Source organism: Herpailurus yagouaroundi, unplaced genomic scaffold (genome assembly GCF_014898765.1).
Source record: "Herpailurus yagouaroundi ecotype Mexico unplaced genomic scaffold, PumYag 379, whole genome shotgun sequence".
In the NCBI taxonomy this organism is placed as follows: domain Eukaryota; kingdom Metazoa; phylum Chordata; class Mammalia; order Carnivora; family Felidae; genus Herpailurus; species Herpailurus yagouaroundi.
The window spans coordinates 250637-318489 of record NW_024412596.1 but is presented as its reverse complement, the minus strand read 5'-3'; the positions used below and the strand labels follow the sequence as shown (position 1 = coordinate 318489).

General features: G+C 50.4%; 6 protein-coding genes across 15 annotated transcripts in view; 2 read left to right on the top strand and 4 right to left on the bottom strand.

Annotated features, from left to right (window-relative positions):
- Positions 1-3380, bottom strand: part of STX1B (syntaxin 1B) — a 17757-nt gene extending 14377 nt beyond the window's left edge. Inside the window, exon 1 of the mRNA XM_040463123.1 lies at positions 3083-3380. Coding sequence (XP_040319057.1) covers positions 3083-3112 — 30 coding nt within the window. The 5' untranslated portion in view covers positions 3113-3380. The remainder of the gene's footprint in view (positions 1-3082) is intronic.
- A 12697-nt stretch (positions 3381-16077) lies between these two features.
- On the top strand, positions 16078-44553 carry STX4 (syntaxin 4). Of its 4 annotated transcripts, XR_005786857.1 has the most exons (14): positions 16078-16335; positions 16525-16626; positions 16739-16838; positions 16974-17048; positions 17561-17631; positions 19146-19254; positions 19327-19403; positions 19639-19776; positions 21238-21348; positions 21439-21537; positions 22760-23811; positions 23943-24061; positions 27095-27273; positions 44259-44553. XR_005786857.1 is itself a non-coding variant. In XM_040463176.1 (11 exons), the coding sequence occupies exons 1-10, from the start codon at positions 16306-16308 to the stop codon at positions 21517-21519; spliced, it is 894 nt and encodes a 297-aa protein (XP_040319110.1). In that variant the 5' UTR covers positions 16078-16305; the 3' UTR covers positions 21520-21537; positions 21633-21887. The 4 variants fall into 4 exon arrangements, 1 of the variants encoding a protein (XP_040319110.1); XR_005786858.1 differs by lacking the exons at positions 27095-27273; positions 44259-44553 and having other exon boundaries at positions 22760-23582; positions 23680-23811; positions 23943-24390; XR_005786856.1 differs by lacking the exons at positions 27095-27273; positions 44259-44553 and having other exon boundaries at positions 23943-24390.
- On the bottom strand, positions 36878-57256 carry ZNF668 (zinc finger protein 668). Of its 6 annotated transcripts, XM_040463170.1 has the most exons (4): positions 46356-46436; positions 44467-44517; positions 39724-40395; positions 36878-39201 (listed from the first exon to the last, which is right to left on the bottom strand). In XM_040463170.1, the coding sequence occupies exons 3-4, from the start codon at positions 40371-40373 to the stop codon at positions 37989-37991; spliced, it is 1863 nt and encodes a 620-aa protein (XP_040319104.1). In that variant the 5' UTR covers positions 40374-40395; positions 44467-44517; positions 46356-46436; the 3' UTR covers positions 36878-37988. The 6 variants fall into 6 exon arrangements, with proteins under 6 accessions (XP_040319104.1, XP_040319106.1, XP_040319105.1 ...); XM_040463172.1 differs by lacking the exons at positions 44467-44517; positions 46356-46436 and adding an exon at positions 57177-57256; XM_040463171.1 differs by lacking the exons at positions 44467-44517; positions 46356-46436 and adding an exon at positions 46545-46657.
- ZNF646 (zinc finger protein 646) lies at positions 47292-55887 on the top strand. The gene is made up of 3 exons (XM_040463168.1): positions 47292-47418; positions 48581-54009; positions 55286-55887. Exons 2-3 carry the CDS (start codon positions 48663-48665, stop codon positions 55405-55407), a joined length of 5469 nt encoding a protein of 1822 aa, XP_040319102.1. The 5' UTR covers positions 47292-47418; positions 48581-48662; the 3' UTR covers positions 55408-55887.
- On the bottom strand, positions 55811-61617 carry PRSS53 (serine protease 53). The gene is made up of 11 exons (XM_040463175.1): positions 61117-61617; positions 60171-60191; positions 59903-60065; positions 59311-59576; positions 59012-59166; positions 58635-58854; positions 57508-57658; positions 57177-57421; positions 56949-57094; positions 56484-56700; positions 55811-56196 (listed from the first exon to the last, which is right to left on the bottom strand). Exons 1-11 carry the CDS (start codon positions 61172-61174, stop codon positions 56177-56179), a joined length of 1662 nt encoding a protein of 553 aa, XP_040319109.1. The 5' UTR covers positions 61175-61617; the 3' UTR covers positions 55811-56176.
- Positions 61618-63041: 1424 nt separating this feature from the next.
- Positions 63042-65221, bottom strand: VKORC1 (vitamin K epoxide reductase complex subunit 1). Of its 2 annotated transcripts, XM_040463162.1 has the most exons (3): positions 64905-65145; positions 64007-64116; positions 63042-63505 (listed from the first exon to the last, which is right to left on the bottom strand). In XM_040463162.1, exons 1-3 carry the CDS (start codon positions 65075-65077, stop codon positions 63297-63299), a joined length of 492 nt encoding a protein of 163 aa, XP_040319096.1. In that variant the 5' UTR covers positions 65078-65145; the 3' UTR covers positions 63042-63296. The 2 variants fall into 2 exon arrangements, with proteins under 2 accessions (XP_040319096.1, XP_040319097.1); XM_040463163.1 differs by lacking the exon at positions 64007-64116 and having other exon boundaries at positions 63400-63505; positions 64905-65221.
- Between the last annotated feature and the right edge of the window lie 2632 nt (positions 65222-67853).

Here is a 67853-nt window from a genome sequence, read left to right as displayed (position 1 = left end):
CCTTCCCACTCCACAGTCCACCATGCAACCCCACAGGCTTCTCTCCCTCCCCAATCTTCCTCTCCAACTCACTTGCTCCCGTTCTCTCCTCTTGAGCCCTGGCCCTGACCCTGGCCCTGCTCCTTGGACCCTGGGACAACAATCCAGCGGATTAACTCCCCATCATAGCCTCCACTCCAGTCCAGCACCTCCCAACTCATGCCCAAAGGTGCTTGGTGAACTGGAAAACAGAAAACCCTGGTTCAACACTAGCTCTGCCATTAACAGCTGTTTGACCTTGGTCCGGTTGCCTCTCTGGCCCTCAGTCTACTCCAAAATAAATTAGGGGTCACATCCTGCCCATCCCAGGGGGCTGATATGAGGTTCAAGGGAAACAAGCAAGTCAAATGTGGAATAATAAACACTCACAGGGCCCTGCTGTGCCCAGGCCCCTTCTTGGTACTTTTTGATATTACCTAATTTCAATCCTTGGGACAATCCTGCAAACGGGTACTATTATTACTCCCAATTCAAACATGAAGAAACTGAGGACCAGAGAGGTTAAGAAACTTAACCCAAGGTGACACAGGAAGTAGCAAAGCTAGGATTTGAACCCAGACAGTCTGACTCCCAAATCTGTGCCCTCACAGGGTATTTGATAAACAGATCTGAGTTCCCAGGGGAACTCGAAAGTATTGTTGGGAAGATGATCAGGTCCCCTGAGCTGACATCCCCTCCCACTACTGCCCCCCACTACTCTCAGCATCTCAGAGACCTCTTAACCAGGCCTCCAACACCCTGCCCGGTCTCTCCTGCTTCCCAGTCTCCTCGCTCTCAACTCTGATGGGGAGACCCCTGCACTCCTTACATCTGGCAGCTTCTCCCCACCCCACCCACCCCCTCCCAAATCTCTAGTCTCTCTGAGCTGTGACTAACACCAGAGCCACCAGCACTTACCCAACTCCTTTTACCCCTCCATGCCCCCCCCCCCCCAACACTGCCTACCCCCTGCAGCCCCAGCAGACAGACCTCCTTGCCTCCCTCACCTATGTGGAAGAGGACTCCATGCCCTGCCTCCCCTTCCATCCTTGTCTTGGAGCTTCCCACCTCCCCCCCCCCCCCAATTATACCATGATTTCACCACTACCTCACCTCAACGGCTTTCCATTTCTCTGGGTTTTAGAGTGATAGAATTGTCCTGGCAGCAGGGGATCTGGGTTCAAATTCACATTCCTCACTTGATGGCTGTGTGACCTTGGGCAAGTTATTTGCCCACTCTGGGCATCAGTTTCCTCAGCTTTAAAATGAGGTAGTCTCTTAGTCCACATACCTTACCAGGAGATCAGTGAGGGTCCAATGAGATTACAAACAGCAACCTGCTTTGAAAAGTGCATGGCGAGAGAAAGGGAGTTTAGAGCACCAGTGATGGGGCCCGCTGCTTGCCTGCCTTTTACTAGCTATGTGACTCTGATCCAGAACGCTGATCCCTGATACTTAATGTCTCTGGGCTTCAATTTCCTTATCTGTAAAATGGAATCAGACTAGTACCAGGGTTGAGGTGAGGATCAAAATGAGTAAATATGAATAAAACACTCAAAACAATATCTGGCACTAGGGGGTTAGTTGTTTTTATTATTGCCATTTTCTAGATGCCTGGCCCTTACATTCAGTGGAAGTTTAATAAAGAAAACTTCAAAATTCCCTATTCAACCACCAGTTTCTTCTTCCTTCTCATCTGCCAACCCGTCTTTCTCCAGAGATGACAGTCACTTATCTTCAAGCCCCTTCCTCTTGTTTTCTGTAATCTGGTTTCCCACCCCCATATCCAGGGGCTCTCCAAAGACAGAGCTTTTTACCCCCAGTGTTCAGACTTCTGTTTCAAAGACCAAAAAAGCAGAGACACGTGTCAACTTGCCAGACTGGAAACCCAGATTCCAGTCTGATCCTCCCACCCACTTGCTTGGTGACCTTGGACAAGTTCCTGCTACCTCCAAACCTCAGTCTCCTCATCTGTCAAATGGGGTAACAACCCTGGGAGCAGGGAACCACCAACAGGCTCCTCCTGAGAAAGACCCAGTGCATCAGGATACATCATGGCCGGGGCTAGTACTTTAGTAACATCACACCACAGGCCTGGAGCACAGAGCAAGCTGTCAGCTTTGCCTTCTGGGCCCCCAGGTCATTTCTACAAATCCCCCAGCATTCTCCCTACCCTAGAAACCATTCTCATCAAGCCCCCACTCCCCAGCCCCTCCAAATAGCAGCCTTCACTGCGGACATCAGTGCCGCCCTCCTCCCCCTGTCACCCAAACACATAGTGCCTGGCCAGACTCCTGGAGCTAGGCCTCTTCAGGCCTGCAGACCAGGGGTCCACATCAACCTGCCCCTGACTGTTCAGAATGCCCCAATTCCCCCCAGCAAAGCAGTCCATGTCACAAAACCCAGTTCCGTGGCCCTGTGCATGGAACCTCCTCCCCCTCTCCCCTGCAGCCCCAACTCCCACCTCTGGGGTCACCCAATCTCAGGCCTTGGCCCTCTGGCTGTCTCCTGAGGCCACCACTTCCCTCCCTGCCTCTGAGAGGTGCCCCCTCCCCACAGGGAGCAACACACGCGTGCACACACAGACATCCACTTCATTCACTGCCAGGTGTTGGCATCTCTGGCCCAACCTGTGTCCTTCCCCAGAGCACCCCCCAAATCTGGGTCCCGCTAGACTCAGCCTGGCCCAGTAACCGCCCCCATCTTTCTCATTCCGCAAATCTGCCCAGGGGATGACAGACAGTACCCTCCAATTCTCTCCTGATGTTCACTCTCTCCCATCCCCAGATTTGACCCCAGGGCTCTCCTGGGAATGTGGGTATCCAAGGCCCCTGAAATCTCTCCTGCCCCCTTGAGTCTTAATGGCCTCCAACCTCTTCCAGCCGCTGTCCCCAAAATGCAGGTTCATTGGAGACATCAGGTGCCTCCAGATACTGGGGTGCCCCTACTACCAACCTCCAGTCCCATCATTTGCCCCCATGTCCCAGCACCTCCCCCACTCCACCCCCACGCGCTCCCCCAATATTGGGGTCCCGCCCCCCCATTTCCCCACCCCCAAGCTCACACTCCGCAGCTCCTGAGTCCGATCCTTCATCCTGCGACGGCTCCTCCTCCTCCTCCTCCTCGTCCTCCTGCCTCTGCTGCTGCTCCCTGCCTCCTGCCTCGGTGCTGGAGGCCGGAGTCTGGGGGCGCCGGGGGGCACCGGAGCCGCTGGGGGGGGGGCCCGCGGACGGGGGCGGGGCCGGGGGTGGCGAGCCGAGGGCCGGGCAGGGGCAGGGGCCTGGGCCGGGCTCGGCTCTGCCGGGGCTGCGGTGGCGATGCGGCTGCGGCACAGGCTTGGATGGAGGGATGCGGGAGCCGAAGCGCGGGGGAGGGGGGCGGAGGGAGGTAAGGAGGAAGGGAGGGAGGGGGGAACCGGGAGGGGGCGGGGAGCAGGGGGCATGCGCAGCGCCCGGGGCTGGGGGCGCCTGGGGGTTGTAGTCCGGGGGAGGGGGACCCAGGGAGAGGGGGAGTGGAGAGGCCTAGAGGGGGGTGGGGAAGGGCAGAACCAGAGAAGCAGGGAGAGATTCGGAGAGAGGCAGAGGAGATGCGGCGGGAGGCAGCGAGCTGCTGGGTTGGGGGGGGGGGGGGGGGGTGGGGGCAGAAAGGGGGTAAAGGAATGAATTAAGGGAATAACCCAGGGAAGGGTTGCTGTGCATCCCTTTATACCAGGAGATATAGATAGATTTTATGTTTGGTATCTGTGAGTATCTGTGCGAGCGTGTGCACGACCACCTCTGTGTATGTGTCCCTGCAGGAGGTTCTTTGGACACTAGAAATAGCAAAACCGACCCTCTAGGTGGCTTTTGTGATGCAAGGAATCAGCCAAGCCTGGAAGGACAGGGACTTGTTTGTTTTGGGATTTATTTTGCACAGCCTTGCCTGCTCTGTGACAGCGATGGGTCTCAGAGCTCTGCTTGTCTACCTCCAAGGACAGGGGGCTCACTACCTTACCAGAACTCTTGGCCTATCTTTACATGGCTCTGAATGTTGAAAACGAAATTTGTCCTCATTGGGAGGGGAATGAAGGTACACCTGAAGGTCCAAGTACCCTGTGTCCTTCTCCTTGATGCCCACCTCTCTTCTCCCCTTCTCCATATTTTAACATCACACCAATTGTTCCACCCCTGCAGTGGAGCTTTGGCCCCTGACAGGCCTTAAACCTGCTTTTGCCAAGTTACCTGATCACCTCCTTGATGCCAAATCCATCGACCACTAGTCAGGGGCCTTACCCTTCATGATCTTTCAGTGACATAGGACCCTTATGACCTCTCTCTCTCTCTCTTTTTAAAACTTAAATCCAAGTTAGTTAACAGGAGTAGAATTTGTTGATTCATCACTTACACATAACAGCCAGTGCTCATCCCAACAGACGCCCTCCTTAATGCCCATCACCCTTTTAGCCCATCCCCCCACCCACCTCCCCTCCAGCAACCCTTAGTTTGTTCTCTGTTTTTAAGAGTCTCTTATGGTTTCCCTCCCTCTCTGGTTTTATCTTATTTTTCCTTCCCTTCCCCTATGTTCATCTGTTTTGTTTCTTAAATTCCACATGTGAGTGAAATCATATGATATTTATGTTTCTCTGACTGACTTATTTCGCTTAGCATAATACATTTGAGTTCCATCCACATTGTTGCAAATGGCAAGATTTCATTCTTTTTGATCACCGAGTAATAGCCCATCGTATATACATACCACATCTTCTCTATCCATTCATCAGTCAATGGACACTTGGGCTCTTTCCATAATTTGCCTAGACCTCTCTCTTCCTGAAACCCTCTCCTCCCTGGCTCCCAGCCTGCCTCCTGCCTCTCATGCCCAGTCCCCCCGCCCCCCAACTCTGAATATTGTTTCCCAGCCTCCTTCCAGATCCTTCCTTTCTCCCACAACCCCTCTACATCAGGGTTTCCTGGGCCCTGCTCTGGGTTCTCTTCTCTTCTTTACTCTCTTACTTCCCAGGGTCAGCGGCACCTACTTGCCTACAGTACCCACATCTATACCTGCAAGCCAGGTCCTCCTCCTCAAAGGCGGCACCTACTACAAGGCTGAGCACTGAGCTGGGCACCAAGAACACAGAGGTGAAAGATGTCATCAGAAACATGAATAGATCCATAACTATAGTGAGTGAGGCCAGGGCTTTGATGGAACTTCCAACGCTGTGGTGGCCTTGCCTTCTCCTCCCAAAGTGCCCCTTCCTGTATTCTCCATCAGAGATGGCATCTCCATCAGCCAGTTACTCAAAGCAGACTAAAAGCTGACCTTGGTTCCCTCCCCTGTCCTTATAATGCTGCTGTGTTCTGAGCATGCACTATGTCCTAGGTGCCACGCTTAGTAGCTCCTAGAATCTTCCCAACCAGGTAGCTGCTACTGCCATTATTCCAAGTGTACAGATCAGGAAACTGAGGCTCAAATGTTAAATAATGGATCTAAGTTCACAAGGTTTGTAAAGGACAGAGCTGGGGCTCTTGCATGCTGGGGCTTTGGATTACAAAGCCTATTCTTGTAAAACCACAATGTTACAGCTCCTCCCTCAACTGCCAAACCCAGAGCTGTCTCCTGGGTCCTTTCCCTCCTCACTCCTTCCACCTCCTCAGGTCAGTCTAGGCCCTCATTGGCTTTCACCTGGACCATCCTAACACCCCCTCTCTGGTCTTCCCACCTGTAGCCCCTTCCCTGCATATCCAATTTTCTCCCCAGGTGTTAGTGCGATTGTCCCCTAAACAAATGTGATAATATCAGTCTCCTGCACCAACAACTCCACCACCCATCATGGCCTCCCAGATTTCACTTAGTAGCTACCCTGGCATTTGAATCCCACCACCATCACCTCATCTCTCCTACCACTTCCCTCCCTGGGCCACAGACCCCAAGCCTTAATCACACAAAGGGATCAGGGACCCCAGGCACCCTGGAGTCTTTCACTGTGCCACTTCCTCTGCCCAGTACTCTGTTTTGTCCCTTCCTGAATAGTCAGACTTCCCATCCTTCCAAGCCTCTCCCAGAAGTCTAGGCAAACAACCTCATGAGGTGTGGGCTGAGTCAGCTTCCCCACTAGACCAGACTGGGCCTGACTCATGTTTGCTTCTCCCCGGCAACCAAGGTCAGGCACAAAGCAGATGTTCAGTAAAATTTGAATGAATGAATGAATGAATGAATGGTATATGCCTTCACTCCCTTACCTGGGCGTAAAGACAAAGAAAGTAAGTTCCATGAAGGCAGGGACTTTTGTTTGTTTTGTTCATTGCTGGTTCTCCAGTGGCACTATGGCACCCAGCACATAAAAAGGTGCCCAAGTATTTAAGTAAATGAAGGGGTGAAAGGCGTTCATCTCAAATCTGGCTGTGGCACTAAAGATGGACACAGGAATATGTGATGTGGTAACAGTTGTAGTTCTTCTTATTGTTCAGTGATTCTTAAAGTCATCCCCATATCCCAGGTGAGGTGGGTCACGTGCACCATGCCCCAGCCTCCTATGCAGTCTCCCTGCCTGACTGGCCTTTCTAAAGTATCAGTATAAGCCGGCCATCCCCTGCTTCCCCACTGTTGGTGAGATAAAGCTCAGACTTCCTCACCTGACTTCCCACTTCAGCACATACCATCGTGGCTCATGTTCCTGATTCCAGTCCCACCTCATGCTTTTCCTCATGTTCCTCCTAACCTCTGGAACACCCTTCCCTTTCATATGCCCAAGCCCCACTCCTATCCTTCCTTGGACTTTAGCTGCTCAGCCTTTCTTGACCCTTCTGAAGATGAAGGGAAAGCCTGTTAAATATGCAGATTACCAGGATGCGTCCCTGGAGATTCTGATTCAGTAGATCTGTGTGGCGGCCCAGGAATCTGGGTTTTTAGCCACTACCTCTAGAAATGCTTATTTTTAGTCAAGTTTGGGAACAATAGTATATCTAGGCAATGCCAAGGCTAGGTTAGGCTATGTAACAAACTTCCCCCAAATCTCAGTGATTTAATACAACAAAGGCTTATTTTTGCAGTGGGCTTGGGTTACTTCCTGTCCTTCAAGGCTCAGTACTTCAGGTGGAGAAATTTATTCATAGCTTATCAACCCACTGGACTCTGAGTGCATGTTTAAAGACCCCATCTGATTAATCTCTGCCTCCCCATGGTAACTGGCACAGGGCCTGTCTATCACACCTGCTGTGCTTAGCATCAAAAGAATGAATATCCATTTGACTTATTCATCTATTAACCAGTAGGTATTTTTTGAGGCCCTACTCTGTGCCAGGACTATGCTGTGGTGCTAGATGTACCGTGGCAAGCAAAATAAACATCAACCTGCCCATTTCCCTGGAGGTAATTTCTCTAAGCCCTAGGTCCAAAACTCTGTAAAATGGACTGTAATACTCACCCCCCCTCCCCCCAGGCACAGTGAGGATTTACTGAGAAAACAAGCATAGGAGCCATTTGTAACTAAAAATTCTCAATTCCAGGGGCACCTGACTGGCTCAGCCGGTTAAGTGTCTGACTTCAGCTCAGGTCATGATCTAGTGGTTCGTGAGCTTGAGCCCGGCATCAGACTCTCTACTGTCAGCACAGGGCTTGCTTTGGATCTCTGTCCCTCTCTCTCTGCCCCTCCCCCCTTGCACTCTCGGTCTCTTTCACAATAATAAGCTTAAAAAAAAAAAAAAAGAAAATTTCAGTTCAGGCAGATGCGAAAGAGTATTGTTATCCTGTTCTTTCATCCCTCACATCCAACTTTCAGGTCTTATGCATTAGGCCCCTGGAATTTAGTTGCACATCCCTCTCCCTCACTATTTCCACTGCCCATTCAAACCATCATGAACCTGTAAAGTGAATATAATGTTAATAACCTTGATAATAGTAGTGATAGTAATAGCTAATTCTTACATAGTGCTTATCATGTGTCAAGCTCTGTTTTAAGTGTTTTATTTGTATTATTCAATCTTCACAACAACCATCTGAGGCTACTGCTATTATCTCTATTTACAGACAAGGAAACACAAGCACAAAGAGTTTAAGTAATTTATTCAAGGCAAGAGCTGGGATCCAATCCAGGAAGAAATTTTTGACTATCGAAACATTCTCTTAGCCAATTGGTATCTGGCTCCCCACTGAGTCACGCCAGCCCTTCTGTCCTTCAAAACCAGAGTCAACGTCATGCAGCAGAGACACTGGATCATGGTGCTGACTTTGTAGATATATTTTGGAAGAACTGATGTCATTACAGTATTGAGTCTTCCTATTCATTTACATGGTATATCTATCCATCGGTTTTGGATTTCTTTAAAATCTGATAAAATTTTAAATGTTCTGTCACAAAAGATATTAACATATTTTAAAAAGGTTTACTTAGGCACTATATATTTCTATAAATGGTGCTTTTACATTTTCTAATAGTCTATTGCTGTGATTTATAAAGGTAATTTATTTGAAATACTTTCTCTTATTCCAGAAAACTTGTCTCCACATACAGCAAGAGCCAGATATCCAGAAGTGATCTAGGACCCTCCTACTCCCTCGCCAATTTTCCCAATCTGCAACCATGTCTGATAGACTCTGTTAACGGAGGTTCCATCCCCACTTCCAGGCCTCATTATTTTTGGCCTGAGGTGATTCCTGATTTCCCAATCAACCTTCACGTAACCAGGACTATTGCCAACCCTTACTGCACCTGTGTGCAAATAGAAACAGGTTTGCCTTCCTCATGACACTCTACTTCCATCTGTCAGACAACTGTAATAAACATTGATATCTACGATGTGGTTGGTGCCTCTCTCATGTGATAGCTCCCATAGTGCCCACAGGCACAGCCATCTGTGGTGGCCACCAGCAGGACCCTTGTAAAATGAAAGTTTGATCAGAGTATTCTGTTATGGGCTGAATGTCTGCATCCCCCCCCCCCCCCCGCCCCGCGTTCATTTGTTGAAGCCATAACCTCCACTGTAATGGTATCAGGAGGTGGGGCCTTTGGGAGGTAATTAGGTTCAGATAAGGTCACAAGGGTAGAGACCCTGATCGGATTAGCGCCCTTTTAAGAAAAGGAAGAGACACCAGAGCTTCTTCTTTCTTCCATGCTGAAGATGGAGAGAGGCAGGAAGAGACCCCTCACCAAGAACCAAATCTTCTGGCACCTTGATCTTGCACTTCCAGCCTCCAGAAATGTGAGAAATAAATGTCTATTGTTTAAACTGGCCAGTCTATGGTGTTTTGTTAGATCAGCCCAAGCTGACTAAGACAGATATATTCCTTCATTTGAAATTATTCAAAGGTACCTTCTTTCTTTGATACAATTATTTAAAATAGGTAATACTTCCATATGGCTCAAAAAATCTAAATAATATAAAAGGTTTACAGTGAAAATTCTTACTCTTGACATTGGTGCTTACCACCTTGTTCTCAAGAAACATCCGTAGGGAACAACTTTTATTAGTTTCTTATGTAACTTTCCAGGATTTCTCTGAGGATATAAGTATACACACACATACACACACATACATGCACAGACACATTTTTTTCTTATACCACATTAGCATGATATCCTCATTCTACACCTTGATATCTGACTAACATAATGAGCATCCTCATCCTTTTTGACAGCTGCTTACCCACTGATGGACAAACCTGCAAACAATATCCAATGAATAACACTGACGTATATGTCATTTCATACATGGTAGATATAGTGAAATAAAATTCCATTTCTCCCCCCTTTGCAGCTGGCATGGACTTGTGACTTGCTTGGACTAACTGTATATGCCACAATGTTGCACAACTTCTGAACTGGGCCTCAAGAGACTCTGAAGCTTCTATTCCCACCCTTTTGGAACCATGAGGACACTATGCTATGAAGAAGCTCAAGATGGGGGCACCTGGTTGGCTCAGTCAGTAGAACATGTAACTCTTGATCTCGGGGTTGTGAGTTTAGGCTGTATGTTGGGTGTAGAACTTACTTAGAACACACACACACACACACACACACACACTCTCTCTCTCTCTCTCTCTCTCTCTCAGGGTGAAGTACCACAAGGAGAGAGTGGCTCAGCCATCCCAGCTGACCGAGCCATCAGAGCTAAGGTCTCAGACTAGTGTGATAGCCATCACAGGCCATCCAGCCCCAGCTGCGGTGTCAGCTGACTGCCACCACTTGAGTAATCTAAGGTAAGATCAGCAGAAAAACCACCTGACCATCCTTAGAATCTGGAGAAACAATAAATTGTTGTTGTTTGATGCCAGTAAATATTAAGGTGATTTCTTCAGAAGCAATAGCTAACCGATACAGGTAGATTTTCAGATAGATTTTCAAAAGTGAGAATGCTGGTTCAAAGTGTATGTACATTTAGAATTTTGATAAATATTGTCTGGGTTGTATCATTTTTCATTCCTACCAACAATGGGTGAAAGTCCCTGTTTCCTCACGGTCTTGCCAAAAAAGTGTTTTTGTTTGTTTTTGTGGTTTTTTTTTTTTTTGTTGTTTTTTTTTGGTCAGACATATGGGTTATTGCTAATGCAATAAAAGAACAAAATGGTTTTTCATTGTCTTTTCATTTCCCTCATTACGTGTGAAGTTGAACATCTGCATGTGTTTAGGGCCTTATGTATTTTCTTTTTTGTGATCTGTCATGTTCTTCGACCATTTTTTTATTGAACTGTTGGGCTTTCTTATCAACATGTGGAAGCTCTTTAAACAGTAGAGAGAAAAAATATGTTACCTGTTGTATATGATAAGAATTACAAATACTTTTCCTAGTTTATTGTCTTTTGATTTTGCTTTGATGTGGTTTTTTTTTTTTTTTTTTTTTGGCCATGCAGAATTTTTTCCATGTAAACAAATGTATTAATCTTTTATAGCTTCTAAATTTTGAGTTGGAGTTGGAAAGGCCTTCCTCACTCCTAGAGTTATAAAGGATTTTTGCCCATATTTTCTTCTAGTATTTTTAGGGAGCTTATCCTGACAAATTGTGTGATCCATCACTTTTAGAATGAAGTTCAAGACGAGGGTTATGGCACACGTGACCATGTGTAACCCACAAGGAGAGGAAACAGGAGGAATAGAAGCTAGTTTAGGAGATTTCCAAGGGGAGACAATGCATCCTGTTTGGAACACGTTGAATTTAAGGTATCTATGTTCCTTAAATCCAGGAGGGGATGTTCTGGAGGGGACCTCTAGAAGTGGATTCAGACATCTGGCACTCAGGAGAAAATTTGGGGCTGGAGACATGGATCTGGGAGCCAGCATATCCACGCCAGTTAAAGCCACAAGAGTGTGTGTAGCATCTGAAGAGAGGTTCTCAGATGGAACTCTAGGGAGTGGTCAAGGTCAGACCACAAACACACTCATGAAGAGAGAGCTGTGGGGGCTTCATCTCTGGGGGCCTTGGCACAAAAACAGCCTCAGAGACATTGGTAGGATAAACAGAAGCCCTTTATGTGAAACAGGCATGGATATCTTTGGCTCCTGGGGACACAGCAAACAGGGAGATGGAAGAGGACAAACAACCTCCCCAGCAGTCAGCCCCACCCAGCAGGTGTGGAAGAGAGACCTTGTGACAGAGGAGTGGAGAAGGCTCAGTCTTGCAGGCAAAGTCAGCCCCCCTCTCCCTACAGATGATCTAAAACAGGGCATCTGTAGGTGGCAGCAAGTTCCCAAAGGTAGATGGAACCCAAGGAGCCTCCCCTGGCCCGCATCTTCCTTGGATCATAGTGGAGTGGATAAGAGCACAGAACCTAGACCTCCACTCTCTGGCTTCAAATCTTGACTCTCTCATGCACTAGTGCGCCAACCTGGGCACCTAATACCTCTTTGTCTCAGTTTCCTCCTCTGTAAAATGAGGACAATAACAGTTACCTATCTCATAGAACTGCTATGAAGATTGAGTTAATATTTACAAAGTGCTTATATTGGTGCCTGGCACATAGTAAATGCTATATAAATATTACATTAAAAATAATAATTTAATTCATTCATGAATATTCCTTGACCAGCTACCACATGCCAGGCACTGTTGTAGGTGCTGGGGACACAGCAGTGAATACAGCAGGTGAAAATCCTTGCCCTCATGGAGCTTACATTCTGGTAGATGGAGAGGAGGAGTGAAGACAGACAATATACAGAATAAATGGAAACAATGTAAATAATATCATATGAAATATATGGTATGTCAGAGCCAAGTGGAGACATGAGAGATGTGCAGAAGCTGGTAAGGCTGCTAGCCTAGTACCTGATGCAGAGTGGGCGCAGGAGATGGAAAGCAGGAGGATACCCTGGAAGAGCAGCAGAGTGGAATCCCCGGCAGAGACACTAGGGCTGCTGACCCCCTCAGGGTAACAATCATCATCATCACTGTCATATAATAGCAGCAAGCATTTATATAGCACTTATTCCATACCAGGCCCTGTTCTATTCACTTTTCATATATCATCTCATTTAATCCTTTTGGCAGTCCTATGAGGTTGGTACTGTTATCATTTCCATTTTTCAAGTGAGGGAACTGAGGCATAGCAGGGTTATGTAACTTGGCTTAGAGCGTTGTACAGTAGGTGAATGAGCTGGGATTCCAGCCCAGGTTATCTGGCTTCAGTGTAGGTAGGATGTTGGTAGGATGGACCTGCAGGACAGTCTGCCACGCCTCAGGACCGGGCAGGGACTGACCTTCACACAGACTGGAAGGAACACACACATCCCTAATACCTACACAGCCAAGACCCCATATACTTAACACACACTTCAAGACTGTTCAGGGGCCCCTGGGTGGTTCAGTCGGTTAAGCATCTGACTTCAGCTCAGGTCATGATCTCGTGGTCCATGAGTTCGAGCCCCATGTCGGGCTCTGTGCTGACAGCTCAGAGCCTGGAGCCTGCGTCAGATTCTGTGTCTCCCTCTTTCTCTGCCCCTCATCTGCTCATGCTCTCTCTCTTGTCTCTCAAAAATAGACAAAACAAAAAGACTGTTCAGAGGGCCCAGAAGGAATAACCCAAAAACCATGAAATAGAGATAAAGGCTCAGCTTTAGAGAGTTCCAACCCCAGAGCTATTTTCCCTATATGGCCCCTGCTCCCCACCCCCTCCACATTTCACTCCATGAGGCTCTGAGCCCAGCCTCCTGTGACCTTAAGTCACCATTCCAAAGCCCTGTGATCCCACCCAGAGACCACAAATAAAATAATGAGTATCACAATCCTGGGAAGTTTAACAAAGGCACCAACAACTACAGATCACAGCAGGAACCAAGAAGGCAAACCATCAAGAGGCTAACAGACAGGTGGGACCGGTGGTCCTAGAAAGAGCTGGAACCTGTGGTCATAAAAGCCCACAGAGGAGGGGCACCTGGGTGGCTCAGTTGGTTAAGCGTCTGGTTCTTTTTTTTTTTTTTTTTCAATTTTTTAGTGTTTATTTATTATTGAGAGAGAGAGAGAGAGAGAGAGAGAGAGAGAGAGAGAACATGAGTGGGGAGGGGCAGAGAGAGAGGGAGACACAGAATCTGAAACAGGCTCTAGGCTCTGAGCTGTCAGCACAGAACCCAACGCGGGGCTCAAACTCATGGACAGTGAGATCATGACCTGCGCCGAAGTCGGATGCTTAACTGACTGAGCCACCCAGGCAGCCTAAGCGTCTGATTCTTGATTTCAGCTTAGGTCATGATCTCACAGTTCATGAGTTTGAGCCCTACATCAGGCTCCATGCTGACAGTGTGGAACCTGCTTGGGATTCTTTCTCTCTCTGCTCATCCCCTGCTTTCTCTCTCTCTCAAAATACATAAATAAACTTAAAAAAATAAAACCCCACAAAGGGGCAACTCTCAACAGTTCACAAGACCCCTCCATAGTCTTTCTAACCTAACAGTCTTTCTAACTGTTCAATTCTTACCTTAGGCAAGACAAAAATTACCAGACCAATTTGTCAAATGGAGAAATTAAGTCCCAGAGAGGAGGAATGAGTTATCCCAGATCACATGCAGGACTAGGAGTCAGGTGTCCAAAAGCCCTTCCACTGTCGCACTGAGAGAGAGAGAGAGAGAGAGAGAGAGAGAGAGAGAGAGAGAGAGAAGAGAAGGGAAGGGGAGGGAAGGGAAGGGAGGCAGAGGATGACACAGAAGACCTAAGAGTGGAGAAATCCTTCCTCATGATCTCCAGGGGACCCCATGGGACAAGGCTTGGCCTCCTGAAAAATTCTCCAATGCTTCATTCCTCCTGTCAGTTGATTAGTGCAGCACCATCTTCACTCCTTCATTCCCAGCCCCAGGTGAGCTGGGTTCTGAAGGGAAGAGAAGGATCAAAGCCCTTCCAGTAGAATCAGAGCGTATTTTACAGTTTCCAACCTCATAATCAATGAACTTTAGAGCAGGGAATACCCATAGAGATTATCTCCCCATCCCTCTATGCCACCCATTGTACAGATGGGAGACTGAAGCCCAGAGACAAGAAGTGACTTTCCAGAACTCCGCGCAACTCGGTCACAGGACTCCAGATTTCCTTACCAGGGCATACTAGAGAGAGGTCATTCTTCCTTTGCTTGAACCTTCATGTCAATTGCCTGTAAAGAGGGGCACCTGGGTGGCTCAGTCTGTTGAGTGCTCTGACTTCAGCTCAGGTCATGATCTCACGGTTCACGAGTTCGAGCCCCGTGTCGGGCTCTGTGCTGACAGCTCAGAGCCTGGAGCCTGCTTCCGATCCTGTGCCTCCCTCTCTCTCTGTCCCTCTCCCCCTCACACTCTCTCTCAAAAATAAACGTTAAAAAGATTAAATTCCCTGGAATCCAGGAGACCTGACTTTTATTCTGGCTATGCTGAGACTCACTGAATAGCCCTGGGGACGACTCCTACATAATGTAAGGTCCACAAGTGAAAGGATTTTTGTCTGTTAGGCCCTGATTTATCTCCAGCCCCTAGAACAGTCTCTGGCCCATAAGTGCCCAATAAATATGCATTGCATGAATACCGTCTAGAGGGTTAGGTAAGTGTCATCATGAGAGGCTAAAGTCTGAAACACAAGAACCACCAGCTTTATCTTTAGGTACATGAAAGGCTAAAGGTTTGTCCACAGATATTTACTGAGGGCCCATACTGAACTAGGCACTGGAGATTCACGTACGAACAAGACTGTCATGCCCTGACCTCAAGAGCTCACAGTCCACTATAATGTGGAATGAGTGCAGATTTTTTTGTGGGCTTCAGAGGGTAGACCCTGATGAGAGATGTAAGTGGCAGACTGCTCAATATAATACAGACACTTTTCTCAGCTTTAGTTGCCCTGAAATGGTCTCATGCTCGGAAGGTGGTGAGTGCAGCGGAACTGCAGTGTTCAAGCAGGGCGCCAGCCGCCCACCTGTGAGGCTGAGCCAGGAGCATGCGGGAGATTTCTGTCTTGGGTGAGGTCACTTTCCACCCCCAGATTCTCTGTCTACAAAACCCTGCAATTCTCTGACGCTGGATCTTATTATTTCCTGAATTTCAAGGTCCCATGATGCTAACAGCTCCGAATTTTAAGTTCTCTGCCCACGCCCCTGGGCGGAAAAGAAAGAATTCATCAAGGGTCCTACCACCCACTGCCTCAAAGGGTCTCTGAGGATAGTCAGCAGACCCCTCCCCGCCTCGTGGGGGCTGGAGGGGCGTAGTTTGGGCGCCGGGGTGCCGAGGACTTCGTAGGGAGGAAGGGTATTCCAGAGATGGAGTCTACAGCGCCGAGACACGTGACAACCAAAGCGTCACGTTCTGTGGTCTTCGAGGGTGGGACCGAGCCGGTCATGTGACGCGGGAGGGGGGGGGAGGGGCACCATGGCGTGATATGAGATGCAGGGCCTCTCAGATTACGTACCAATGACGCATTCCCACCCGGTTTGGCAACTAGATTTCCGTTGGAAGATGCGACGGTTCCGGCAAAGGGGGCGGGTTCTCACGTCCGGGCAGCTTTGCTTCCGTTCGGGGCGCTACAGCTTCCGACCTCCGCCTCTCCCTCTGGCGAGGAAGAGACGCGACCCCACGCGCATGCCCCGATCATCCCAGAGGGGCGGGGCCGAGGCTAAGGGAGAGGGAGGGGGGGGGAAAGAAAAGGGAATTCCAACCTGTGGAATCTTGGGGGTACCCAAGGTCGGCTTCTTCGCATTGACTGTGGATGGTACCTGGCACAGAGCCTCTGGTGGCTCGTAGGGAGCTTGGGGGTCCGCAGGGTGAGGGCGGAGGGGAGTGTCAGTGTCAGAGTGTGAGTGGGGTACGGGCGTTCTAAACTTAGTCTTGAGGCCCTCGGGTCTCCCGTGCCGGGGAAGGGAGCTCGGGCCGCCATGCGCGACAGGACCCACGAACTGAGGCAGGTGAGAAGTAGGGGCTGCAGAGTTGGGGACGGGCGGACGGGATGGGGTCTGGCTGGAATACAGGACTCCTGGTCTTAGGGGTAGGGAGGGGTGGCTGAGGGCTAGGAAAGGAAAGACCCGGAAGTCCGTGAGTCCTGCGGGGAGAGAGCAACAGCAGGGAAGTGATGCCAGCAACCCCGGCCCTGGCAGGGGGATGACAGTTCGGACGACGAGGACAAGGAGCGGGTCGCGCTGGTGGTACACCCGGGCACCGCACGGCTGGGGAGCCCGGACGATGAGTTCTTCCAAAAGGTAAGAGGCTGGGGTCTCGGCCTGTCTTCACGAGGGGGCTGGATGACCCGAGGAGCAGCGCAGTCTGGAGTACCCCCGTATCTCCTTCAGCCCTTTTGGTCACCTTCCCCAGGTCCGGACAATTCGACAGACTATTGTCAAGCTGGAGAATAAAGTCCGAGAGTTGGAGAAGCAGCAGGTCACCATCCTGGCCACGCCCCTTCCCGAGGAGAGTGAGTGAAACCCGAAGCGTCAACGCACGTTCAGCCAGAGGGATTGTGGGGATTGTAGTACGATGCAGGTGGTGGCTAGGGAGGTTTGTTGAGATGGGGGCTACTGTTTGGGAGTCATGGCTGTCTCTTGTTCAGGTATGAAGCAGGACCTGCAGAACCTGCGTGATGAGATCAAACAGCTGGGGAGGGAGATCCGAGCGCAGCTGAAGGGTGAGCTCCGAAGACCTCATCCTTCCCTGTGGTCCTGCCCAGCTCCTGGTATATCTGGGGAGTATGTGGCCCAGAGAGGCCAGTGATGTATCCAGGTCACACAGCAGGCCTAGGCCTAGAATCTTTGTCTCTTGGCTTCCAGTCCATAGTACCTTCCACAGCACATGCCTGCCTCTTGAGCTCCTTTATTTATAAGGAAACCACTTACTCCTACAATTCTTGCTGCCCAATGTGCACTCTTTGGACAGGCAGATGGGAGTTTGTCAAGAGGCCTCTGCATACCTGTGGGAATTCTCTGATGTATTGTGAAGAAAAATATGCTTTCTCCCATCAGAGGCTCAGAATTAGTCATTTATGATAAATTATAATTCCCAAAAGAATCTTGTAGAGATAAGCACCTTTCTATTGTATGGATGGGGTATGGTCCTGGCCCTGTGTCCTGGTCCCCACATGATTTTCCGAAGCTACAGGTCAAAACCCCTTCCCCACCAATACCCTGTGTCTTCCCACAGCCATAGAGCCCCAGAAGGAGGAAGCTGATGAGAATTATAACTCAGTCAACACAAGGATGAAAAAAACCCAGGTAGGTTTGTTATTCCCAGAGCTCAGACATTTTGCAAGTGTTCCCAGATCATTAGGTGGCAGAAATAAGAAGGAAGGACCCTTAGAGATCATCAAGTTCAACCTGATGACTTTCAAATGGGGAAACTGAGACTGAGAGAAAGAAAAAACTCACCCAAGGTCAAGACTCAAGGTCTCCTGACTCCCAACCTATCTAATATCCTGCTCTGGCTTCTCCATTCAAGTTTCAGGGTCCCCAGATCATGCCCAAGGACATGTTGGCTGCAGAAGCCATGCTTTCTAGAAACCAAGATGGGGAGTCAAACTTGAATAGGTGGCAAAGACATTATTCAGGTAGGGTTTGGTAGCTAATATCCCTGCTCAGGGAAGAAGAGGATATAGTCATAAATGAGTGGGAGGTTTCCTGCCCATGGGGCAGAGGATATCCCTGTCACATGGGACATCCTCTGCCCCATGGACAGAATTCAAGAAGTCAGGAAGAGGAACTTCCCTGGAAGGGGAAAGTCACTGAATCAATATCTTATTAACTCCTAAGATTTGAGGCGATCTAGCTGCCTCCCTCTGGGTACCCAATGAGGAGTGGTTTGGAGTTCCTGGAGGTCAGAGTTGGAGTAGGTGGGCCCAGAGCTCAGCACGGACCCCAGATTGAAGATAGAGTGGTTTGGGCATCTTGCAAGGGTGCAGCTGAAGGTTGGAGAGCAGATATGTTTCTGAGGAAGGAGCTCCAAGGAATGAACACATGGAAGACAGCAGGGGAATGGACAAGGTGAGAGGACATTTCAGGAGGAGCCTGTGGTGGTCATTAGTGTGAGAGGCTGAGGGCCCAGCTGGACCTGTAAAGTCTGGGCCATAGGCTGACTTCCAGGTATACTAGCACACCTTTAGTCTAAGCAGTCAGGCTGGTGTTCAGCAAGCATTCACAGGTATGTATTGAGTGTCTACTGTGTGCTAGACTCTTTTCTAGCTGTTTGAGATGTAGCAGTGAGCCAAAGATCCCTATCCTCCTGGAGCTCACATTCTGGTGGGGAGAGACAAACATCATAATAAAGCAGTACACTATTTTAGAATATAGTTAAGGGAAAAATTGAGGAGAAAAGGGATTGAGAGTGCCAGCAGAAAGCAGGTTGGTTTTAATAAGGTAAGAAAACTTTGTTCAGAAGGTGATACTGGAACAAAGATTTAAAGGCTCCTGTGGGGCACAAACATTCTAGGACCAAGGAGCAGTGAGTGCAAAGGCCTGAGGTAGAAGTGGCTTTGGTGGGAGAGGGTAAAGAGCCCACTGTGGTTGGAGGGAGTGAGTGAGGGAACACCTGGGAAGATAAGGTCAGAGGGGAAATGGGGGAATGGAAGGTCATATAGGGCCTTATAAGCCCTGGTAAGGGTTTTGGCTTTTAATTTGAGAGAAGGGTGGTTAAGGGGGCAGGCACTTGTACTTATGCTGTTTGCTCGCTCTACCCGTGGGGATGCTGAGGCCAAATCCTCCTGGGGTGCCCAGCCTATATTCTCCATCCTTAGCATGGGGTCCTGTCCCAGCAATTCGTGGAGCTCATCAACAAGTGCAACTTGATGCAGTCGGAATATCGGGAGAAGAATGTGGAGCGGATTCGGAGGCAGCTGAAGATCAGTGAGTTGTGGTGTCTGGCCCACAGGGTCAGGTAACCTGACCCAGCTCTGAGCCTGGCCTTTTCCTTCGCAGCAAATGCTGGAATGGTGTCTGACGAAGAGCTGGAGCAGATGCTGGACAGTGGGCAGAGTGAGGTGTTTGTATCCAATGTGAGTGGCCACAGCCCGCTCCCACTTCTGGGATTCCCATCTTCTCTGAGGCCTGGCCCTTTTTGATTGAGGGAATACTGAGGCCCAGAGGAGAGTGAATTAGCATGCCTAGAGTCACTCATCAGGGCCCTAGCCCCACTTCTAATCCCAAGGGCTGCCCGAAAGCTCAACAGGAACTTCTCACTTGCTGCTGATTTCCCTGTGACCCATCTGTCCATTCCTGTCCACTCCCCAGATACTGAAGGACACACAAGTGACTCGACAGGCCCTAAATGAGATCTCAGCCCGGCACAGTGAGATCCAGCAGCTTGAACGCAGTATCCGTGAACTTCATGAGATCTTCACTTTTCTGGCTACTGAAGTGGAGGTGCAGGTGGGCACCCAGAATAGCTGGCTGGGCTTGACCTAGCCCCGGGACGTGAGTCCATGTTCAGTTAGAACCCCAGCTGTGGGGGTGCCTGGGTGGCTCAGTCAGTTAAGCATCTGACTTCACCTTGGGTTATGATCTCATAGTTCGGGAGTTCAAGTCCTGCATCAGGCTCTGTGCTGACAGCTCAGAGCCTGTGCTTCAGATGCTGTGTGTGTGTGTGTGTGTGTGTGTGTGTGTGTGTGTGTGCGCGCGCGCGCGCGCGCGCGCGCGCCCCTCCCCCACTTGTGTTCTTTCTCTCTCTGTCTGAAAAATAAATGGATAGGGGCCCCTGGGTGGCTCAGTCAGTTAAGCGTCCGACTTTGGCTCAGGTCATGATCTCGCGGTCCGTGCGGTCCATGAGTTCGAGCCCCGCGTCGGGCTCTGTGCTGACAGCTCAGAGCCTGGAGCCTGTTTCGGATTCTGTGTCTCCCTCTCTCTCTCTCTGACCCTCCCCCATTCATGCTCTGTCTCTCTCTGTCTCAAAAATAAATAAACGTTAAAAAAAAATAAATGGATAAACATTAAAAAAAAATAATAAAGAAAAGAACCCCAGCTGTGACTGTCAGCCCATCTCCACCCTTAAGCCTTTCTCCCTGAGGTTTTTATCTTCCTCCAGGCTGGGCCATGCCCCCAGGCTGGCCCTTACTTCCATCCTTAGCCATGCCCCAGAATTCCTTCTACCTCCACAGTTACCCAGGTGGCCACTCCTCTATATGCAGCATCTCACCGTATCCACCAGTTTAGCCCACCCCAGGTATAGCCCCAACCCTGGCTCCTCCTTCACCAATACAATCCACCCTTATACCTCTAACAGCTTTAGTCAAAGTTGTCTCACAGTGGGCCTTTGTCCTCAAATCTGTATGAGGTCGGGGTGGGAGGTAGTGTCCTTCTCCTGGCCCTGGTTGTATGGGGTGAGGTAAGCTTCCAGCGCTGTCGTGGAGGAGCTGACTCACTAGTGCTGCAGCCAATGCCCTTGTGTAGCTGGGAGTCATGGGGAAGGGATTTCACTCAGTAGGAGCACCAGGACCTGAAGGCTGGCCGGGATGAGGAGGCAGGGATGGGGAGGGCTTCACAGCTGTTGAGAGGCAGGCCTTAGAAGAATGGGCAAATTCAGACAGATTTACAAGGGGACAAAAGTTCACCCTCTGTGAAAAGGTGTGAGCCTCTTAAGGCACTTGGCTCCAAGCCACCACTGCAAATGAAGGTTTTACGGGGTAAGGGAGCAGATAAAAGGGGGCCTGGAAGCCACCCTCAAGAGTGTGAACTTTTGTCAGATGTGGTCCTGCCCCCGCATCTTTGTCAGTGCACTGTTTTCTGCCAGAAAATGTCCTTCAGGCACCTGAACTAGGGTGAGCAAACAGGAGCCACTGGGCCCTCTATCCCCAGTTATCCCCACCTGCCTGAACCATCCTCTCTTCTGAGCAGGGGGAGATGATCAACCGGATTGAGAAAAACATCCTGAGCTCAGCAGACTATGTGGAACGGGGGCAGGAACATGTCAAGATGGCCCTGGAGAACCAGAAGAAGGCACGGAAGGTGAGCTTCCCTGTCCCCTCGTCCCATCCCATGCCCTGGGTGGCCTTCCCTTCCTTCCTTCCTGAGTTTCTCTGAACTCCTCTCCCACAGAAAAAAGTTTTGATCGCCATCTGTCTGTCTGTCACTGTCCTCATTGTGGCAGTGATCATTGGTGTCTCCATATTGGTTTGAGAACATCGCACGTTCTTGGTGAGCTATTGTGGGCCTGCCCCCTGGCCTGCCTCATCCTGGGCCCCAGGCTTTCCTCCTCCCCTCAGACCCTGTTCTCCCTCCTTCCCTTGCAGGCACTAAGAGCACCAGGGACCCAGGTCTTCCTTCTCTCCCAGCAGCTGAGGGGGGAGGGCAGGACAGAGCCTCCAGCTGGACCCCCTTCCTCACATTGGCCCTGTGCAGAGGGGCAGACAGTTCTTCTGGGGTTGGCAGCCACTCATTCATGGGGGCTTCCCCACTCAAACTGCAATGCCTGGGAGAGGGCCTGCAGTGTCCTCTTTGGCTGGAACACATGGTTTTGTAAGAAATTAAAAAAAAAAAAAAAAAGAGCTTGGAGACTCCCCTGTGCATGTGTGTTCCTGGAAGGGCTGTCCCAGGACCTCCAGGTATCCAGCCTCCCCTTTTCCTGGCCATGCTTGGGGCTAGACCCAGCCCAGGCAGACTCAGATCAGACTGTTCCAGGTGCTATGACCACAGCAAGCTGGTACTGCCCTCCTACTATCCCATAGGAACAGGTGGGGCAGGGAGGGGGTAACACCCACATCTGGCTCAGTATTGTTCCTGGGGAAAGACTGCTGTGAGTACCTAATGCCAAAGCAGTGAAGCTGGGCCAGGCCACGCTGGGATACAGGTGAGATTGTGGGGCATCGGTGGGCATTCCTGAGGCTAAGAAGAAGCACTGTGAGTAAGCACCGTGTATCTTAGCTGTTGCTTCACATACAGTGAACAGGGAAAGGCTTGTCTCAGAAGGAGCGACATTTGAGTGGAACATTAAATGAGGAGGAGCCAGTTACAGGAAGAAGCAGGGGAAAGGTTGCCAGGCAGAAGGAGCAGCCCTGTGCCCAGAAAAAAGCATAGGCTTTGACATAGGAGTTCAGCTTAGAGAGCCAGTGACTCTAGATCAGCACACTTGGTTTCTATGTGGTTATGTGGCTAAAGCAGTAGAAGAGACAGAAGAGCCTGACACCTGGTTTCTATGAGGCACCTAAACTCCAGACCCCAACTCTAAATTTCTAAGAGTTCCGAATCCCAAGCCTAGTTTCCGAAGCTGGGCATGGCACCGGTCCTCAGACACCTAGTTTCATGGGTAAGCTGGCTTCTGGCTCTGAAGCCTGGTTGGAATGGGGCGGTGCCTGTCCCCAACCAAGGTCTGGGGGGTGGGTTCCAGCTGCCCTGTCCTATCCCATTTTCGATCCCACAGGTCCCTGCTGCTGATGACGCTGCTGCTCCAAGCCGCCCTTGCCCAGCCCATCTGGCCACAGTACCGCTTGCTTCGGCTACACACATATAGTTGCTGGGGTGACACGAGTCATGGAAGGGCTGGACGTGTGTCCCTCGGTGCAGTCTCATTCTCCGCCCCTGGGCCTGGCCTGGGGGAAGGAGCCGGGGAGTGTGGGGGGGGGGGGGGGTTAGGCCCCGATGATCCCTGCCTGCTCTGCCTCCATCCATCTGGGCTCCCGCCTGCAGCGCCTCCCGGTGGCCCTCAAGTGACCCTGGCGCTGCTGTTGCAAGGCGCCTGCGCCAGGTCCAGGTCCAAGCGTAAGCTTGGCTCTGAGTCTAGGGGGCGTGGCCTTGTGGGAATTGGAAAATGATTGGCCAGCGGAACTAAATGTTGTTCCTAAAGCGCATCGGGATTGGCCTGTTAGACGTCCTGGGGAAGTGAACACTGGGTATTAAACCACAATTAACCAAATGCTGATATGGGAGGGGCCTCAGCGAGTCCTCAGTTGCACCCCAAAGTGATTGGATCACAGGGCGTAGGGGGCATGATCAAAACTCTAACAGGCCGAGGGGCACGAACTTGTGAGTCTGGCTGGGGTAGTGAGTCTGGGACTTCACTCAAGAAGGCGTGGCTGGGTCCCTCTCCCTCTTCGCTGAACTGGTCAGCTGTGCAAGTCTTGGAGGGTACCCATGCCTCCGTCCTGCCTGAGATCGTGTATCCCGTGTACAGATGAAGCCCTAGACATCTACAGGAAAGGTGTGCAAACACAATCTGGATGTCGGCTCAATGGGAAAACTGCGAGGTAGGACGGATCCTGCCCCAGTAGAAGACTGATTTGAATACGGGGCCTCTGGGTTTCCCTAATTCTCCCTCTCTTCCCCTGCGGCCTGCATCTTCAGCGGAACTCTGTCCTGCTGTTCGCCTTTGCCCACGCACTCACCTTTCTGCCTTCAGAGGAAAACTGCACGACCTGTGGCACCTACTGGGATCTGATAGGAGACTATCAGACTGTGTCACATCTACGCAGCTGGGTAATGCAGCTGGGTATCCGTGTGGGGTATGTGACTTCTGATCAGTTTTGCTAGACCCCTGAAAGCCTGTTTACCTCTGAAAGGGGTTTGCGTCACCCCTGAAAGCCTGTTTACCTCTCTGTCTCACCCAGGAAGCTGTGCAGAACCTCCTGAAAGAGGTAGCTAGATGGCCCAGTGAGGTCTCGGATGCTGGCCCGGTAGTTTGAACTTTTCCTGTGGGCTAGGGGACACATGGAAGGGTTTTGAACAGGTGAGTGGCAAGTTTGGGGCAAATCTCGCCGTCAGGTGGACCCATGCACTGGAGATTTCACTCCAGTGAAAATCCACAAGGTGGCTCTCTTGTCGATACCCTCTCCTGGGGAAAACTGAGCTCAGTGAGGAGGTAGGGGCAGATTTTGCGCTGAAGTCCTGTCTTGGCTGCTGTTCAGGGAACAGGGTCTTGGTTGAGTGCGGCTTTTCCAAATCCATCTTGCAGCATAGCTTTTCATCTATAGCTCTCCCCACTTTTTGCCTCATTCACTCATCACTCAATATTTCATGGTTCAAATTACTAGGAAAAGAAACCTGACTGGTCTGGGTCAGGCTACTTTGACCAGCTTATATAAATTATCTACCTCGAGGGGTGCCTGGGTGGTTCAGTCGGTTGATCTTCTGACTTTGGCCCAGGTCATGGTCTCATGGTTTGTGGGTTCGAGTCCCATGTCAGGCTCTGTGCTGACAGCTCAGAGCCTGGAGCCTGCTTCGGATTCTGTGTCTCTCTTTCTGCCCCTCCCCAGCTCATACTCACACTCTGTCTCTGTCAAAAATAAATAAACTTAAAAACGTTAAAAAAAAAAAATAAATTGTCTACCTCGAATCAAGACTTTGTCTTTGACCAAGATGTATGTGAAGTCTTACTTGGTACAAAACTGTGCAGCAGAGTGTGTATGAAGGATTGGATGAACTCAATGATTGACATTTCTGCAGCCCTGTGATAGATTGTATTATTGTTCTGAATATATACTGTCCTTCCTGTAGACTACTCACTGTAGGACTGTAGACATTCATATCCCACTTACAATAGGCTTAGGTGTAGCACTTGCTTTGGCCAATGGGATATGAGTAGAAATGTAAAGTATCACTTCCAGTAGAAGCTTTAAGTACCAGGAAGTAGTCTGGCATCTTGCCTTTTCTTTTCCCACTTGTGAACCACTGATATTTGGAGGCTAGTTGTTGTTATGTCAGAATAAGTCTAAAAAAAAAAAAAAAGAACAAGTCTAAACCAACTGTCACAGAACTAGTACCCAGAGGTAGGGTATTACCACATTAAAAATGAACCTGAATTATATGGCATTGGCTTTGGAGCTGGGCAGTGGCTGATGAGGAAACCATCAGTGAAAGTTGGAAAGATGGTGACATGTGTTAGGCAGTGGTGAAGCATTTGGTTAAACTCTAAGCTGGAAATAACTAAGAATGTAAATGATGTCCAAATGAGCTTGGGGCTTTGGGGGGAAATTTTGAGAAAGTATATTAGTAGCATACTTTGATTGCCTTTGGATGCATTTGACAAGTTATTGTAAGAAAGAGATGACCTCGAAAATAATTGGCCAGTTTTTAAGCAGAAATGGAAGAGAATATAGAAACTTCTGGGCAGGTGGTCTACATTTTTAGCCAGTGAAAGATACGACTGATAAGGCCCTGAAACCACAAAGTGATTAAAACTCATCTTTGTGGCAAGGGTGATATCAAGTGTATGGCTCTCGTGCCTTTTGTAAAAACCTCTGACTTGGTCAAAGTGGTTCCCAATAAAGCCTTTCAGTTAGTCAAGATGATTCAGAGAAGAGAGTTTAAGAGTGTAATTCTCCCAAAGGAGTGAGTAGGCTCCATTTGCTTACAATTAAGTCTAAAGAGAGAGGCATGTTTGAAAAGAATTGGTGGGTTTGGCAGTTGGCCCACAAGTGGCTGGAATCCAATAGATAAGAAGCCTCTTTCCCTCCTCACAAAAAGGCACTATCATGGATTTTTAAAAGACCATGAGTGTTTAAGACCTTGAGGGCTCCCAAATTTCTATGGGCATGAAGGAGGCAGAAAGCTGCTTTGCCTCAGAAGGGCATAACTTCCAGTGTTTTCTCAAATGTGGCCAAGGAGAATAAATGGGAATGGATGAGCTACTTAATGGGAACTAGGGAATTAATCCCAGAGAGCAGTCCCACTCTCAGGAAAAGTGGGGGGGCCTTTGCAACATCTGCTCAGCAAGGTATTAGAATTACTCTGGGCCAGTAAGTGCTGTGTGTCTTTGTCCTAATTTTTTTTTTTTTTAATTTGAGAGAAAAAGAGTGCCTGCATGCAGGGGGTGGAGGGAGGGTCAGAGGAGACTGAGCGAATCTCAAGCATGCTCCACACCAGCATGGAGCCCAACATGAGGCTCAATACCACGACTCTGGGATCATGATCTGAGCCAAAATCAAGAGTTAGATGCCATCCAACTGAGCTATCCAGGTGCCCCTCTCATTCTTCTTTCTAAATGGGAGTGTTTACTGCCACTATCCTGTCTCTGTTCCACTTCATATGTTAAATGTGTGTGAGGGGGTGGGGGCAGAGATAACTTGTGAGGAGGGGGAGAAGGAGGAAGGGGGTGAGGATTTTTGGTTTATAGGTCTCTGGATCAAGAGAAGCCACCTCTGGACCTGATATAGAGACTATTAGAGGTCCTGCTCTTGATTCTTTTTTTTTTTTTAATTTTTTTTTCAACGTTTATTCATTTTTGGGACAGAGAGAGACAGAGCATGAACGGGGGAGGGGCAGAGAGAGAGGGAGACACAGAATCGGAAACAGGCTCCAGGCTCCGAGCCATCAGCCCAGAGCCTGATGCGGGGCTCGAACTCATGGACCGCGAGATCGTGACCTGGCTGAAGTCGGACGCTTAACCGACTGCACCACCCAGGCGCCCCCCTGCTCTTGATTCTGATGCCATGATTAGATGGGTCATTTGGGTGGTCTCCCCTGGGAAGGATGCATATTTATTTTGCATGTGGAAGAAACACAAAGGTAATATTTGTGACAAAGAAGGCAGACTAAGAAGATTCCACAATTGTTCAAAAACATTCATTAACCCTCTTTATGGGGTCCCACCATATGAAGAGATTATATATACCTACTCTGTTGACATCAGCTTTGGGTATGTGGGGCTTGCTTTTGGCAACGGAACTTGAGTAGGAGCAACATGTACCACTTCCAAGAAGAAGCTTTAAGAGCCATCAAGACATCTGCCACCTTTCTCCTCTTCTTTGTCTTAAAATTCCAGATTGAGGCTGTTCCTCCAGACTGGATTCTGGAAGGAAAATGATATAGAACAGAGCCACAGCTGTCCCATGGAAGATGTTGTACAACATCCTCTGGCACTTCCCAAGTGAAGTTGGAAATTGGCCCCTGTACACAGAGGGCAGGGGAAATCAAACAAACAGACAGGGCCACTGCAGATTGGTAAGTGGGAGGTTTAATAAGGAAGGGGACTTAGGGGCACCTGGCTGGCTCAGTCAGTAGAGCATGACTCCACTTGATCTTGGGGTTGTGGGGTTGATCTTGATCTTGGGGTTGTGGGTTTGAGCCCCATGTTGGGTGTGAAGATTACTTAAAATCTTCAAATAATAATAATATTATTAAAATAAGCAAGGGAAGTTACATGCAAGTTGGTCTTGAGCAGCCACCAAATGAGTAGATCTCTGCACCTCCCACCAAATATATTTTTTTGTACCTCCCACTGAATCTTAAACTTTTTTTTAATGTTTTTATTTATTTTTGAGAAAGAGTGAAGGAGAAGGGAAGGGGGAGAGAGAGAGGTAGGCAGAGGATCTGAGGCAGGCTCTGTGCTGACAGCACTCATGGACCGTGAGATCATGACCTGAGGTGAAGTTGGATGCTTCACTGATTGAGCCACCTAGGTGTCCCCAAATCTTAAAAATTTATATAGAGGCATTGGGGCACCTGGCTGGCTCAGTTGGTAGAGCATATGACCCTTGATCTCAGGGTCATGGGTTCAAGCCCCACACTGGGTGTAGAGCCTACTTAAAAAAAATATTTATATAGAGGCCTTAAGTGGATTCAGTTATGTGTACCATCCACATGGTCTCAACAACACAGTGCTTTCTCAAGGCTGTGTCCTTGGGGCAGCCTCTAGGGGCAGGGAAGGCAAGCTGAATGTACACTCCAAGGAAGGGGAGCCTTTGATTGTGAAGGCGCAACTCATCAGTCAACTGACAGTCACATCCTCTTGATGACCTCCCCCAACAGAGGACATGGAATATGAGTGAGAAAACACATTTGTTGTGCGCCACTGAAATTTTGGGATAGTTGTTACTGCAGCATAATTTGATCCTAGATGATTGATAGAAGCTCCCTCAATTTTGCAGAGACTCTCTATTCAGTTCTCCTTTCCTATCTCCAAGACAACTGGCATACCAAAATGAGCTGTGGTGGTGCTACAAGGTCTGAGGCTTTGCCCCACAAATGGCACTATTACAAAGGACTTGTTCAAAAGGAAAAAAAGAAAGTAAAACCCAAACTTCCCTTAAGTGTATGGATGTCTGCCCTCCCAAGAAGCCCCAACATAATGGATAGTAAGTGGAAATTCTGTGTTTGTGAATGGGTACAGCTGCATGAAACAGAGACGCAAACTAGCCATGGCATGACGTCATCAGTACCCATGAACAACAACAACAAAATAGTAAATTATTTTATTTATCTTGTTGGTCCTTCTCTGGGATATTGCCCTCACCCACATGATCTAAGATGGTCCACCACCACTTTCACAGTTTAGCCCTTGTGAAGGAGGAAAGTGGAGGGGGCAGCTTGCCCTTCACCCTTAATTGCAGAAGTCGTACCAATAATTTCTGCTCTAATCCTATTGGCCAGAATGTAGTCACATGGCCAAGAAATATAATCTTCATCCTGGGCAAGCTTTTTGTCCAGATTAAAGTTCTAGGGGAACTGGGGAACTATTGCCAGGAAACAAGCTAACTTTAGAAGGATGAATATTGGGGGGTGCCGTCAGCAGTTACAGCCACACACTATGAGAGTTAACCCATCCCAACTATATTAGTTTCCTATTACTCCTGTTACAAATTACCACAAACATAGTGGATTAAAGCAACACACATTTATTGTTTTATGGTTCCAGAGATCAGAAATCCAAAATCAGTTTCACTGGGCTAAAGTCAAGGAGTTGGCAGGGCTGGCTCCTTCTGGAGGAACCTTTTACTTGCCTTTTTCAGCTTCTATTGGATGCCTGTATTCCTTGACTTGTGGCCTCATACTCCATTTCAAAGAATATTATTCCCTTCTTACCTTCCATTGTTACATCACCTTTTCCTCTGATTCTGACCACCCTGTCTCCCTCTTATAAGGATATTTACGATTATTTTGAGCCCACCCAGATACCCCAAGATAATCTTCCATTTTACAATTTTTAATTACATCTGCAAAGTCCCTTTGGCATATAAAGTGACATTCTCAGGTTCCAGGGATTAGGATGTGGACATGGTTAGGGGGACACTGTTTAGCCTACCATACCACCTTGTTCCACATTTAAATCATTCATTCATTTAGTCATAAAATATTTATTGAGCAAGAGTTATGTACCTGATACTGTGGAAGGTGGTGGAGAAATAGAGGTGAAAATACAGACAAGATCTCTGCCTTTCATGGGGTTTATACTTTAGTGGAGAGGACAAGAAAAGAAATAGCTAAGGTATTCCAAAACCATGACATATATTATTAAAAATTAAGCAGCATGCTATGACAAAAAATGACTAGGGGTTGGAGATGGCTGTGCTAATAAGTAGTCAAGAATGGCTTCTTAGGGAAGGTGACTAATCCAAAGGGCAACCTGAGAGCTTAGGGCAGAACAGAGCCATGAAGGATTCTTTCTTGGCCTAGAAACCTAAGGGAATTCGCTTAACTGGATTTTGGAATTCCAGTGACTCCCATTTTGAGCCAGAATGTTTATTATCCTATGCACGTCCCACCATTGCACATTGGGAGTACATGACTTGTTTCTTTCTTTCTTTCTCTCTCTCTCTTTTTTTTTTTTTTTTTTTTTTTTTGAGAGAGAGAGAGAGCACACATAAGCAGGGGAGGGGCAGAGGAAGAGGGATAGAGTGAGAATCTCAAGCAGTCTTCATGCCTGGCAGAGTCCGACATGGGGCTAGATCCCATGACCTTAAGATCATGACATGAGGTGAAATCAAGACTCTGACACCCAACTAACTGAGCCCTCCAGGTGCCCTTTGTTTCTTTAGTTTCATAGGTCCACAGATGGCAGGAATTGTGCTCCAGGAAGGATTATACCCATAGCTTCATCTGCATCGGCTTTTAGATAATGGGATTTAGGACTTTGGGTTTGATAAGATTTGTATGAGATTTTTTTTTTTTTATTCTGAATTGATGCTATAATGGGATGAGACTTTTTGGACAGTGGTGAGAATTTTAAGAACCTTGGGAGGAAGTGAATGTATTTTGCATGTGGACCAGACATAAATCTTTGAGGGCTAGAGGGTGAACTGCATAATGGCCTCCAAAGATTCCACGCCCTCATCTCTATGAATATGTTACCTTACATGGCAAAAAGGGCTTTGCGGGTATAATTAAGTTTAGTAATTGGTTGAGTTTTTTTTTTTTTATTTTTTTTTCAACGTTTATTTATTTTTGGGACAGAGAGAGACAGAGCATGAATGGGGGAGGGGCAGAGAAAGAGGGAGACACAGAATCGGAAACAGGCTCCAGGCTCTGAGCCATCAGCCCAGAGCCTGACGCGGGGCTCGAACTCACGGACCGCGAGATCGTGACCTGGCTGAAGTCGGACGCTTAACCGACTGCGCCACCCAGGCGCCCCATGGTTGAGTTTTTTTTTTTTAAGTTTATTTATTTATTTTGAGAGAATGAGAGAGAGGGTGTGTGTGTGTGCGTGCACACACATGCACCAGTGGGGAAGGGGCAGAGAGGAGAGACAGAATCCCAAGCAGGCTCTGCACCATCAGCACAGAACCCAATGCGGGGCTTGAACCCACGAACCTTGAGATCATGACCTGAGCCAAAATCAAGAGTCAGATGCTTAACCAACTGCACCATCCAGGTATCCCATGTTTACTAATTGGTTGACTTTAAGATAAGGGAGAGTATACTGAGTTATTCAGGTAGACCCAATGTAATAACATTAACTCTTAAAAGCAGAGAAGCTTTTCCAGCTAGCAATAGAAGAGGAAAAGTCAGAAAATTTGAAATAGGACTCGATGTGCCATTGCCAGTTCTGAAGGGCCCCCAGCCAAGGAATATAGATAGCCTTGAGATGCTGAGAACCACCTCTGACTGACAGCCAGCAAAGAAACAGAGACCTCAGTCCTACAGCCAAATGGAACTGAATTCTGTTAATAACCTGGATGAGTCTGGAAGTGGACTCTATGGCAGAGCCTCCAGATAAGAGCCCAGACTGGCCAAAACCTTGACTTCAGCTTTGTGAGACCCTTAGTAGAGGACCCAGATGGGTCCACCTGGACTTCTGGCTCACAGAACTATGAAATAAGTGTTATTTTAAGATGCTAAGTTGATGGTTATTTAATATGCAGGAACAGAAACCTAATAACTGTATGGCTGGAGCTGAGACTTGGATAAAGAGAAAGTATCACAGATGGGCAAATCTGGGGAAGTGTGTTCCGTCACCAGGGAAGAGCAAGTGCAAAAGCCCAAAGACTGGGAAAAGGAAGAAACAAATCAATAGAAGGTCCTCTTGGTTGAAGCCTGCTGACTAGGAGTAGGTACATGAGGTCAGAGCAGGGATAGGGACTGAAAGGAAGGTAGGCTCCAGCTGGAGGGATTTATGTTGAGAGTGGACTGTGTGTAGATAATTGAGAACTGGTCTGCAAATCTCCTTTGTTGAATCCAGAATGATTGCCCCAGCTACAAAGCTTGCTGCCTTCCCCTATCTCCTCACCCTGTTCCTGGAGCATACTCCTGTGAGGAGCCCCTAATTTCTCCAGCCATTTGGCTGGGAAGGGAATGATGACTGTAGTCTGTAGTACAGAGTGAGGAGTGATACCAGCTGCTGCATATGGCATATGGCATCAGCAGCAGGGCATATGATTTTGCACTCCCAAGATGGACCCATTACCTGGGACAGTCCTGGTAGAGAGCCAGGGAGGTAAAGGAAGTTAGGGCAGAAGAAAACTGAAGGCCAGAAGTCAGACTGGGCATTATCCAGATAATAAAACTGGACAAAGACATCACAAGAAAACTACAGATCAATATTTCTTATAAGAATCTGCAACAAAATACTAACAAACTGAATCTAGCAATGTATAAAAATTATCATGCAGCATGACCAAGTGGGATTTATTGCACGAATGCAAGGTTGGTTTAACATCCAAAAATCAATTAATGTAATTCTGAATATTAATAAAGAACAAAAACCATATAATCATCTCAATAGAAAATACATTTGACAAAATCCAACACCCTTTAATTACAATAATAAAAAAAGCTTAAGAAACTAGGAATAAAAGGAAACTTCCTTAACTTGCTAAGTATCAAAGGGCATCTATAAAAAAATTCACAGTTAACATCATACTTAAATGGTGAAAGACTGCATGTTTTCCCCCCTGAGATCAGGATGACTGCTCCCTTTAACACTGTACTGAAAGTTCTAGCAGGGGCAATTAGGCAAGAAAAAGAAATAAAAGGCATCCAGATTGGAAAAGAAGAAGTAAACTATCTCTATTTTCCAGGTGAGATGATCTTGTATATGGAAAAATCCTAAAGAATACACACATAAAAACTATTAGAGTTAATAAACTAGTTTAGCCAGGTTGCAGAATATAAGAATAATGTACAAAAATCTATTATATTTCTCATCACTAGCAAAGAAACAATCCAAAAATGAAATAAAAACAATTCCATTTATAATAGAAACAAAGGAAGTAAAATACTTACATATAAATTTAACAAAAGGTGAGTAAGATTTATATACTGAAAACTACAATATACTGTGGAAAGAAATTTAAAATCCAAATGGATTTTTAAAATCCTAAATTCATGGGGCAGAAGATTTAATATTGTTAAGATGGCAATACTCTTCAAATTGATCTACAGATTCAGTGCAGTCCCTATCAAAATCCCAGCTTTTTTTTTGCAAAAAATTGGCAAGCTGATCCTAAAATTCATATAGAAATGCAAGGAATCCAGAAAAATTAATCTTGAAATATAAGTTGGAGGAATCACAGGTCTTGATAAAACTTATTACAAAGCTACAGTAAGCAAAATAGTGTGATACTAGCATAAAGAAAGTAAAGATAGTAGATAGATAGATAGATAGATAGATACGTATATCTTCATGGAATACAATTGACATTCCAGAAACAAACCTGTGTACAGTTAATTTTCAACAAGGATATCAAGCCACTTCAATGGAAAAATAAGTCTTTTTATTATTTTATTTTATTATTATTTTTAATGTTTATTTTTGAGAGAGAGTGAAAGAGTGCAAGCGGGGGAGAGGCAGAGAAAGAGGGAGACACAGAATCCAAAGCAGGCTCCGGGCTCTGAGCTGTCAGCATGAAACCCAACATGGGACTTGAACTTACAAACCACAAGATCATGACCTGAGCTGAAGTCAGATGCTTAACCAACTGAGCCACCCAGGTGCCCTAGTTCTGGGACAATTGGATATCCATGTGCAAACGAATGAAATCGAACCCCTATCTCAAACATACACAAAAATTAACCCAATATGGATCAAAGACCCAAATGTGAGAGCTTTGAGCTATAAAACTTTTGTTGTTTACCAAAAATAAACTTTTATAAAGTTTAAGCTTGTAAGTTTATAACTAGGTTGTAAACTTTATAAACATGTGTAACACTCTTAGATAAAAACATAGGCATAAATCTTCATGACCTTGAATTAGGGAATGGTTTCTTACATATGGCTCTGCAAAGCACAAGCAACAAAAGAAAAAAATAGATAAATGAGATATCATCAAAATTAAAAACTTTCGTGCTTCAAAAGGCACCAAGAAAATAAAAGGACAACCCACACAATGAGAGAAATTTTGCAAATCATAGGAAACTTCTATCTAGAATACATAAAAAGCTTTTATTACTGCTCAACAGCAAAAAGTCAAACAGCCCAATTAAAAAATGGGCAAAGAACTTGAACAGACATTTATCCAAAGATGACATACAAATGGCCAATAAATACACACACAAAAATGCCCAACATCATTTGCCATCAGGGAAATGCAAATCATAACCACAAATTCACACCCACAAGGATGGCTATAATAAAAAGGCAGATAATAACAGCTGTTGGTAAAGGTGTGGAGAAATTGGAACATTCATATCCTGTTGGTGGGAATGTAAAATGGTGCAGCCATTTGGAAAACATTCTGACAGTTCCTCAAGTGGTAGATATGCAAACGAGAATTAAAAAACATGTCCACATAAAAACTTGTTCATAGAATGTTCATATGAATGTTCCTAGCTGCATTATTCACAATAGACAAAGGAAACCCAAATGTCCATCAATTGTGAATGGATTTAAAAAAGTATCTCCATACAATGGAATATTATTCGACAATAAAAAGGAATGCAGTACTGACAAATGCTACAGCATGGATGAACCTTGAGAACAGTGTGCTAAGTGAAAGAGGCCAGTTACATATTGTATGATTCCATTTACATGAAACATCCACAGGAGGCAACTCGGACAGAAAGTAGATTGGTGATTGACTAGGGCTGAGGGAAAGGAGTTGGGAATTGGGGTTGGGGGCAATAGGGAGTGACAGCTATGGGTATGGAGTTTCTTTTAAGGGGATGAAACTATTCTAAAATTAGATTGAGATGGTTGCATAACCCTGTGAATATACTAAAAACCACTGAATTGGATACTTCAAATGGGTTAGTTGTATGGCATGTAAATTATTTCTTAATAAAGCTGTTAAAATAATTTTTTAAAAAAAGTCAGACCATCTGAGTCCATCTGAGTCCTCAGGGAGCAGGAACTGGGATGTGGGATGCCTGGGGTGTCAGAGAGGGGGACCAAGGTATGGGTGTGCTATCTGGTCCCAGAAAGGGAGCAGAAGTTGTGGATTTCTTCTAAACCTCCACAGGACCCACTTCATCCTTCATTGTAGATAGATACCCGTGGGTGTCTGTTGATTAGGGTCTATGGTATCTTTGTACCAATTTTTTTTTAATTTTTTTTAATGTTTATTTATTTTTTTGGGACAGAGAGAGACAGAGCATGAACGGGGGAGGGGCAGAGAGAGAGGGAGATACAGAATCAGAAACAGGGTCCAGGTTCTGAGCCATCAGCCCAGAGCCCGACGCGGGGCTCGAACTCATGGACCTCAAGATCGTGACCTGGCTGAAGTCGGACGCTTAACCGACTGCGCCACCCAGGCGCCCCGATCTTTGTACCAATTTTTAAAAGGTGCCTCGTCATCTCCAAGATAAATCATCTTGCTCAAGTTCACAAGTCAGTGGTAACACAAATTTCCATTTCCAATACCCTAGTCCAGTTTGTTTCTTCCTTGGATTCCGTCAGACTTTGATGCCAGCCTGTACAGGCAGAAGGCCTGGAGTCAGTGCTTGTCTTACTTTGCGAATGGCAACAGGGAGTGAGTGTCCTTGGCCAAACTGGTGTCTCTTCCCGCAGCTATGACATCCTGGTCCCTGCTGCTACCATGTGGCCCCCTTGTGCTGCTATGGAGAACAGGGATAAGAACCTTTTCTAAAGCTACTGTCTGAGAACCTGGGCATGACAACTCTTGAGTGAAGTCCCTGACATCAAGGGGATACTTGCTATTTCTGTTCCTAGAGCTACCTGGTGTTAACAGTCCTGACTTTACCAGCTACTGTAAAGTCCCCTATGACTGGCATGTGGGCCTGGAGAGGGGGTGCACATGGGTCACTTCCTGAGGCTGCCAACTTGGTCTAGTGTTGATAAGAGCAAGTCTAGAGATGATAAGAGCATGGTAAGGAGGAACTGGTTCACTCTGACCTTTGGTTTCATTTTGGCTTATAAATTGGGAAGGCCCTAGTGGCTGGACTTTATAATCCAAAGTCTGTTCTTGAGTGTCCTTCTAAAAATATTCAAGGGGCGCCAGGGTGGCTCAGTCAGTTAAGTGTCTGACTTTGGCTCAGGTCAGGATCTAACAGCTCGTGGATTTGAGCCTCGCATCAGATTCTGTGCTGACAGCTCACAGCCTGGAGCCTTCTTTGGATTCTGTGTCTCCCTCTCTCTCTGCCCCTCCCTTGCTTGTGCTCTGTCTCAAAAATAAATAAATAAACTTAATGGGAACATGCTAACCACACTGCTTTGTACCTTATTTTTTTCACTTGACATATTTTCAAGATATCTTTCAACAAAATAAGTTAATAAGCCTCATTTCTTAAATTTTTTTTTTCAACGTTTATTTATTTTTGGGACAGAGAGAGAGCATGAACGGGGGAGGGGCAGAGAGAGAGAGGGAGACACAGAATCGGAAACAAGGCCTCATTTTTTAAAAACAGGTGCAGGGGCGCCTGGGTGGCGCAGTTGGTTAAGCGTCCGAGTTCAGCCAGGTCACAATCTCGCGGTCTGTGAGTTCGAGCCCCGTGTCAGGCTCTGGGCTGATGGCTCAGAGCCTGGAACCTGTTTCTGATTCTGTGTCTCCCTCTCTCTCTGCCCCTCCCCTGTTCATGCTCTGTCTCTCTCTGTCCCAAAAATAAATAAAACGTTGAAAAAAAAAATTTTTTTAAATAAAAACAGCTGCATAATATATTTTATAGTGGCTAGCTTTATGTAATTAGTCCTTTGCTAATGGACATTTAGGGTATTCCCGGTTATCACAAATTTTGCTGCACCGAGCATTCTTGTCTTCAACTTTGCCATGGAAGTGGAAAAAGAACTCTGTGGTGTAAATTTTTTGACATGTGCTTGCCAAGTCAAAGGGTATATGCATTTGAATTTTTTAATAAACATGCCCAAATCATCTCTCCCCAAAATTATATCAATTTATACTAAATGTGAGGTTTCTTTTTTTTTTTTTTTTTTTTTTTGGTCTTTAAAAAGTTGTGTAGTCTTCCAGATTATGGATAGGACTGTAATTTAACAGCCATCCTTTCCCCACTGATTTGAATAATCATATTTACCATAAACTAAATTCTCAGAAATAGGGCTGTTTCTAAACCCTCCCACCCCCAACTCCATTGGCTGATTTATTCTTGTGCCAATAATAACCTATTTTAACTTCAGTGCTTTGGTGTTTATCTAGTATGTCAAATACATCACCTCCATTGGTTCTTAAAAATGTATTACAGGAGTTTTGGGGTTTCAAGTTGTGTTAATAAATCTTTTTGGGTGACAGTGAATCTAAGGATTAGACTAGGGAGAATGTCTTTCCATGCAGGTACATGGTATGTCTCCATTTAGTTAGGTCTTAAAACCTTCAGGACAGTGATACCATTTTCTTCATATAGGTTTTGCATATTTCTTGTGAGGTTTATTCTTTTGTAGTTTATGGGTTTTGTTTGTCCCTCTTTGTCCCCCAAGTAGTTTTTCTAATTTATTACTGTAGTATACAGGAAATATACTAATTTAGGACCTCTGTGTATTATCTGTAAAAGGACAGAACTAGTCAGTAAAAGGTTTCCAGGATGAAATAACTATGGGCAGAGCTAAATAGATGTTCATTGTAGGATTTATCAATGACTTTAGTACACTCTTGATCACCAACAATCCCCAAGAAGGGCACAGGAAATTCCTGGTACTTCCTTGACCAGGGAACCCTTTTTCAAAAGACATTCTGAAAACATATGTTGGGAAACAATGCATCCAAAGACCCTTCTAGTTTCTTATCTGTCAATCCAGGTGTCTCCACTGAACCTTATCTGATGTCCAAACTCCCACTCCCTTTCCACCCAACCAAAACACAGAAGACAACTCAGTGTCAAAGTGAATGCTTTAATGAGTGTTACTCAGAGAGAGAGACACATCTCTCAATAGCTGCTGCCCACCTCCATCGTCCCCAGCTCTTTGTTGGCAAGGAGAGCTAGCTGCCCGGGGGTGGGGCAGGGATCTGGAGTCTAAAGAGTGAGCCGGGGCAAAGAGAGGTTCAGGACGCACCCCGTGAGGCCTGGGCTCCTGGGAGTGAGGTGGCGGGGCATGGGCTTCACGCTGGTCCCTCTTCAGGCATTCCTAGCAAAGCCACAAGGGGCTCGAGGGGCGTGGGGGTCCCGATGGGAACGGGGTGGGTACGCTCATGCTTGCGCAGGTCGCTCGCACTCAAGAAGGCCTTGGGGCAGTGGGGGCAGGTGTAGGGGCGCACAGAGCTGTGGGTGCGGCTGTGTTTGCGCAGCCCAGCCCTGTCAGAGAAGCTCTTGCCACACTGGGTGCAGGGAAAGGGCCGGAGCTCTGGGTGTGAGCGCTCATGCCGTCGCAGCAGCGTCAGCGTGGAGAACGTCTCCTTACACTCCCGGCACACAAACTGCGGTGGCTTCTCGTCAACTTCCTCACCTCCCACCTCGCCAGCCCCTGCCAAGGGACCAGGAGCCTCCCCAACCCCAGCATCTTGGCACTCCACATGTTCCACCGTCATGCCTACCACTTGCCACTGGGTGGCCATCACACCACCTGATTCGGGGGGCAGCCCTAGCAGCCCTGCTGGAGGGTCCCCTAGCCCTGCACCTGCTGCCGGGGCCGTTGAGCCCTCGCCTGCCACACTGACAGGCAGTGCCAGCCCTACTACCAGCTCCTGTTGAGGGGGAGCCCCTGCGGCCTCACTACTCCGATGGGTCCGCTCATGCTTCCTCAGGCTGGACGATACCACGAAGGATTTTCCACAGGCGTTACAGTGGAAGGGGCGCTCACCTGAGTGCACCCGGCTGTGCTTAGTAAGGCTGGCTCGCTCGGCGAAGGCTCGCCCACACTCCTCACAGCGAAAAGGCCGTTGGCCTGAGTGGACCAACGCATGGCGCTTGAGGTCCCAAGACGCCACGAACGTCTTGTCACACTGCAGGCACTTGAACGGCCGGTCGCCTGTGTGCACCCGCCTGTGCATGGCCAGGTCTGCGGGCTGCCGAAAGTCTTTGCCGCACTTCTCGCAGCGATAAGGCTTAACCCCCTCGTGGGCCCGCTGGTGGCGCCGGAAGCTTGAGGGGTCGGAGAACATGCGGCCACAACGCGGGCACAGGAAGGGCTTCTCGCCCGAGTGAGTGCGCTCATGGCTCTGGTAGGAGCTGAGCTGCGTGAAGCCCTTGCCACAGGCTGGGCAGCGATAGGGCTTCTGTGCCGCATGGATCCGCTGGTGGCACGTGAGAGAGGACGAGCGGGAGAAGCTCTTCCCACACTCCGAGCAGAGGAAGGGGCGCTCACCGGTGTGGGACCTGTGGAGTGTGGAGGATGGGTCATGAAGGTGGCAGGTCCCTCACCTGACCACTGCTGCCTGTCTGCTGTGAGTTAGGGGCTCCTAACATCCCGGGGGTAGGGGGTACATAGGGCTGCACCCCAGAGTAGGGAATCTTTAGGCTAGGTGTCTAGATCCCAGATAAGACCCCACCAAGAGCCAGACCCCACTCCCACCTGCTAACCTCCACCAGAGACCCTCCCAGTGGCCCAACTTCCAGCGGGTCCCCTTTCTAGTCGGACCCAAGCCAATCAGATCCCAACGGAATCCTCCAGGGCTCCCTCCCAACACAGGCTGCCCCGCCCCTGCCCAACCAGGGGCACCAGCTTCTCCCCACGGCCCAGCCCCACTCACCTTCCCATTGGCTCTTTTCCCTCTTTGAGCCTCAACCCCACGCCCGGTTGGTCACAGGGCCACCGCTGTTGCGCCATATCCCTCCCTCCTCCACCCCTGGTCGGTTCTTCCCAACCCCGGCTCCCTCACCACAGCACCGCACCCTCACCGCTCATGGTTGCGTAGGTCCTTGAGCTCAGCGTAGGCCTTGCCGCAGCGCTCGCAGCCGTAGGGCCGTAGGCCTGCGTGGGTGCGCCGGTGCTTGCGGAACACGGAAGGGTCGGCGAAGCTCTTGCCGCAATCGGAGCAAGCATAGGGCCGCTCGCCGGTGTGACCACGCTGGTGAATCTTGAGCTTGGAGAGCGCGCCATAGGCCTTGGGGCAGTGAGCACAGCGGAAGGGCAGCTCGCCAGCATGTGAGGCCAGGTGCACACGCAGGCACACTGGCTGCATAAAGCGGCGGCCACACTCGGGGCAAGGGAAGGGCTTTTCACCAGTGTGGCTGCGACCGTGACTGCGCAGCTCAGGTGCCGTTTTATAGGCCTTGGGGCACAGCGGGCATGCATAAGGCCGAGGCTTTGCCGATGCACTTGACACCTTGTCCCCACTGGCATCCTCTGCTTTGGGTTCTGTCTCCGGCTTCAGCTTCGTTTCCGCCACCTCCTCTGTGTAGTCTACAGGACCATGGGTGGCAGCATGACGCGCTGCCCTGGGCGCATTTGGAAATGTCTTAGTACAGGACAGGCACTTGTAGCGACGGCCGGATCGCTTGTAGCCGAGGGTGGAGGATGACCGGGCCTCCGTAGACTCCACCTCCATGGCCTCAGAGGGCGGAGCTTCTCTAGGAAAGAAGCAAAGTTAGACACAAGACACATCCTTCTGCCATTCTCTAAGGCCTCTATCCTTAACAAGGCCTCAGAGAGGAGTTCTGTCTTACCAGCATTTCCCATGGGGGATGGCCACATCCTTCTTTCCAAACACCCCTGGGTCTAACACTCTGCACTCAAGTTTCCTGTCTGGTCTGTTCATTGAGGAAGGAAGTTGGACCAGGTAACATCTGAGGGTCTAAGAGAGGAGTCTGGAGTTATCAAAATGTGCACCTGCACTTCTTTCCCCAGCCTCTGGGCTTTTCCAAACCCTGCACATTCCCAGAAGGCCCAAGTTCCGTCCATCTCACCATCTTCCTTTTCCAGCTCAGCATCTAAGGCCTGTGCCAGGACACAGAGTCCTATGCATGCCTGCAGACACAGAGGCTACGTAGACGTGGGTCAGACCTGAAGGTTGCCAAGTGCCCAGAGAAGACAGAGGTAGGTTCAGAAGAAGGCAGAACTAGTGGGCTAACTGGTGATTGGCACCGTCTGTCTGGAAGAAGTAGGTCCCCAGTGTATGTATTTTGTCTTTCCCTTCTGGTTAGTTAGCTTTCAGAGGCAGCAACTGTTCACACAGAATTCTGGCCTTGCACAGCTGTAAGGTACTCCACCCTAGACAGGAATCCTGGTCCACCCTCTACTCTGGAATTGCTGTTGAGCTCCTGCTCCCATAGCTCTGGTAATGGGGAGCTCAGTTACTCTCAAGGTGGCTTGAGCCATTGCTAGCAATTACATGTGTCTCAGTATAATCAATATATCTGATTTAGCCTGGCCTCCTGGGACACCTGCTCTGGATAAGCCCCCTTCTTTCTCATTCATAGCCCAGACACCCTCCATCCAGCTGCTCCTGGGGATCAAGGCTGGGAGGAAATAGGATTAATGGCTCCATTAGTCTTAACACCAGCTCATCCTCCCTAGGGGATGAAAAGAAGAGGATTATGGGCAGATCCACTTAGGAAGGGCTCAGCAGCAGCTGCTGGGGGTGGCCAGGGGGAGGGAGGATGCTGCTATAGACAGGGCAGGGGAGCCAGGTATGTGCAGAATCCAGTCTGGGAGGTAAGAAGCCTGAGTTCTACTGCTCCTTTCTAGGCCTGTTTCCTCATCTGTATACCTCAGGGTTTGGTGGCTTTGAAGTTCTGACCCAGGGAGGAAGTTCTGACCCAGCCAGGGCTGCATCTTTATAGTCAGCACCCTTCTGCCTAGTGGCCCTGCCTCAGTCCCCACCCCTACACACATCATCTGCTATGTGCACAGACAGCTTCTTCATAAAGTATCATGTGACACTTTGTCCCCTGCTCAATAACTTTCCATGACTTCCATCATACCACGCAAACTCTCAGGTCCTTCCTGGCTGTTACAAATCCCACCAATCCTTCCTTTGAGCCCCACTCCCCCCAGGAAGCTCTTCCTGCATTTCCCCTCTGGTTTTTGGCCCCAATCCCACACAACTCTGTTCCACCCTCAGCTTGGTTCTTTTCACTTTTCCCACTAAGTGCTGGCGCTGGAAGGTGAGTTAAAGGGCTTGAGGACCAACCTTCCCCGTGGTTTGAATTTCCCCCTACAGTTCCCAGGGGATCCTTCCCTGTCTCTGGATGAGGCAGTCACTACCTCCTTTCCAGACCATCTCTGGACAGACTGCCTGATAAAGTTTCTCTTTAATAAAAAAGATAGCTCACATTTACTGAGCACTTGCTAAATAAAAGGCAGTTTCCTAAGCTCTTTACATATATTAACTCAAACTTCACATCAACTTCGCAATAAAAGTTCTATTATATAGATTCCTTTTTTACAGATATGGGAACGGAGGCCCATAGAAACAATGTAGCATGTGGTTAAGTGTCCCGTCTCTGAAACCAGACTGCCTGGCTTTGAATCTTGCCTCGCTCACTTCCTAGCAGTGACCTTGTGACATTTACTTTATGCCACAGGACCTCAATTTTCTCATCTGAAAAATGGAGCTAATAGTACTTACCTCACAGGGTTGGATGAAGACTGAATGGAAGTGATATGATATGAATAAATGCCCTCAATTACTGAGAGTCTTCTGAGAGCCAGACACTTTGCTGAGCACGCTACCTTATTTAGTTCTCTTACAGCTTCCTGAGACAGAGATCTTATCCTCGTTTTACAAACAAATGAACTGAGGTTCCAAGGGATTTAGTGACTAGCCCATGGTCACAAAGCTAGACTCAACAGCTGGGACTTGAATCAGATGTTTAACTTGCCTTGAGTTGCTGGGCCCTTGATCAGTCGTCTGGGCCCTCCCAGACTTGTCTGCTGCTGGGCCAACCTTACAGTGACCAGAACCCTGAATTCAGGCCACATCTTCATCTTCTCTCATCCCTGTAGAACTGCCTTGAGACCAGAACCAGCACCCTTTATGTCTGTTTCTCTCTCAGAGGGCTTGACCCCTGCGTTCTGAGCTCTGGGCCTCAGTGTTCCCACCTGTGAACCAGAAATCAGAGAGCTGGAGGTACACATCTCTCCTCCTGAAGCACTTCCCTGGGGAAAAGGTAGGGAAGCACTTTCCTGGGGAAAAGGTAGGGAAGTAGGCTGGTCCCAACAGGTGCCCAGCTCCATAAAGAGCAGAGGGCCATGTGGGCTAGGCCCCCGTCTAAATCCCACCATTAACTCCTCACTTCATTGTTCACTGAGGACTCTTCCACTCATCACTCCCTAGAGTTATGTTTCTCCAAGTCAGGTCTGTGAACCCCGTCCCCTGCATGAGAATAATCATCCAGGGAGCATGAGGATGGACTCAGAAAGCTGTACTTTATTTATTTATTTTTTAACGTTTATTTATTTATTTTTGAGACAGAGAGAGACAGAGCATGAACGGGGGAGGGTCAGAGAGAGAGGGAGACACAGAATCTGAAACAGGCTCCAGGCTCTGAGCGGTCAGCACAGAGCCCGATGCGGGGCTTGAACTCACTGACCACGAGATCATGACCTGAGCCAAAGTCGGCCGCTTAACCGACTGAGCCACCCAGGCGCCCCAGAAAGCTGTACTTTAAACATCCTCTCAGGGCCATGCCAACCAACACTTAAGAAGCAAAGACGCATCCTTGGGTCTTCACAAAGCTTTTAGGAGAGGCACTACAATGCCTCTTTTTCACATACGGAGGTTAAGGCCCCAGTAAGGAAAAACACTTTACAAGCACACCTAACTAGTCAAGAGGCACAGACTCAAATCCAAGTCTTCAGGCCCCTGGGTTCTTTCTCTACCAGTCTTCATTTACTTCAGGTTTATGAGACAAATCAGGGGACTTTCCACTGCTCCTAAGACAAAGACCAGTATCTTTTCCATGGCTAGCAAGGCCCCGAATGATCTAACTCCTGCCTACCTCACCTTCCCCTCCATTTCATGGTGTCACTAGGCTCCATTCACACAGGCTGTCTTTCTTTTCCAAAAATAGCTAAATTCCTTCCCACCTCAGGGCCTTTGTACTAGTAGTCCCCTCTGCCAGAACCACTATTCCCCAAGGATCATTGTGTAGCTATCTCTTTGATTTCATTTGGGCCTCAGCTCCCTGTCACCTCCTCAAAGAAGGCTTTCCTGACTACCTTTCTTTTTCTTTTTAAGTTTATGTATTCTGAGAGAGGCAGAGACCATGTGAGTGCAGGGGGAGGTGGGCGGAGAGAGAAGGAGAGACAGAATCCCAAGCAGATTCCATGCTGCCAGTGCAGAGCCCAACTTGGGGCTTGAACTCATGAAACTCTGAGATCATGACCTGAGCTAAAACCAAGAGTCTGATGCTCAACCGACTGAGCCACCCAGGTGCTCCTCCTGACCGCCTTTCTTAATGCTATCTGCATTCTTGCTCCTCCTCTGTAGTTCCCCTTACGATGCTCATCTGGATAACATTCCTTGCAAGGTTACCATGGGCCAGGTATCATTCTATGCATTTTGTGTGTACTACTCAAGTTAAGCCTCACAACTGCCTAGAAGTTTCCTATGGACTGAATGCGCACATGTATGGAGAAAGCCATGTGAGGACATAACAAGAAGGTGGACATCTACAAGTCAGGAAAATAGTCCTCACCAGGAACTGAATTGGCCAGCATCTTGATCTTGGACTTCCCAGCCTCCAGAACTGTGAGAAATAAATTTCTGTTGTTTAAGCCCTTCAGTCTTGTGGGGTTTTTGTCATGGTTAGCCTGAACGGATTAAGTTAAACAGTATTATTTTCCCCATTTTACAGACAAGGATACTGAGGCACACAGAAATGAAGTAACCGGTCATGGTTACAGCCAGTATTCAAAGTCAAGTGGTCTGCCTCCCAAATTTCTGCTCTCTGTCCTGACTGTTGCTTTGGTAGCACTTACACATTTTATAGCTTGATTATTAACTTTCTGTCTCCAACACCAGAGTCTAGGCTGGCAAAGAGCCAGGAACCTTTATTATTTTATATCCTCTACACCTAAAACTGTGATTGGTGCCCCAAAACAAAGTGAATGAATCAACCTCTGAGACAGAATTCAAACCCAGGCCTATTGCTTCTGCCTCCCCTATAGTAGGTGTTTGTGAGAATGTCTGCCAGCAGCTATTTATTAACTGAATTTCTCTGCCTTTCCAATTTCATAAGTTCCAAAAATCGCCCCATTATCCCATAGTGGGTTCATTGTTCTGGTGAGGGAGGTTTCTCTTTGCTTCACTACTGGCTTAGGAGGGGGATGCGGGCCTGCTGCCTGACCAGGCTGTAAAATGCCAGAGATGCAGGGATTTAATTCCCAGACAGCTTAGGCTATGACGCTGTGAGCAAGGATGAGGTTTAAAAAAAAAAAGGAGCTGCTTTTTCTTTTCTCTGCAGTTTGGTCTCCTCCATGTGTAAACAAGTAGATGCCAGTAAGGCCTTTGAGCCATTGAGATCTGGTGAGATGATGGATGGGGAACTGAGAACTGTGCAGAAGTGAAAGCTAATCATCTCCTAGGCCTCCAAACTGGTCAGTTCACAACCTAATCCTAACCTACTTTTTCAGCCTCAGCTCCAGCCGCAGTGTGTCCCCCTCCCAACAGCGAACTAAGCTCCAGCCTCAATTCTCAAACTTTTTCACCTAAATGCATCTCCACTTGCAGTTCTCTCTGCCTCAGCAGCCCTTGCTCGCCTTCTCCCATGGGAAAATTCTTTTGCATCCTTCAAATACCTGCTTTCTCAGTGCCCTCAAAAATACTTAAAAGGCAGTAGAGGTAAGGGCGCCACGGTGCTCTGGGCCTCAGTTTTCTCATTAGTTAAATGGGGTCTCTGAGGTTCGTCCGAGTTCGAAGGGCGTTAGGGCCTAGGAGACGTGGTGAGAAGGGGCCGAGAGCGGCAGAAACCCGGCGCTTCTCGCTCTTTTCAACAGTCTATCTGTCGGCGCTCCCACCAGACAGACAACCCCGCAGGGCAGGACCCTAGGCTGACTCGTCTCCGAAGGCTGGGAAAACGGGGACTCGGAGAACGAGGCAAGAAGGAGCGAACGAAGAATGAGAGAATGAACAAATGAATGGGCCAAGGGCTGGACGCTGGACAAAGGCCTGCAAGATGGCGTTCTCTAGGACCGCGGGAGGGGCGGCCAGGACCTCGGCCGGGGAGGGGTGCCGCAGGCGCTGGGGACCTTGTTAGGCGGGCCGCGCGCCTGGGACAAAAGCCCGCAACATGGCGGGCTCTAGGACCCCCAAGGCCCGCACCGCGCAAGGCGGGCAGCTGTGCCAGCCGAGCCCAGAAGTCCACAGCAGCCGGCCCGCGGGGACAGCCGGCGGGTTCTAGGACCCGCTGGGCCGGAGCCCGACTGCGCCCTCCCGGGGCCGCACTCCTCCCGCCCCGCCCGCGCTTCTCGCGCCAGGCCAACCCCATCCGCCCTCTGCACCCACAGGGAAACTGAGGCCTCTCGGACTGCGTCTGCGCTGGGGCGGCCTGGGGCGTCCCTGCGGCTTCCCGCCGACGTTTCCTACCTCAGCGAACTTGGGCTGGCTCCGTGGCGTCTGCGGCAGCTGCTCTGACCGACGGAGCCCGGACACTGCCAGGGAGGGGCAGGCGCTAGGACCCAGCGGGGGGGGGGGGGGGGGGGGGGGGGGGGAGGCGGGGCCGGAAAGCGGAAGTGGGAGGGAGCTTTCCCAGCTAGGGAGGAAGGCAAAGTTTACCCGAGCACTGCAGGTGAAAGTGGCGGAGCAACATCTTGAAAGGGGTCTATGTGGGTGCTAACGACAGAGGACGCCAGACAGGTTTACGGCATATACCGGATTATTGCTATCTTGTGGCCAGATCACCAAGAACTGGAAGGCGGGAATACAGAAGGGCCATGCGCAAGCTTTGTAGCACCGAAATCCACTTATATTCCACCACATCTCCCTCAGTAGCGAGGAGTGAATGAAGCTCCCTCCATCTGTCTTGGGAAGTTGTTTTCAGGGAGCCCCACGAAAAGTGTCGCCAAAGTACTGAGGCCAGAACAGCAGAACCCTTTTTTTCCCTCTTCTGCTTTCAGCCAATATGCACCGGAACGATTTTCCCAGCTCTTGCCGGAAGTGTGGCTTAGACTAATGCAAAGCAACGCAGAATTTTGACCCTCGTGGGCGGAGTCAGGGTCGCGTTTCAGCTACCTCTCCCTTAGCCCCGGAAGTGTGTCTGTGCACAACTGCTGCTTGCAGGCGGCACAGGAAGTGTTCTCCAGGCAGAGGTTTCGGGGGGAACCTTTTACGGCTAGGACACTTCCTGTTTCCTAGTAACAATAGGAAGTGTCCGCGGAGCTGGGGGTAGACTCCTGGCTGGAGCCAGCTGCGCCTTCTTTCCTCTACCTCCTTCCTTCTCCGTTTTCCCCTTTCCCTTTTCCCCTCCCTTCCCACCTCCCAGGAGCCCTGGCGGAGTGTGCGTCTGTGGGAGCGCGAGAGCCCCCCACAGCCACCCCTTGGGGCGCGCGGCTGCAGTTAGGGTGAGGGTCCCAGTGCGCAGGCGCGCTCCCGTTCGCGGTCCCCAACGGACTCATCCGCGGCGGGAACGAAAAGGGGCCACCCGAGTGAGGTAGGGGTCCTGAGAAGAAATTGGCCAAGGAGATGAGTGAGGCGAGAAGACCTGGTTGGTGGTTGATCAGGAGAAGGGGCTCAAGCGAAGGGGCTTTGTGAGTTGAGAAGTCGAGGAGCAGGTTTGGAGGGGCTTTAGATCCGGAGATATGAGTTGTACATATAGGGATCCCATGGGAGTGAAGAATCAAGAGTCAGCGAAGGCCAATGTGATATAGGAGACATGGGGGCCTGCTATGGAAAGAGTAAGGGCTTTGGAAAGAAAATTGCTTGAGTCAGTGGGTTTGCCTCTGTGTAAACTGGACTAAGGAGGCACTGCAGGGTGTTGTGAGGATTAAGTGACAAAACGAACGTTCTTTACTTAGCACAGTGCTCCGCACGTGGTAATGCTCAGCATGCGTTGTTGTCATAAGTATTTTGAGAGAAGATAGAAAAAATAAGAAGGGATGGTGAGGGTATAGTGAGGAGGTGTAGGAAAGAAAAAAGGTAGGGGGTGAAGAGCAACCAGAAATGGGTTGGAATTTCCAAGGTAGAAGATGATTTGGACTCAGGGGAAGTAGGTGAAGGAAGTGGCCAAGAGACTCTTTTAGAAAAGAGACTTTGTGACCCTGAAAGGAATAGGGGAGGTGAGGGAACAGGCCAGCCCATTCTCTGAAGAGGGCTTTAAGCCCCCACCTCTCACATCCTCAGCTGTCAACTGGAGAAAAAGGCTGCTTTTCAATGTCTCTAGGCTACTCTGTTTAGCTGAGGGATCAAGGAGAGAGAATTAGACTTCTCACATTGAAGGTCCTAGAAAAGTTTCAGGTTTCCTTTGAATATGTCACAGGAGGTAGGTTGGTTGGTTGCTCCAGAATTATAGAGAGGAGAAGGTTAGATTTTGTGGATTTGGTCTGATGAACAGAGGTAGGTTGGTAGGTCTGTGGTAGGTTGCATCCCTCTAGACTTTAGTTTTCTTATCTATACCTCTAGGATGAGTTAGGCCTAGGGGAGCTCTCATATTTGGGGAGCTTATGTGCAGGAGGCCTTAAATCCAAGAGAAAGCAAGTCCCTGGGCATTACTGCTTGGGGAACATTTCTGTGACCTCTGATGATCTTGCTGCTTATAGAGCCAAGAGGCAAAGTTAATTCAGGTCTTCCTTCTGACCACCACCCCCTCTTCCTAGGCCTTGGCCCCTCCACCAGAGGAAGATGCTGCTGCCACCTGCCTGCTCTTCCTGAACCTCCAGGTTTCTGCCACACTGCCCCATGGAGGACGTGCCCACCTCACTCAGCTGCTCTGACTGTCAGCGCCACTTTCCTAGTCTTCCGGAACTGTCCCGGCACCGCGAGCTGCTCCATCCATCTTCCAAGCAGGACAGTGAGGAGGCAGACAGCATCCCTCGGCCCTACCGCTGTCAGCAGTGTGGGCGGGGCTACCGTCACCCAGGGAGCTTGGTCAACCACCGCCGGACCCACGAGACTGGACTTTTCCCCTGTACCACCTGTGGCAAGGACTTTACCAATCCTGTGGCCCTCAAGAGCCACATGAGGACTCATGCTCCGGAGGGCCGCCGTAGGCGCCGGCCTCCCCGCTCCAAGGAAGTCATTCCACATCTTCAAGGGGAGACAGCATCCTCTGACTCCAGGGACCACAGGCTCAGCCCTGGGGAAAGCTGGACAAGCCAGAAAAAACATGAGGAAGAGACCTTTGGCTGTGAGTCTGGGCCTGACCCCAGGGCAGCTTTGAACACTTGGGAAGATCCACCCACCCGACAAAGAGAAGGCTGGGAAAGCCAGCCAGATTCAGAGGAGGGTGCAGAGCGCTGGGGGCCCACTACCAATTCTACCAGAGCCACCCCGCTCCCCACCCCAGCCAGCACCCTCCTTAGCAATTTGGAACAGTATTTGGCTGAATCGGTAGTGAATTTCACAGGGGGCCAGGAGCCCACTCAGTCCCCTCCTGCTGAGGAAGAACGGCGGTACAAGTGCAGTCAATGTGGCAAGACATACAAGCATGCTGGGAGCCTCACGAACCACCGCCAGAGCCACACCTTGGGCATCTACCCTTGTGCCATCTGCTTCAAAGAGTTCTCTAACCTCATGGCTCTGAAGAACCACTCCCGACTCCATGCCCAGTATCAGCCTTACCAGTGTCCCCACTGTCCCCGTGCCTTTAGGATCCCCCGAGAGCTGCTGGAACACCAACAGTCCCATGAGGGTGAAAGGCAAGAGCGGCTATGGGAAGAGAAAGAGATGCCCACAACCAACGGGCACACAGATGAGAGCAGCCAGGATCAGCTCCCTAGTACACAGACGCTGAACTGCTCTGGGGAGCTCAGCACCTCTGGGGAGCTAGAGGACAGTGGCCTAGAGGAGTATCGGCCTTTCCGTTGTGGAGACTGTGGCCGTACTTACCGCCATGCTGGGAGCCTCATCAACCATCGCAAGAGCCACCAGACTGGTGTCTACCCCTGCTCCATCTGTTCCAAGCAGCTGTTCAATGCAGCTGCCCTCAAAAACCATGTGCGGGCTCATCACAGACCCCGGCAAGGAGCTGGGGAGGACGGGCAGCCATCAGTGCCACCAGCTCCCCTGCCTCTGGCTGATACCACCCACAAAGATGAAGAGGTCCCCACCACCACCCTGGACCACCGCCCCTATAAGTGTGATGAGTGTGGTCGGGCTTACCGCCACCGGGGGAGCCTGGTGAACCACCGCCACAGCCATCGGACAGGAGAGTACCAGTGCTCACTCTGTCCCCGCAAGTATCCTAACCTTATGGCCCTGCGGAACCATGTGCGGGTACATTGCAAAGCTGCTCGCCGCAGCGCAGGCCCAGTGGCTGAGGGTCCCCCCAGCCACCTGAAGGTAGACCTCCCGCCTGACCCCATGGAAGCAGAGGCAGCCCCACCCACTGATCAGGGGCATGGGTGCAAACACAAAGAGGAGACCACTGATGTCCCCCCAGCAGCTGATAGGACAGCACCACAGATATGTAGCATGTGTGGGATGCTCTTTGAAGACGCTGAGAGCCTTGAACATCATGGCCGGACCCATGGGGAAAGGGAAGACAGCAAGACAGAGACTAGGGTGTCCCCTCCTCGGGCTTTCGCATGCCAAGATTGTGGAAAGAGCTATCGTCACTCAGGCAGCCTTATCAACCACAGGCAGACCCACCAGACAGGGGACTTCAGTTGTGGGGCCTGTGCCAAGCACTTCCACACTATGGCCGCCATGAAGAACCATTTGCGACGCCACAGTGGGCGGTGGAGCAAGCAGCATCGGAGGCGAGCTAGCAGTGCTGGCAGTGGGGGAGAAGCCAAAATCCCAACCGGCGGGAGCTGGGCCCAGGAGTTGGTGGAAAACAGTGAGGGCCTGGACTGTCCGCAAGACCCTTCAGGGGGAAGTCCTAATGTAGCCCAAGGCAACTTGGAAAGTGATGGGGGCTGTTTGCAGGCTGACACTGAAAGGGATAGATGTGGGCTTGAGAGGGATGAGGCCTGTTTCCAGGGTGATAAAGAGAGCAGAGGTACTGAGGAAGGACTGGAAAAGAAGGAGGCTTGTTTCCTTGACAACTTGGACATCCCAGATGATGAGGAAAACAATGGGACTCGCTTCTGTGATGATCTCAGTGGGGTGGGTGAAGGCCAGAAACTAGCCACTGACCAGCCCAGCTCCTCTTGCCACTCTCCTGAAGCTGTCACTAGCTGGCCGGCTGAGGTCTCCCACACGTGTTCTGACTGTGGGCATTCTTTCCCTCATGTCACTGGCCTGCTGAGCCATAGGCCCTGCCACCCCCCAGGCATCTATCAGTGCTCTCTCTGCCCAAAGGAGTTTGACTCACTGCCTGCCCTGCGCAGCCACTTCCAGAACCATGGGCCCGGGGAGGCAGCCCCTGCACAGCCTTTCCTCTGCTGCCTTTGTGGCATGATCTTCCCAGGACGGGCCGGTTACAGGCTTCACCGGCGCCAAGCTCATGACTCCTCTGGCATGACTGAGGGTTCAGAGGAGGAGGGGGAAGAGGAAGGAGCATCAGGGGCAGCCTCCACTCGTAGCCCTCCACTGCAGCTCTCAGAAGCAGAGCTGTTGAATCAGCTGCAGCGGGAGGTGGAGGCACTGGATGGAGCTGGCTATGGGCACATCTGTGGCTGCTGTGGTCAGACCTATGATGACCTAGGGAGCTTGGAGCGTCACCACCAAAGTCAGAGTTCTGGGAACACCATAGACAAGTCTCCCAGCCACTTAGAGTCAGGTGATGCTATGGGAAGGGTTGCAGACCATGACCATGTCTTTGAGGACGCAGTGGCCTGCCTCTCTGGGGAGGGTGGGGACACAAAGTCTGGAGAGGGAGTAGGTGCCATGGTTGTAGACAACCTTTGCATGCAAGGTGGGGAAAGTTCGCTGGAGGCCCAACCCCGCCCCTTCCGCTGCAACCAGTGTGGCAAGACCTACCGCCATGGGGGCAGCCTGGTGAACCACCGCAAGATCCATCAGACTGGAGACTTCATCTGCCCTGTCTGCTCCCGCTGCTACCCCAACCTGGCTGCCTACCGTAATCATCTGCGAAACCACCCCCGCTGCAAAGGCTCTGAGCCCCAAGTGGGGCCCGTGCCAGAGGCAGGAGGCAGCAGCGAGCCCCAGAACATGGCAGAAGAAGGGCTGGGGCAGGCAGATGTGGGAAAGTTTCAGGAGGAACTTAAAGTGGAACCCTTGGAGGAGGTGGCAAGGGTGAAAGAGGAGGAGTGGGAGGAGGCCGCTGTGAAGGGGGAGGAGGTGGAGCCAAGGTTGGAGACCGCAGAGAAGAGCTGCCAGACTGAGGCCAGCTCTGAGCGGCCCTTCAGCTGTGAGGTGTGCGGCCGGTCGTACAAGCATGCTGGCAGCCTCATCAATCACCGGCAGAGCCACCAGACTGGACACTTTGGCTGCCAGGCCTGCTCCAAAGGCTTCTCAAACCTCATGTCTCTCAAAAACCACCGGCGCATCCATGCAGATCCCCGGCGTTTCCGCTGCAGTGAATGTGGGAAGGCTTTCCGCCTGCGGAAACAGCTGGCCAGCCACCAGCGGGTGCATGTTGAGCGGGGTGGGAGCGGGGGCACTCGGAAGCTGATTCGGGAAGATCGGCCCTTCCGGTGTGGGCAGTGTGGACGGACCTACCGCCATGCTGGCAGCCTCCTAAACCACCGGCGCAGCCACGACACGGGCCAGTACAGCTGTCCCACCTGCCCCAAGACCTACTCCAACAGCATGGCCCTAAAGGACCACCAGAGGCTGCACTCAGAGAGCCGGCGGCGGCGAGCAGGGCTATCTCGGCGAGCAGCTGTGCGCTGTGCCCTCTGCGGCCAAGGCTTCCCTGGCCGGGGATCTTTGGAGCAGCACTTGCGAGAGCATGAGGAGGATACCAAAAGTGGTCTGAGAAGTCCAACTGGCACAGAGGGCAGTGAGGGGAACCTGGCAAATGACCAGGGACTAGAGGACACATCAGGTGGTACTGACTCAGTTCTCCAGCTGGAGGATGGAGCCAGGAGGCTGGGGGGGCAGAGTCTGAGCCCCATCAGGGCAACAGGTTCAGAAGCCACAGAACTGGTATCCTGGGACATGGGGAATGCAGAAGGGAGGCAAGGAGATGGGGGACCAGTGGATCATGGTGGAGATTGGGTTCCTCAGGGTCATATACTGACCAAGCCAGAAGATGAGTCAGGGAACAGCATCCCCAAGAGTCCTTGCCACCTTGGCAACAGCCAGTCCAATGGACCTAGTCTGAGTCCAGTGGATAGCTGGGACGATGGAGACAGCCGACCTGAGCTCCGTCAAGACAGTCACACCTTTTCCTGCAGCCACTGTGGCAAGACATACTGCCACTCAGAAGACCCTTTGAACTGCCATAGCACTTCCAAGACAGACCGCCACTATTGCCTGCTCTGCTCCAAGGAGTTCTTGAATCCTGTGGTCACTAAGACCCACAGCCACAACCACATAGATGCCCAGACCTTTGCCTGCCCTGAGTGTAGTATGGCCTTTCAGTCCCATCATGAACTAGCCAGCCACCTACACACACATGCCAGCGGCCTCAGTCAGATGCCACCCCTGAGAGAGGAGGCCAGAGGTCCTGAAGGTGGGGCTGTGAAGGATGAGGTGGATCTCCCTGGCCAAGGGGAAATCCAAAAGGCCCCATCAGAACCCCCCAGGACCCCAGGAGAGAATACTGGGAGTGCTAATGGGGGGCAAGGAGTAAAGTCCACAGTGGCTGAAGACGAGGAACGGCCCTTCCGTTGTGCCCAGTGTGGGCGTTCCTACCGCCATGCCGGTAGCCTGCTGAACCATCAGAAGGCCCACACCACTGGACTCTATCCCTGTTCCCTCTGCCCCAAACTTCTACCCAACCTGCTGTCCCTTAAGAACCATGGCAGGACCCACACAGACCCCAAGCGCCACCGCTGTAGCATCTGTGGCAAGGCCTTCCGGACAGCTGCCCGGCTGGAGGGTCATGGACGAGTCCATGCACCCCGGGAAGGGCCCTTCACCTGCCCTCATTGTCCCCGCCACTTCCGCCGCCGAATCAGCTTCCAGCAGCACCAGCAGCAGCACCAGGAGGAATGGACAGTGGCCAGCTCTGGTACGGGGACATGAATGGCTTGGGCAGAGGACGGAAGGGCTCCAGAGTAGGTGGGCAGAGTGGGGGTGGGGGGACAAGGAATGAGAGGAGAGGGTCACATGGCTTCCAAAAGGTTGTGCAGGAGTGGAGGGCGGGGAATTGGATATGGAGGAAACTGGTCTGAGGATGCTGCCTGGTGAGGGCAGAGATCAGAACTCCTGAGTCAGGTAAACAGCATGGTGGGTTGGACAGTGGGCTGGGGCAGAGGCAGCTGCCATGCAGGAACCAAAGAAGAATGGGCTTTTTGTTTGGGGAGGGGAGGCAGCCATGTGTCTACTATGTCTGGAAACTCCTGATCCAGCCAGTAAAGGAATGATTTCCAGACAAAAATGGCCTAGGTGGTGCTCTTTCCCTAAGTAGGCAGGGAGCAAGAGGGTGAAGAATGGGGTTGGGAGGCACCCCCAGATTGGACTGCTTTGTGTTTTGTGCTTACCTGGTCAGGGAAACTGGTCACTGGTTGGCCCCCAGCTCCCTGTCCCTCTTTCTCTGAATTTCGTCTCTGGTCCCCCTCCTCTCTTCTTGGAAACTAGACCTTTGGTCCTTAGGTACTGATACTGCCTCATGTCTCTTCCCTATATTGAACCCTTTACCCTTTCTTCTCTCTGCTGTGCATCTCCTTTTTAGGAGCCAACCAAACCACTTTTTCCACCTGCATACCCCCATTCCCTCCAGCACACCTTTAACTGGAGGATTGAGTCACAGATAATTGTTTCTTTGAAGCCAGGCCCAGCTGAGGCAACAACAGTCATTAGCCCCTATCTCCCATCCTCTATCAGGGGGAATTTCCATGGAAAGTCACTCCACCCAGCCCGACTGAAGGATGAGGCTGTGTGGGAGTGGGGCAGCCTGTTTCCTCAGTCTATTCTTGAGCCCTGGGCTCATGTCCTCTGCCTCCTCTAGAGATCTGTAGGCCTTCTCCCAGGATCTATTCCATTTAGTGGCAACCAAGGGTGGGTATCCCCAAGATGGCGGGCCCTTGACCAGAAATGATCAGGGAAGGAGGGGATGGTGGGTGAGAGTATCGTGAGAGAGCTGACAAGATGGCTTTCAGGATAAAAGATTTCTTGTGACCTCAAGGGAATGAGTGAGGAGCCAGTTAGGCCTGGAAAAATCATTAGTTTACATGCAGGCCTCTGGGGTTGGGGGTAGCAGCAGAATGGCCTGCAGGCTAGGGAGGGGGTGCAAGCTGTGTGGGGTTTGCCGGCCTCAGTCAGTGACCTCCTCTCTTTCTCCCCAGGAGCCCCAAAGGCACCAGCAGCGGGCAGACGGGACCTGTCATTGCCCCCTCCACCTACCCCCACAACCCCACTTCTGGATCCTTCACCCCAGTGGCCTGCAGACCTCAGCTTCTCCCTCTGAACTTCAAGTCTCCAAAGATCAGAATACGGGCGGGGTGGGGTGGGCGGGTTGTAGGGAAAGGCTTGATCTCCATGTTTTGCTCAGGAGTAGTTAGGCATCCCCATCTCTGATTTCCCTCTCCTGCTGTGAAGAGGACCCAGATCTGGCCTCTTGCCCATGGAAGGGGTAAGGTGTTCCTCATATCCCTGTCCTTGAAGGCTCTCCTTTCCCCAGCCTTTGTCATTATGCTCTTCCCTATGACCAGCCCTGCAAGAAACCCGGTGCCAGACTCTGCCACAACGTGGGGCCGCTGTCACCAGCCAGATTCCAACAAGAGGGAGAGGTGGATTCAGAGAGCCACAGGTGGGAATGTTGCCTATGGAAGGGGAGCCTTTTGCTACAATTTGTAACTTATTTTCTAAAGTCTATTTTGTAACAATTTATTTAAGTTTAAAAAAAAGGAAAATTGCTCCCCCCCCAAAAAAGAAAATTTCAAAGTAAGCGGCTGGTGTGATCATATCTGAGGGGGGAAGACTAGGGAAGGCTGGGGACGCCTGCATCTGACGGCGGAGCTGGGTGTAGGGAAGCATCCACAGGCGACATCTCCCTGGCCTGCAGGGTGGGGAGTAAGGGCAGTTGCTGGTCCAGGCGTGCTCCTTCCCAGAGCCCACGGGGCTGCTGGGCCTGCCCCAGTGCCTGGAATCATGCGTGGGTGGAGGGAATGGGGGAGGTACAGGGGCAGTGATGCAGGAATTGTCTCACTGCGTCTGCAGCATCCCAGAGCCACCTCTCAACAGCCAGCTGGTTTGCCTGTCAGGAAGAGGAAGAAGGGTGGGGTTGGCCTCATCCTCAAAACTTTTCTTCCCTCCCTGGAAGGAAGAGGAAGGAGGTGCTACTTTAACCCCTATGACAGATGAGAAAACTGAGGTTTGAAGAAGTTGAGGCCTGCTCCAAGTCACAATGATGAGGAACCAGAATTATGTCCACTATCCCACCCAGGGCAGCAAGAGGTTGGGTCAGAACAGATCTTTCCCTGGATTGAGAGAGAATGGGTCTGGAGAGGGAAGTGTTAGCAGGGAGGCCCCAGGGCCACGTACTCATGTTAGCCAAGCAGCTTCCAGTCTCTGCCTCGGGCTCTGGCTCCTCAGCAAAATAGACCTGCCAGTCCAAACTGCTGACCCAGTTCTCATAGGTGGGAAGTGCCGCGAAGACTGCAGGCCTTGCAGGGCCTTGGCAGGCATCTCCAAAGCTGTGTAGCCCAGCCAGGAACCATGTGCCCCTCACCTCGTGCACCAGTGGTGCCCCGGACAGGCCCTGTCAGGAGTCAGGTGACACTGGGTGACTTCCTCTTTTCCCTAGGCAGCTGTGGGGGCAGAAGGGGCTTGGGGCTGGGATGAGGCTCTGGCTCTTTGGGAGCCAGTTGGCAGAAAGGCCCAATTTCAAGTGCGAGGCGGGTCTGGAGGCCAAGCCTGGCAGGTCTGTGAGTTACAGGATAAAGATGCCAGGGGTCTGTGGAGTAAGGTTTGGAGGACTGGGGCTCACCTCACAGTGGGGGGGCTCACCTCACAGTGGGGCGGCTCACCCACAACACTGGTACACACCATTCCTGGCAGAATGGGGATACTGTCGCTCCCAAGAGCTGTATGCAGCCGGCTGCAGGCCCTGGGTCCCAAGAGGGTCACAGGCACTGTCTGAGGGGAGCTGGCACCTATAGGGCAAGGGAAAAGACCCAGCTGCCCCAACAGCCTCTAGGATGGATGGGTAGCTGCTGATGGGCCTGTCCTACATACCTGCTTCTTGACGGGGCAGCCCCAGGACCCAGCCATGTTCCCCATCAGGCAGGTGGTGGTCGGCATATGGCAGGCAGAGGGGCCGAAGGCTGGGGCCCAGTGTCACAGGTTGGGCCAGCAGCAGGAGTGCCACATCATAGCCCCCCTCTGGGTGGGTATAAGCCCCATGTAGGATGAGCTGCTTCAGGCCCCGTTCCTCTGGTCCGGTCCCCAGCCCTATGCTCCATTCCTCTGGGGTCTGGCGCCTGTGCAGAGAGGCATCATTGACAGCATCGAGTGGCAGGCCTGCCAGCGAAGGCATGGGCATGAAGGCAAGAGAGACATGGCTCACCCAATGAAGCAGTGGGCAGCAGTCAGCACTACCTCCTCTGACACCAGGGCTCCACCACAGGCCAGCTTCCCCTGGTGCTTCAGCCTGGCATCCCAGGGCCATGGGGAGGGGGCTCCTGCCTGGGGACCTCCTCTCCTCAAGGATCCACAGGCTGGAACAGACAGATTACATCATCTGCCTTCTTGCTAAGTGCTCACCGCATGCCTGACCCTGTGCTAAGCGCTTCCCACGTACTATCAAATCCTCACAATATCCTCTTAAGTTGGATTTTGTTACCCTCATTACCAAAGTAACCAAAGTTCCAGAAAGGTTAAGTGACTTTCTAGCTCAGTAACCACAGGCAGGTAGCCAACTTAAGTCTCAAAAACCAGGGAGGGCCTAAGCTTTTAAACCCTGATGGTCTAGCCTCATGGGAGTGGCCCTGCTCATTATTCTCTGTCTGTGCCCCTCTGGGCTTGGACTGGCCCCAGAATTCCTGGCTCACTAGTACTTCTCTTAACCATCAAGATACAACTTCGTTCCAGGAATAATTTTGCATGCAATTTACATGTTAGTTACTTAATGCCAGAATCCTGAGCGGAAGCCTGCCCTGTCCATTCTCACTGGGTCCCTGCTTGGAAACTTGCAGCTTACCCCCACAACCTTCAATCAGATCTCAGAGATCCCTCTTCATACCTAAACTCTAAATACACAAAGTTCTAGGGGTGCCGGGGTGGTTCGGTCGGTTAAGCATCTGACTTCAGCTCAGGTATGATCTCACCGTGAGTTCAAGCCCCGCATCAGGCTCTGTGTTGATAGCTTGGAGCCTGGAGCCTGTTTCGGATTCTGTGTCTCCCTCTCTCTCTGACTCTCTCCCACTCACACTCTTGTGTCTCACTCAAAAATAAATAAACATTAAAAAAATTTTTTTAAATGCACGAAGTTCTGAAGTATCTGTGCCCCTTCAGCCCTTAAATGGAATGGTTCCCATCTTAGAGGCTGAAAGGGGCCTTAAATGCCCCCCTAGTTAGCCCCCAGCAATGTGTGACTGCCCTGTACCAATTCTCTGTTCTGAGCTGAAACTTGCTTCACTGTGCTTCTGTCTGCTGCCTAGAACACGTCCCACTCCTAACATCCCCTGCTCATACCTACACAGCTGTCCTCATCACTGATCTCTGGGGTCTCTGGGTTCTGGGACAGGAAGGCTGCCCCCTGAGCTCGAGCCTGAAGCCAGGAGCTGTGAGCAGCCATGTTGGTCAGCAGCACAGGAGTGTCTTCTTGGGCACAGCTTGATGCAAAGCTGATGATCCCAGCCTGAACCCAATGTCCATCAGGCTCACGGCACAGCACGGGGCCCCCAGAATCTCCCTGGAGCCGGGAAAAGGAGTCAAGTATAGACACTTCAGCCCCAGCCATGGACAGACACCCTTTAACAGCAGCAGGTCCACCCTCCCTGTGGATCAAGCACCCAGCTCAGGGCTAGGCCTCCTCCCCTTCTGCTCCCTTCTCATCTTCCCCATCAGACCTGACAGGGCCCCTGCACCCCAGGCTGGGCGCCCCCACACAGCATCCCAGGCCGAGCTGGGCTGGCCAGCAGCCGCTGGTGCAGCCGGTTGTAGAGACAGTTACACGTGGGGCGGCTGATTAGACGCAGGCGCAGATTCCGTAGAGTCCTGGGAGCTGGCAAAAGAAAGGGAGTTGGCGGGGGGGGGGGGGGGGGGGGGGGTACAAATCTGACTGAGCACAGGGATGGTTGGCAGCTGAGGCTGCGTGACCTTGGGCAAGCATAGTGCCTCTCTGGGATTCAGTCTGGACAGCACTTACCATCATTGGTGTCCTGATCCCAGCCAGTAGCCCAGCAGGAGGTCCCAAAAGGAAAGCGATGGGTAGACTGAGGCAAGCAGAGGGGTGTGCGGGCCATGGGGTGGGCGAGTCGGAGCAGGGCCAGGTCTGAGCCTTGGCTGTAGTGGTTATAGGCCCTCGGCAGCTGCAGGGCGGTCACCCCCACCTCCTCGGCCCCTGGGCTCAGCCCCTCACGTTGCAGAGAACCCAGGACAACTGACCAGGAGTTCAGTTCTGTCACTGCTGCCCTGGAAGGGGAGGGATGAGGCCAAGGCATTGAATGCAAAGGGGGACAGTGACACCAACCGGGACACTACCAGGTAGGTGGAAGATGGACAAAAATCAGCCCAGAGCTTTAAGCAAGGTCCTTCCCTCTCCCAACCTCAGCTTTCTCATTTGTAAATCTTCTACCAAGGCTTAACTTAACTTGATAATGTGTACCTGGCACATGGCACACTTTCAGTAAATGATACATTGTGATTCTAGGGGCAGGAGTCAGTTTTATAGAGTTTGGAGGACATATCACCCACCCCACCCCCAAAAGTCGGAAACTCTGACCCCAGCCATGACTCACTTTTCAAAGCAGTGGGCAGCAGTGAGGACCCAGGTATCTGCCACTAGGGATCCGCTGCAGATGTGGACCCCCCGCCTCCTCACACTTGCTTGCCAGGGCCACTCACCAGGTGCTGTGATGCCCTCCTGAGGCTCGGGGGGGCCAGGGCCACGCTGCCCACATACTGTGGAGAGGGGTGGATCAGAATGACAGAAGGTCTCTGTCCTTCCCTCATCACAGGCCCAAGCCAGACCTAAGGAAGGCCTGGCCGCATATCCCCAAAGCTTACCGTGCTGAGCTGCTTGAAGACCTGGGAAGAGAGAGACACAGATGAGACTTACGGGAGCCTTACCTGCATGGCCCAGCCTTGGTGGAAGGGATAGGTTTGGGGGGATGGGCCCTGGGTCCTTGCCTATGACTGTGTGGCTACCTTACCAGCCCCTCCCAGAATGAAAATATATGAGGCCAAGAAACAGCTTTTATTGGAACCTATTCAGAGCTTACACTCAGTAATTAATTCTCCTCCCTCAGCTGTGCTCAGCACTCCTGAGTCTGAGAAGCAGGGCCAGGGTTCATCTTGGGACTAGTCCAAACTTCCTCCAGGCTTCAGATCCCCTAACTCCAGCCCCCGCCACTGAGTCAGGGAGGCGGCCTGTATATGTGGAGAGCATTAGCTTAATTGTGCCCTCAGTCGTGAAGGCCTAAGAGGAAGGATTAGAGGCCGACGTCATGTCTGAGTGGGGGAGGGCTCCAAGAGATTGAGAGTCCCCACCCTTGTTCTGACAACTCAGACTCCCCCACCTTTCCACAAACCACCAGAGACTTTACCAAAGGATCCCCTACCCTGCCTCTTCCCCATCACAGGCACAGAAACATCTGGGCCAGGAAAGATGGGACATATGTAGAGACGGGGAGACTGAGGCCAAAGGGCCCCCGAACTTGCCTAAGGTCATTCTGGAAGTAGATAGGCAGACGGGCACAGGGTACACACACAGGCATAATGACTGCAGACATAGATTGTAATCTAGCCCAAGAAAATCACACCCATTTTGACAAAGGTGGCCACGTACACCTCCTCTGATACACAGCCAGACATGGTTACATCGCCACAGGCAGACCATCGCTCCCCTAGGCATGCCCCCTCACATACACACCAGGCTGCAAGGCTGCTGGGGCAGAGGGTGGCCCCTGAACACCTACCATACCACTCCCCTACCCAAACATGGGTGGCTCACCCTCCATGAGAACCACTGCTCCCAGGATGAGCAGCTCTGGTCCCCAGCTCTGCTTCATGCTGCTCCAGGCCACTCTGCCGCCTGTAGTCTGGTTTTCAGAGAGGCCACCTGGGTCTCCCTAGCTCCACCTCTGCTCCGCCCCCCAGTTGGCTAGGAGTCAAGTGCCAGAAGGGAGCCAGCAGCTCCTAGCTCTGGGGTTGTGACTGTGTTACCCTGGGCCATTCACCACCCCTCTCTGCGCCTCAGCCATGGCCAGACTGCCTTGGTTCAAATCCCAGTTTCCCCATGTACTATGTGAGTGACCTTGGACAATTAGCCCCTACGTGCCTTGTCTGAAAAACTCAGAATTGTTGAATGTAAAACCTTAGAGTCCAACATAGAGCAAACTTGCTCCCAGCATGGAAGTTGTCCTCTGGGAACTGGGAAGGGCACTGTGGGCAGACCCTCCCAGTCCCTCTATTTTAGCTTCCCCACCTCTCCCCCAGACCCACGTGCAGGTGGGTTTCACATACCTTCTCCCATCTTGCTTCAGTGGCAGTGTGTGCAGGGCTGAGTATTGAGGGCTGGGGCTCTCTGCTACTTCCTGGCAATGTTAGACTGGAAAATCTCAACACATCTCTGCTGCCTCCCCAGGAAACAGGGTTACAGTGGTGCCTACGTTTCTTACAGGTGGTGGAAGACTCAATCAGGAGGGAAGAACACTCAGTGTGCATTCTTTTTCTCTTTCTGACTTCTAACTCAGGCCAGCCCCAACTGTTCAGGAAACCTGACCCCACACAGAGGAAGCTGTGTTAAGAGCATAGACACTGGTGGGGCACCTGGGTGGCTCAGTCGGTTAGGCATCCGACTTTGGCTCAGGTCATGATCTCACAGTTTGTGGGTTCAAGCCCCATGCTGGGCTCTGTACTGACAGATCAGAGCTTGGTGCCTGCTTCGGATTCTGTGTCTGCCTCTTTCTCTGCTCATCACCCCCCACCCCACTTGCACTCTGTCTCTCTCTCTCTCTCAAAAATACATAAAACATTTAAAAACATTAAAAAAAAAGAGGGGTGCCTGGGTGGATCAGTTGGTTAAGCGTCCAACTTCGACTCAGGTCATGATCTCAGTTTGTGAGTTCAAGCCCCACGTTGGGCTCTGTGCTGACAGCTCAGAGCCTGGAGCCTGCTTCAGATTCTGTGTCTCCCTCTCTCTCTGCCCCTCCCCAGCTCATTCTCTGTCTCCTTCTCCTTCAAAAATAAATACACATTAATTTTTTTTTTCTTTTTAATTAAAAAAAAAAAAAAAGAGCATAGACACTGGAGCCAGATGGCCCTGGTGGAGTCAAATCCTGAGGACTCCCTAACCCCCTCCCCAGCACTAGCTGTGTGATCTTAGGCAAACTACTTACACTCTCTACCTCAGTTTCCTCATCAAGATAGGGATAAGAGTACCTACCTCATACAGCTGGATATATAAAGATTATGAGTTAACACATGTCATATTCTTAAGCAGTGCTTGGCATGTAAATGCTTAGTATATATCATGAAAAATAAAAAATATTCGAAACATGTCCCTGGTCCTCCAGAGCTGCCAGGACTGGCTTGGGGTGGTAGATAAGGCAGCTGGCGAGGTTAAGGTCAGACCATAGAAGAACTTCCCAGCAAGCATGGACAGAACTTTGCCCTTGCAAGTGTGTGCTTGGCTTTCCCAGGAAAGAAAGTTTGGCTCTCGTTGGGGAGCAAGGATAAGCCACCAGCTTGCTTCCTGGGGGTAGGGGCCGATGGCGCCCCAGGTCTTGCTGACTCCACACGCTGGAGAAGGGACTAACCACCCTTCTCAGGCAGGCCCTCCACTCTCCCTCTGACTCATCCTTCCACTCCAGAGGAGGCAAGACTGGGGGAGGCTCAACACTAGGGTTCCTCATAGACAGATGGCTCAGACTTAGCTAATTTATTTAAGAAATTTTATTGCTCAGAACCTTCTCTCCTTGGGCAATGGCAGGAGCTTTGGAAACCAGTCCTTGGGGAGAGAGACAGAGGCACTAGGGTTGAGGAAAGAATGTGGCACATTTGGTCCATTGTCCTGTGTGGGAGTATGGTGGGGTCAGGTTGCAGACTTTTATAAGGACAGAGACAGGGCCCCCTTGGGCAAGGCTCACATGCCAAAGCAGAGCATGAGGTCAGCCTGGCTTGGGTGAAGGCTCAGTGCCCCTTGACCTTGCCCTGGGGTTCCTGGACCTTCCGGAAGCTGAGTACCACCAGGCCCACATTGATGGCATAGGTGGTGATGCAAACGATGCACAAATCATAGAGTACGAAGAATAGGATCCAGGCCAGGTAGACAGAACCAGCAAGAGACACCAGGGAACTCAGCACCAGCAGGATAGATGCCCAGCGGGCCCGGAGGCAACCTGCAAGGCAGACAAGGCTCAGGCATGGGCTTCAGGGACTGGCCACCTTTAGAATACTGCCTTGACTTCATGGTACCACCCAGATATCAGGGGCTGCTGGGGAAGAATCTCCAAACTGAGAGGCTCTGATGAGCCTCACCAAGGCCTTGGTTCTCCTATCTGTTCATTGATCCATGGAACCCGAATAGTGAATTTTCCTGCTGAGCTCTACATGAAATGAAAGAGAAGCAGCCCTTGGATTCCTCCCGGAGAGTAACTTCTGAGTCTTTTCCATAAAACTGGGGTCCTAGGAAGTCTTTAAGGGCGCTTTTGGCTCTGATAGTAAGTAAACCAAGTGAAACACTTGTTAGTTCCTGCCCACAGGGTGTTCAGTGATGAGTAGCTTGCTGTCAAGTGTCTGGGTCACCATGATTATAAGGAATGGGGATGGACTGGCCAAGGGGGAATGGGCCGGTTAGGAAGAGGAGGTGGGGCCTGCAGGGAATGGGCGGGGCCACTCACCTAACAACAGCTGTAATGTGTAGAAGATGCAACCGAATATGCTATTGGATTGATTGAGGATGCTGTCCGGGCCAAGCACATGTTCCACCAGTCCGAACCCCCGGCCCCACCTGGTGGAGGGGAGGGCTCAGGTTAGGAGTGCCAACCCAGTGCGTCCTGGAGGGGTGATTTCCAAAAAGCCACCCAGGCTGTACTTTCCCTCCCCCCGCCCCACCCTGCCCAATGCCCTCCTGAGTCCAAGGTTCGAAGGCCTCCTGGCTAGCTCAGGATTCCACGTCACTGCCCCTATCCTATCCTATCCTATCCTATCCTATCCTATCCCCAGGCCAGGTCAGGCATGGCCATGGCTCCACCATACACCCCTCTTTTCATCCTAGACCTTCAGTAATTCTTAAGATGGCAAGGTAGGTAGAAGGGTTGACTTGGCTTTATAGTGCTACCAGAGACTGGGAATCCAGTGCAGAATCTCACTGCCCTGGACCTCTAAATCTCCAGCTCCCTGGCTACACACTCCCCTCCTCGAGCATAGCCAGGCCCTCAAGCATAGCCAGACCTAACCACCTTATCCTGTTACGGCCATCCCCAAGACCTCAAGACCATCATCAGTCCCTATACACTATCCCATTCCCCCTCCTGCCCGGTTACCGTTATTCCTTGGCATTAGGATCTACGTGCTACTCCCTATAATAACCCCAGCGCCCGGCACTATCTGTAGCCCCAGCCCCAGGCCCCACACTCCTAACTCAGACACAAAGTTTCGCCAGGCAACGCCCCCTCGAGCAGCCCCGCCCCCATGCGTCCGCTCCCAGGATCCCGATCCCAGGCTCCAGAATCTTTTGGCAACGTGGCCACTAGGACAAGCATCCCAGTCCCCCAAGCCTCCCACTCCCGCTCGCACCTGGAGGAAAAGACGCGCGAACAGCTGATGGCGGTGCCCACGTCGCAGAGCGCGCGGTAATCCTGGTCCCGGGCGCGCGCCGCCTTCACGTGCAGTGCGTAGAGCGAGAGCACTAAGCCCGCGAGGCAGAGCCCGAGCCGCACCCATCCAGGGTTCTTCCAGGTAGCGCCCATGATTTACGGTACCTTCCGAGGCGCCAGCCCGGAGGGAACAAGCCACGGAGCAGGGGCGGGGCAGGATGTGGCCACGCCCTCTCCCGCCCCTCTGACTGGGCGATTGGCCTGACTGGTCTCGCACTCCCTGATCCACTGGTTGTTCCTAGTACTTGATGGGCGGGCTGGCAAGGTAGGAAAACAGGGAGGAATGCTGGGACTGAAAAACTAGATTAGGGATTAGGGGTAATTACAGAGCACAAGGCCTGTCAGGCATGATGGGAGTAGTAGTCCGAGCGGCCGCAGCGCCTCAAGGGAAATGGAGTCTCCGAGTTAAAAAAAAAAAAATTATATTAATGTGGCTAACAGTATAGCGCTTAGGCTATGCCAGACTCTGTTCGAAGCACTGGAACATCCAGGACCTAGAGACCAGCGGATCAGGGAATCCAGCGAATACTGCGGTCCGATCAAGAACCAGCATTTTCCCTGAAATTATTATTTCAGATACTATTAGCACTATAATCTCCAATCCTCAGTGCTTGCTCAACCATTCCCTCCTGCCTCATAGCCGCTCCTGCCGACCAGTCTCTCTCTTCCTCAGATTCCCAGCGCCATCACCACCGCCACACCCTTGACATTATCCTAACCTCTGTTTTATTGTGGCAAAACCTGAGTCTGGATCAACCCAACAGTCCCTCTTTTACAAGCCTTTGTTCAGTAGGCTAGCTGTGCTGTTTCCATCGCAATAATGGCATCTATTGATGACCCATTTCTCCTATACCTCTTCTTCCTTTTCTTTTAAAAAAATTTTTTTTTCAACGTTTATTTATTTTTGGGACAGAGAGAGACAGAGCATGAACGGGGGAGGGGCAGAGAGAGAGGGAGACACAGAATCGGAAACAGGCTCCAGGCTCTGAGCCATCAGCCCAGAGCCTGACGCGGGGCTCGAACTCACGGACCGCGAGATCTTGACCTGGCTGAAGTCGGACGCTCAACCGACTGCGCCACCCAGGCGCCCCTCTTCTTCCTTTTCATCTGCATTGAAACTCGGTTCTCTTTCCCCATTTTAGAAACAGTGACAAATCTCCCTTCACAATCAAGTTTTGGGGAAGATTTTACACTTCCAGTCTGTACTTCCTCACTTCTTCCTTGCAGCCCAGCACAACATAAACTAGCTCCCGCTCCCAAACACTCCCTTGACAACTGATGGCTGATGTCACCAGGATGTTAAATCCAATGGATATATCTGTATATATCTATATATGGATATATTTTCTAGTAATCTCTGCACCCAAAGTTGGGGGCTCGAACTCGCACTGCGAGATCAAGAGTCACATGCTCTTCCTGCTGAGCCAGGTGCCCCTCCAATAGATATTTTTGAGTTCTTATCATTCTTGACCTCTCAACAGTATTAGTCACTGTTGAGCACTCCTTCCCAGGAACTTTCTCTGGATTCTGTGATATTTCACTTTCCTGATGGCTCTCCTCTCTCTGTGGCAGTTCCTTCTCAGAGGCACTCTTCTTCTTCCAGGCAGCATGGTGGTAGAATAACAGCTCCCAAAGATGCCCATGTTCAAATCCCTGGGACCGGTGGATATGTCAGATTCCATGGCAAACAGGAATAAGGTTGCAGATGGAATTAAGGTTATTAATCTGCTGGTTTTAATAAACTTTTTAAAAAGTTTATTTATTTTGAGAGATAGAGACAGAAAGTGAGCAGAGGAGGGGCAAAGAGAAGGAGACAGAGAGAACCCCAAGCAGCCTCCATGCTTTCAGCTTAGAGCCCAATGTGGGGTTCGATCTCACGAACCGTGAGATCATAACCTGAGCTGAAATCAAGAGTCAGATGCTGAACTGACTGAGCCTTCCAGGAGTCCCTAATCTGGTTTTAAAATATTATCCTATGGGTCCAATATAATCACAGGGGTCCTTAAAGTGAACATGGGCTGGGGTGGGGGGCATATGACTGGCTCAGTCAGAAAAGCATGAGACTCTTGATCTCAGGGTTGTGAGTTTGAGCCCCACCTTGAGTGTAGAGATTACAAAAAAAATAAACTTTTTTTTCAAAAGTGAAAAAGGGCAGGGGCACCTGGCTGGCTCAGTCTGTTGAGCATCGGACTTAGGCTCAGGTCATGATCTCACAGTTCATGGGTTCGAGCCCCATGTTGGGCTCTGTGCTGACAGTGAAAAGCCTGGAGCCTGCTTCAAATTCTGTGTCCCCTTCTCTCTCTTCCCCTCCCCTGCCTTGAAAATAAACATTTAACATAAAAAAGTGAAGAAGGGGGTCAGAGGGAGGTGGGACTATGGCAGAAAGGCACAGAGAGATGCAATGTTGCTGGCTTTGAAGATGGAGGAAGGAGGTCATGAAGTAAGGAGTATGAGTGGCAAAGCAGGAAGAGGCAAAGAAATGGATGCTGCCTAGAGTGTCCATAAAGGAACTGCTGACATCTTAATTTTAGCCCAGTGAGACCCATGTTGGACTTCCGAACTGCAGGACTATAAGACAAGAAATTCATGTTGTTTTAAGCCACGAAATTTGTGGTAATTTGTTACAGCAGTGATAGGAAACCAATACAGAGGGCTAGGACTTAGGCCTCTCTTTCTATTATCCTGTGGGGTCAGGTTGGCCCTGTTCAGTGTGGGAAGAGACTGCTGAGTGGTATGAAGGTATGACACCTTCTGGTACCAGAAGGTGGGAATCATTGAGGACACACTGCTGTTCAACAAATCACCACACAAAAAAGAATGGCTTAAAATGATAACAGTCATTTTATTTGCTCTTACATATTTTATAGGT

What these genes read in the sequence shown, in the direction of transcription:
- STX4 (XM_040463176.1), top strand. Translation starts at nt 16,306, where the DNA reads ATGCGCGACAGGACCCACGAACTGAGGCAG. An exon ending in TCGGAGGCAGCTGAAGATCA is followed by an intron (nt 19,255 to 19,326) that starts GTGAGTTGTGGT and finishes TTTCCTTCGCAG; the next exon opens with CAAATGCTGGAATGGTGTCT. An exon ending in ACCAGAAGAAGGCACGGAAG is followed by an intron (nt 21,349 to 21,438) that starts GTGAGCTTCCCT and finishes CCTCTCCCACAG; the next exon opens with AAAAAAGTTTTGATCGCCAT.
- ZNF668 (XM_040463172.1), bottom strand. Translation starts at nt 40,373, where the DNA reads ATGGAGGTGGAGTCTACGGAGGCCCGGTCATCCTCCACCCTCGGCTAC. An exon ending in GACCTACGCAACCATGAGCG is followed by an intron (nt 39,202 to 39,723) that starts GTGAGGGTGCGG and finishes CACACTCCACAG; the next exon opens with GTCCCACACCGGTGAGCGCC.
- ZNF646 (XM_040463168.1), top strand. Translation starts at nt 48,663, where the DNA reads ATGGAGGACGTGCCCACCTCACTCAGCTGCTCTGACTGTCAGCGCCAC. An exon ending in ATGGACAGTGGCCAGCTCTG is followed by an intron (nt 54,010 to 55,285) that starts GTACGGGGACAT and finishes CTTTCTCCCCAG; the next exon opens with GAGCCCCAAAGGCACCAGCA.
- VKORC1 (XM_040463162.1), bottom strand. Translation starts at nt 65,077, where the DNA reads ATGGGCGCTACCTGGAAGAACCCTGGATGGGTGCGGCTCGGGCTCTGC. An exon ending in TCGCGCGTCTTTTCCTCCAG is followed by an intron (nt 64,117 to 64,904) that starts GTGCGAGCGGGA and finishes CCCCTCCACCAG; the next exon opens with GTGGGGCCGGGGGTTCGGAC. An exon ending in CACATTACAGCTGTTGTTAG is followed by an intron (nt 63,506 to 64,006) that starts GTGAGTGGCCCC and finishes TCTGCCTTGCAG; the next exon opens with GTTGCCTCCGGGCCCGCTGG.
- PRSS53 (XM_040463175.1), bottom strand. Translation starts at nt 61,174, where the DNA reads ATGAAGCAGAGCTGGGGACCAGAGCTGCTCATCCTGGGAGCAGTGGTT. An exon ending in AGCAGTGGTTCTCATGGAGG is followed by an intron (nt 60,192 to 61,116) that starts GTGAGCCACCCA and finishes CTCTCTTCCCAG; the next exon opens with GTCTTCAAGCAGCTCAGCAC. An exon ending in GCTGCCCACTGCTTCATTGG is followed by an intron (nt 57,422 to 57,507) that starts GTGAGCCATGTC and finishes CTCTCTGCACAG; the next exon opens with GCGCCAGACCCCAGAGGAAT.